The sequence below is a fragment of the Hordeum vulgare genome, chromosome 3H, assembly GCF_904849725.1.
Source record: "Hordeum vulgare subsp. vulgare chromosome 3H, MorexV3_pseudomolecules_assembly, whole genome shotgun sequence".
In the NCBI taxonomy this organism is placed as follows: Eukaryota; Viridiplantae; Streptophyta; class Magnoliopsida; order Poales; family Poaceae; genus Hordeum; species Hordeum vulgare.
In genome coordinates, this window is record NC_058520.1 from 12979902 (window position 1) to 13051990 (window position 72089).

Below are 72089 nucleotides of genomic sequence, written 5' to 3' on the forward strand. Positions count from 1 at the left end.
GCTCCAATTCATGAAATTCAGCGTAATTGGTGACTTGATTGTTTCAAACTAATTAAATTATGGTAATTCCTATTTTTCACTAGCAAGAACTGAAAGCAACTGATATGACCGGTGGCGGTGGGAAATTAACTGAAGAATGGTTGAATGGTCCAGATGGAATGTACGTACTTCCAGTGTTTCTTTTTCCAAGTGGAAACAGAACTAGTGAGTAACAGATTTTTCCACGCAAGACGAATAATTTGTCAAAGTAGTACAGTTTTGTCCTGGAAAAAAATTGGATGAAAACGACACTGAGCTTTCAGTTCTCGCTAGCTGGCTGGACCATATGAAAATGTATTCCATATCAAAACGTTTTTCATCATCTCCGCAAAAAAAAAAAAAAAAACGTTTTTCATCATGGCAATCTGCGGAGATGGAGCCCGGGGTCCAAAAGCCCTCTTTCATGTGTTTACACACGAAGCTCCATGCTGCATTCCGGTCCTGGGCAGACTAAAAAGCCCTCTTTCACGAGCTTAATTGGTTTTATGCAAATATTTGGCATGTTAATTGTTGGCAAGGCTAAAAAGTTGGCTAGCAATTGGTCGCTTTCCATTTGGCCCTTTGTAATCTCTAATAAGTTTCCAAATTTTGAAAACTTTTGGTTTTATCAAATGTTGACATCAAAACCAATTAGGCTCTAACATCCCTTAGAGACAACAAACAGTAGCCTAGAACTCTTCAAAGAATGATTGTTACTTCTGCTTCCTAAATTTAATAAAATAAATATATGTTTTTGGACTATTAAATTTTACATAAGGAATCAATCATGTATACACCTGACCAACCTTTTCTCAGTGTTTTGGTTTTCGGTTTCACATTTTACTCACCTCAGGCCGAGATGGCAGAATTTCGGTCATTTTTAAAAATTTCGGCTGAAATTTGACTGAAATATGACAAAAAAATGTCAAATTTGACCAAAAATCATTCTTTTCGGACGGTAGATATTTAACGCCCCAGGTCGAGATGGCCGAAATTCGGCCGAAATTTCTATTTTACGGCCGAAATTTGTATTTTACAGCCGAAATTCAAAACATTGGCGCCCCCTTCTAAATCATAGTAATTTTTTTGTGCATTTTTTTTATCTCATTTTCAAATCAACAATCATCTCAATCCGGTCTGACTTAGCAAGGCCAAAATTCTCGTCGGGCCTCATGCACCAACGTTTATTGTTTGTCATATTTGTTATAGTTTCTTTGATTTTGATTCTTATGTAACCTCTTCGCTTAAGTAACAAACTGAGATCATCTGTCTTAAAAGAACGCGATGTCAAGAACAACTGCTTGTCACCTTCAGGTTGCACACCATTTCACATTTCAAAAAAGACATAGCATAGCAAATTCGCAAAAAGAAAAAAAACCAACTTCATCAGCACGACTTTCCAAAATACGACGTACGCCAGCAATACTAAGTCAATCATGGTTGAAGTGACTAATTTGTTTCTCATGAAAAGGTGACTGTTTTCTTGTCCTAATCAATCATGTTACGCTGGTGCGACAGATAATCTCATAATTACTTGGTGACCGGATACATCAGATAGTTTTTTCTACAACTGATAAGCGCCCGAGTCAAAGGCATTTCCATGGAAAATATTAGTCACTGGTACTTTTGGTGGTGACTGAGAAGGACACCCAACAATGACACTTACCTTGCTAGCTAAAATAGTTTCAGAACAATACACTACGTAAGCAGTCTATATGTATATTTAGTGGGGTGGAGCGCCTGGCATTTGCAATCAAGGACATCGAAATTGTGATTATATCATATGGTTCTATGACTTCCCATCTAAATTGTTTGGACACGATCTACATATCTAGCCAATAAGATAAACCATCTTACCACATAGGTTTCGGTCCAATCACGATTCCGACCACCTCTTGCAGAACATACTCCCTCCGTCACGGTTTAGAAGGCGCGTTTTGAAATTTCTCTGAAACCTAGGTGGTTATTCATTGGCTGTGAGATGGGCTCAAAAATAGCATTCACACTATGCATGCAGATAGGAGTAATACAACCAAGTACTAATTAGCTAATAGGAATAAATGTAACGCGTTCTAAACCTTGTCTATTTTGGAAACACACGTAAATTTAACCGTGCCTTCTAAACCGTGTCGGAGGGAGTAGTATTTTACTATCACTTCGTTAACGCAAAACATATAAATGAGGGAGTCTCAATTAGCCTCTCCATATAATTAATTAAGCTAGAGTTCTGCCAACGCGAATTTGTGCAGGCCAGACAGCAAAAGGTTAAATTGAAGAACTATACCAAATTAAGTGCATGTTTTGTCTTCGAAAGAGAAGATAAGAAATCTATTCTAGCTAGCAAGCCGACGATCAAGTGGAACCTCCAATTCACGAAATTCAGCGTGTGATTGGTGCCTTGATCATTTCAAATTAATTAAATTAAGGTACGTGTTCGCTAGTGAGAACTGAAACCAACTGATATGGCCGGTGGCGGGGGGAAATTAACTGAAGAATTGTCTTCCCGCAAAAAGAAAACCCTGAAGAATGGTCCAGGTGGAATGTACGTACATCCACTGTTCCTTTTTCCAAGGGGAAACAGAACTACCAAGTAACAAATTTTTCCACACAAGATGGAATAATTTGTCAAAGTATTGAGTAATAATTTCCCTGGAAGAAAATAGGAAGAAAACAACACTGAGCTTTCAGTTGTTGCTAGCTGGCTTGACCTGCTCAAGGGTCAAGACCAGATGAACGATTGAAGACCAAGCGATTGCTGGGTCGATCGTTTCAAAGTAATGTAGTGTCGATCGATAATAAAAAAAATTCAAAGTGACTACTCATAACGATTCAAGCGCCCGAGTCAAGTCGTTCCGTGGAAATTATTAGTTGCTGGTACATTTGATGGGGACTGAGAATGACACCCAACAATGAGATTTAGAATCCTAGCTAGCTAAAATAAACTCATGACGATACGTACAGACTACGTAAGCAATCCATATGTATATTTAGGAGATCTTTTATGGTACCCCGTAATAAAATTAGTCCGTCCATTCGGGAAAATCCAACGCTAGAGATTGATTTGTACTGCTTCAACGGGCCAGCGGTATATGCACTCCAACCCGAGCAAAGTGGAGCAGTATACGGAGATTGAGGGCAGTTTGGGAACATCGTAATATTTCAGCCCGCCCACCCGCTGACCTGACCCACGCCTACGCTGCGACGATTCCGGCCGCTGCCGCCGCACGCCCGATTTATCTCCCTCTGCGAGCCCCCTCCTCTTCCTCACGAAGAAGAGCGACTCCCGCAGTTTGGCCCCTTGGCTGATCGCGATTTAATGCTGAAAGCATTGATTTTTGTCTTATCAGATTCAGAAACATGAAGTTTGATCTGCGTGCCTACCCCCATACAACGTTCTGGAAATGGTGCTTTAGTTCGTGAATTTTAAAAATGTGTGTGGCTCGTTCAGTTTCTACCTTCTACAATGCAATCACACAGTCGGGACACAGACGATGTGACGCGGCAGCAAGCTCCCGGCCATGAGACACGGCTACCGGAAGGGCAACAACGGAGCACGGCTGGAGGTAGATGGACGGGGCAAACAAGGGCCGATGCCCCCGACGGCGGCAATGCCTATTTCCTGGAGTGACTTGGGGAGGGACGAGCGTAACGGCAAGATGCGGGATATGGGGCGAAGTATTAGCCCATCAGCCATCTATGAACGAACACATTTTTTACCGTGAAAACTAAAAAAGGTCTATATTACCCATATGAAATCAACGGTGAAATTAGAAATATACTGTTGCCTCTTCTCTGGCAGTATAGGGTACCGTAAAAAAGAGAGGTAGAGCGCCTCATCACATGCAATCAGGTGCACAACCTTTAACCTAAGTCACATGACTTTGGATCGTTGACATGTGGGCCCCCTCTGCACCTTGATATGAAGGTCAACAAAATCATAATTCAACCATACGCTTTCTATGACTTTCCAGTGTAATTTTTTTTTGGACATGTTCTATGATTCTACCCAGTAAAATTCATGATTTTACAGTAGTACTAGGGATGATCATAAGATACACGATCTTACAGCCTAGGCCTTTATCCAATTCAGAGAATACTGCACTTGCAGTATGTAGAATTTTATATCATTTCATCAAACGAAAACCATACAAATGCCGGTTCAATACTTTGTCACAATTACCTTCTCCATATAAATTATTAAGCTAAAATAGTGGCAAAATATGCATGCTCTTGCTAGATTATGCAGAAACAGAAGTAGTTCCAGAAAGACTTATGGACGAATTAGGGCAGGCCAAATAGCAAAAGGTTAAAATGAAGAACTAATACCAAACTAAGTGCATGTTTTGTCTTGGAAAGAAAAGATAGGAAATATATTCTAGGAAGTCGGCGACCAGTGGAAGCTCCAATCCACAAAATTCAACGCGATCGTTTCAAAGTAATGAAATTAAGGTAATATACTTGTTTTTCGCTGGTGAGAACTGAAAGCAACTGATATGAGGCACCCATGGATGGCGGTGGGAAATTAACTGAAGAATGGTCCAAGTGGAATGTACGTACTTCCAGTGTTTTCTTTTCCAAGTGGAAACATAGCTATAGTGAGTAACAGATTTTTCCACACAAGATGGAATAGTTTGTCAATGTAGTACAGTTTTGTCCGGGAAAAAATAGGAAGAAAACAACACTGAGCTTTCAGTTGTCGCTAGCTGGCCTGACCTGCGTTCATTAGTCAAGACCAAGTGATTGGTGCGTCGATCGTTTCAAAGTAATGCACTATTGACCGATATAGTAATTTTTTCAAAGTGACTAGGACCGATAGTGATTCGTTCATGCATCAATCTGCATCTGGCAGAAGAAAAACAAGAAGTGATAGGTTTGTACCTGGCTGCAGGTCGTGTTAGGCTGTTAGCTTCCCATGGCGACGACCATCGGCGTCGTCATCCTGCTCCTCATACTCGCATCCACACCGTTTCTGGCCGCCGCCGATTTCTGCGACAACGTCAAGGCCGCCGGGGCCGCCCTCTCCCAGAACGCCTCATCTTCCCCGGTACAGTTCGCCACCACCAGCTTCGGACAGGCCCCCGACGTTGTCTATGCGCTCGCGCTCTGCCTCGGCAACATCCTCGACGGCTCTTCCTGTGGTGCCTGCATCACCAACTTGTTCGCTAACGTGAACCAGACGCAGTGCGACAAGGTGGGCTTCAGCTACGGCGGCAACTGCACCATCGTCTACGGCGCCACCGCCGACATCCTAGCGGCGCCATCCAACACCACGGGGAGATCCGGCGACAACACGCCACCCTTCCAGGATTGGAACATAAGGAACGTCACCACCGGAGACGTCCCCCGCATCGTCAACCTCACCCGCGAGCTGCTGGTGAGGACCGCGGCGATGGCGGCCACCACGACGCCGAAGCTGTACGCCACGGGCGTCATGGACATGGAAAGAGTGACAACCTACCCCAACGTGTACTCCCAGGCGCAGTGCACGCCGGACCTGTCCGGCGACGACTGCTCGGCTTGCCTGCTGCGCCTCCTCGGCATGGTCAACTCCACTATGTCCCTACGCATGGGTGGGCGGATGGGTGTCACGCGGTGCTATTTCAGGTACGAGGCCTCTCATTTCTACGACGCCCAGCCCATGCTAAGCCTGCCGTCGTCGCCGCCGGGGCCGGCTCAGACTCTGACCAAACGCAGGAGCATGCTTTGGGTGATTCCCGTAGCTGTAGTTCCTCTAGCGGCAGCAGCGTTTCTCTTTTTCATCTGTTATTTTCGCCGGCTAAAAAGGCAAAGAAGAGGTATCTATGCTAATAATTATCTAGTGGAACGTTGTTATTCTTTCATATAATCTTTAAAATTTGTGGTAATAATTCTGGTATATGATATTTGATTGTACAAGCATCAAGAGGTGCTCACAGTTTGGAGTGGCAAGGGAAAAATTCGGACTTCTCTTTGTTTGAGTTTGAACAGCTACTGGAGGCCACAAGTAATTTCTCAGAAGAAAGTAAACTTGGACAAGGTGGCTTTGGCGCAGTCTACAAGGTAAATCAGTATAGAAGCATAATATGCATCATCTTTTGTATGAAACAAGTATTGAACCTGGCTTATAATTAACTTGGAGTAAATAGTAGAGGAGGATTAATTGCAATGAGCCTTGTTTTTTTAAGAAACAATGAGCCTAAGTTTTGAACATCCGGTTTTTTTTTTTCCAGGGCCATCTTCCAGATGGGTCGGAGATAGCGGTTAAGAGACTTGCTTCACATTCAGGACAAGGTTTTATGGAGTTTAAAAATGAAGTGCAGCTCATAGCCAAACTCCAGCACACAAATTTGGTTAGGCTCTTGGGATGTTGCTCTCAAGAAGAGGAGAAAATACTGGTCTATGAATACTTGCCAAACAAAAGCCTGGATTTCTTCATCTTTGGTATAAATTTGCATTTCTTAATTAACTTGAGACTTTTATTATGATTACTCTAGACTTTTATTTCTACCAGTCCTATGGGTATAATTTCATTCTCTCGGCTGTTTATTTTCACTATTCTAGGTGTTCTTCTACTGTTATACTAATATCTAATTGATGTGTGCAGATGAGAATAAAAGAGTTTTGCTGGATTGGACAAAACTTCTAGCAATAATTGAAGGAGTGGCACATGGACTTCTTTACTTGCATAAGCACTCTCGGTTACTTGTCATACATCGTGATCTTAAACCAAGCAACATTCTCCTGGACAGCGAAATGAATCCCAAAATTTCAGATTTCGGGCTAGCAAAAATATTCAGCTCAAATGACACCGAAGAAGACATTACAAGAAGAGTGGTTGGCACATAGTAAGTTTCTTAATAAAACTTCAATTGCAATTATATATACTGCATTTCAACGAGATAATGCAATCTTGACACTTACCAAATACCATTTCAGTGGCTACATGGCCCCTGAGTATGCTTCGAAGGGCATCTTCTCTATTAAGTCCGATGTCTTCAGCTTTGGTGTTATCATTTTTGAGATCCTTAGTGGAAAACGGAATTCTGGCACCCAGCAACGTGGAGGTTTCATCAATCTTCTTGGATACGTGAGCTTATAAACAAACTTAAGCTTCGGAAATTATCTCTTATTTTCATTTTTCATACAACCTAATGTTTGTAATGGAATTGTAAACAGGCATGGCAATTATGGGAAGAGGGGAAGTGGATTGACCTTGTTGATGCATCGTTGGTTTCTGATAGTCACTCGGCAAAGATAAGGAGGTGCATTAACATAGCATTATTGTGTGTACAAGAGAATGCAGTTGATCGTCCAACCATGGGTGATATTGTTTCACTGCTAAGCAATGAAACTATGATCTTGGCTGAGCCTAAGCAGCCAGCATATATCAATGTAAGAGTAGGAAATGAAGAGACATCCACTACTCAGGAGTCATATAGTATCAATGATGTGAGCATATCTATCACTAGTCCTAGATAGTCTCCCCCCATGTCATGTTCTTTAACTGTCTATTTGTAGTACATTCACACCAACATAAATGGTGTATAATGTGTAAGTTTAAGTGGTATTTCAAATGTGTGGTTTATGTACCCTAAGAAGTATAAGAGAAGGCTTCGAAGCTACTTGCAGTAACTTTTTCCATTCTCCTTTTGTTCTTAATTTTCAACTTTTACTTAACTTTAGTTATGTGCATGTGGTGTTTTTTCTACCTTTTTTGTCACATATAACTAAAACAGAATACAATTGTTGGTCGTGCGAAATGTTATTTTGATTATGCTAAGTTGGTCCATACATAATGAATTGGTATATACGAAAAAACAAGAACTGCTATGTTGGTCTATAACAACAACACTACAAACTGCAGTGTCTAAATGGTTGATACCAACGGAGTAGAGCTGGTTTTGGTGCTTGATGAAGCCTTCAACCTATCTATGATAGACCACGTCTATTCAAAAGCTTGCGCAATATGAATCGGCTTTTGTTCCTCCATAAGGAGCCTTCAGCTTCTTGTATATATATAGTAGGGGGCAAGTGCCTTGGCGGGTACATGAATCCTTCACCGAGCGGAACTCTTTTCGTTCCTTGTCCTACGATTGGTTGGTTTTCTTGGTTGGAGCCTTGGAGGGATTTCAACTATTCTATGGGTAGTTTTGGGGGAGTGGATTTGTGGCACATAGATCTCACATCAACTTTTATATCTATTGAACAAAAAGTCAAATTAAATTATGTCTTCATATTCGTGTTTTTGTGACAAAGGCTTTCAAAAAGATTCATTTTAAATACATTTTGATGAATTTAAAAAATAAATGTTAAATTTCAACTATTGAAACTTACTATAGGTGACCGATAAAATCACCATTTTGTGCCTACAACCGACAGAAAAAATGTTTTAAAAAAGAGTAAAATATACTGGAGGTCCTAAAAGTATTTCAAGTGTGTCAAATAAGTCCTAAAAGTTTAAAAACGTTCATTGTGGGTTATAAATGTGTGTAAGTCGTTCATCGCAGGTCCTAAAAGTATTTCAAGTGTGTCAAATATTTCCTGAAAGTCATAGGTAAAATACACATATAGGACCTGGGCTGAACGTTTTTAAACTTTTAGAACCTATTTGATACACTTGAAATACTTTTAGGACCTCCGATGTATTTTACTCTTTAAAAAGTTATCTATGAAACTTGATAAAAGCGAACGAAAATTCACCAGTTTCAGATGAAAAATTGTAAATTTCAATGACTGAAATTTAAAACTTATTGTGCCCTTGTGTGGGATACAACTACTTTACGAATTGCGAGAAAATCGAGCGGCCGGGCAAGGCTTGGCGGGGTGCGTGCCTCCGCACACTTTCCACCAATTTCCTGTAGTTTCCGTACTTCTTAATTATAGTACGAGTAGGTGCGATTTTCCTGTACTTCCGTTTGTTGAGATGAAGATGTGTCGAATTAGTCGTGGCCATGGGGGAAGAGAAATGAAGGAGTGGGACCAAAGCAGAGGGGGCTATGAGATGGGGAAGGGGCGTGTTCTCAATATTTGGGCGGCTATGAGATGGGGAAGGGGCGTGTTCTCAATATTTGGGCGGCTATGAGATGGGGAAGGGGCGTGTTCTCAATATTTGGGCGATGTATGAAATAGATTGCCCAAAGGAACGACTTTGAATTTAGGTTTCCCGTGGCAGGCTTTCCCATTTGCTGCGCAATTTTTTTCGCTCTCTTCTAATTTTGGACATGTGATTCAGTAGTTCTTGCTTTCAATGTAGAAATGATTTGCTGAAACAAATATCTTATATTATATTCCTACCGGCCGGCAGCTAGTATAGTAGACCGAGTGTATACGCAAGTGAAAGTGAAAACTGAGGTGACGACGAGATTGATTGATTAAATTGGTTGGAAAGCAACAGCAATAGTTGGCAGACTGGCCAGCCAATGTATAAAATTTCTTTCATTCTTCCAAGTTGTCTCACAAGCGACGTGGAAAGAACGCGATGGCCGGCCGTGCCAGACACGTATGAGCAGGTGAACTTCGACATCCATGACCTGAGTAATTCCGTATCATATTGAATAATCTGCCCTTGACTCTCTGAAAGCAAGACTTGCTCAACTGAAAGCAACGACTAAGAGAATTATCACCGGTTAGTCAATTTGGAGTCTTAAGGAATGGCGAATGAGTTGGCTGCTGGCCTAGCCCCCCTCCCCCCCCCCCCCGGGGGGGGGGGGGGGGCGACCCTAGTCGGCAGGCCCTTCGCTCCCGCCTTCGTCCCCTCCTCTCCATCGCCGCCGACAGGCACCGACGGGCTAAGCTTGATTGGCGCGACGGCTGCAAGGCCCTTCCCCCTCCTCTGCTCGTGGGAGGCCGTAGCGGATCGGCCCCTCGGGTGGCGGTGTTGGGCGGCCGTGGGGCCCAGCGACGCGGCGGTGGGTACCTGGTGCGACAAATCAGCTGACTGGTGGCGGCGTAGCGGCATCCTGCATCCCGCGCATGGTGCATCCGCTCCGGAGCTCCCGTCTCGGCAGGTGGCGGGTGGACGGATGCCCGGTCGGATCTCGCCGGGTCTGGCGTTTTTTGTCGGCTGGCGGCGCGGATCTGGTGGTCTATTGCGGTGGCGTGCCTCCTGGATGCTTGTTCTCGCGGGGGCTGGTGTGGGGGCACGGGTGTCTTTGGTGGATCGGTCGGTCTTCTAGGCGGCGTTGAATGTCGACCGTGGGCCCGGTCTAGTGGCAGATATAAGATCCGGTTGCCTGCGGCCCGAGGAGTGGCTTCGGTATGTCATCGCAGCAGTGCTGGTGGACGTTTCTCGATGGTGCTCAACTACGAGGGGTTGATTTGGTCCGCGTTGGATGCCTTCGCTTTCTGCCCTTCTTTCTTGGTGTTTATTGTGGCATCGGTGTGAGGGTAGCCCTCCATGCATTGTTGTGTCATCGTAGAATCAGCAGCAATGACCATGGACATGGTGGCATACGAGAGTGCTCAGTGGTTGCCGTCGGTAGTCATTGAGTTGTGCCTCCTCCGGTCCACAGAGACCGGCTGGGAACATATGTGTCGACGCTTCCTGTTGTGGTGGTTCTGACCCAAACCAGATGGCTGATGTCGGGCTGGGAGTGAAAGGTGGTCCCTTTCACTCTTAATACTATTGTTCGGTGGTCGTGACGTGGATGGTCGGCGATGCCCATGGGCATGTATGCCGGGACAGCGGTCTCCATGGTTAGCTTTCCGGCAGGCATCATGATGGGGTTGGTGGCTTCATCTTTTTGTCATGTGGGTGACTAGGGATGTAGTGTTGGGAAGCCCGGGCTTGCTTTGACAGGGCCCAGATCTGGGGTCGACAAGTTGGCCCTTGTTGGGGTGGTGGCCGTGACTCGTCTTGGTGGTACAAGCAAGTGTCTGAGTCAAAGCCTCGCGTGCATCGCCCGTGGGCGCCGCTTGCTTCTTGAAGACAGTGTCCTTTGATTTTGTTTTTGCGCCAGGGATGATGGTGAAAACCATTATCTGTTCTCAAACTCGGCAGCAGCGATGCTTCCCGCCGTCACACTCTTTGGGGCATTGTCATTAAGCTTAGGGGTGTCTGTTCGGTCCTCAGCGAGGTGTTAGACTTGTTCTAGGTTCTTACTTCTCTTTTGATCTTCTTTGTAAGGGGTGTTTCCCACCATATTGTATCGTTCGACCGTGAACTTTGGTTCGGTGCTTTATTTATAATACGACGCGAAAGCCTGTTTCGAGGAATGACGAATTTCTATGTAATAATGACAAAGGCTGATCGCATGCGAGCGTAAATGGTGGGAAGGACCCTTCAACCGGCTAATCGTATGCGAGCGCCCACCGCCCTCATGTCCGTTGGATGGACTCCGTCAGCTGATGAGGAGTTAACCCCTTCGTGTCCACGTTCTACAACTAGCACATTGTTACAGAAAAAGGTTGTGGAACTAGCCCCTTGTTGCAACCGACCAATGATACATCCCGTAGCGGCTAGATCCGACAACATGACCTATGTTGCAAAACAAATCCCGTGACACGACTCATGTTGCAAAATAATTATGCAACACGACCCATGTTGCAAAAAGAAATCCCGCAATACAACCTATGTTGCAAAAAAAAATAGTAACATAACCTCTGTTGCAAATGTCTTCGTAACAAGACATCCATTGCAAAGTAAAGTCATCACATCCGGTGCAGCTCCTGGTCCACCTCATCACTGTAGGAGAGGATAATCAACTGCTTCCCGGAGAAGCCGGTCGCCGTGGAGAAAGATGGCCTCGGAGAGTGACGACAATGACGCCACGAGCTGGCATAGCTGGAAGGAGATCTGCAGCACGCGAAGAACCACAACATCGACATCGTGGACGACGGTGAGCGAAGATGGTGAGGACGGGGTCGGGGCATGGCAGAAAGGGGAGGATGTAAGACGTTGTGTGGGCCGCACTGAATCCGTGCTTAAATAGTCGTGGCCAAACGAACCACGGGGCAACCCGCTTCAATGCAGCGCACTAGCCGGTGTACTCTAAGGGTTGTTGCATCGGCATTGAAGTGGCGCCGTCCTCTCGGCTGGTCGCGTCACTCCGACTGGCATCAATGTCATGCAGTCACGTTCATTCTGGAGCATTAGGATGAACGTATGATAACCGCCGCACACGGAGATCGTTTTTTGGGTGAGGAGGGTTTGGGATGGGACTGGGGTTTCAGATGCATACAGGCGAACCGGGCACCAGTATACCTTCTCCTGGTTTCTGTCTGATTTACGGCAAAATGGACACGCGGAAGCATCCACGAACAGATAGGGGTCCATGTTAGGTGACAAACTACGTTCCAACATGTCGGTTTAAACGTTTGGGGACGTTCTAAGAGTCGGCGTTAGAGACGTCCTATCTATTTAAAAAAGGAGCAAAATACTACTCCCTCCGTCTCAAAATAAGTGTCTTAAGCTTAATACAAATTTATACTAGAGCTAGTACAAAGTTAAGAAAGTTATTTTGAGACAGAGGGAGTACTGTTTTAAAAAATAAAATATAATTCTGTTCCTGCCGTCCCGGAGCTGGTAGACCGAGAGCGTGTGACGCTGTGAGTGAGGCAGTGATGTGAACAATCTGAAGTCGAGAAATGAACTTCAAACGCTGTAGAAACTTTTTCCACCAACGACAGCGAACTCTCCGAAGACCAGATGACCTTGACCTCCTCTACATTTTGCCATGTTAAAGCCACGGGAAGCAGAGGCAATCAAGACAAGCAGCACCAGGCGTCACACGTACGTACGTACGGTCAGCATGGCGGGCGTGCTGCTCCTCCTCCTCCTCCTCATGCCGGCGTCGGCGACGGCGATCGGCCACGTCTGCGGCAGCGGCGGCAACTACACGGCCAACAGCACCTACCAGTCCAACCTCGCCGTGCTCAACGCCACCCTCCCCGGCAACGCCTCCTCCTCCCCGCAGCTCTTCGTCACCGCCACCGCGAACGCCACGGCTAACTCCACGGCCGGCGTGGTGCGCGCGCTCGCGCTCTGCCGGCACGACACCACCAACCTCACCTCGTGCAGGGAGTGCGTCGCCTCCTCGTTCGCCTACGCGCACAAGATGTGCCCGAACCACACGGCCGCGACCGTCTACTACGACTATGACGAGGTGGACGCCTTAAAACCAGGGTGCCTCCTCGGCTTCTCCGGCGACCGCGGCTTCCTCAGCCCGGCGTCCGGCACCACCGGTAACGGAACCTTCTTCCAGTATTTCAACACGGCCATCATCCCCGGCAACGCTGGCATCGTCGCTGCCGCCGTCCGCCAGCTCCTGTCACAGACGGCGCGGAACGCGGCCGCCGCGGCCAGGAGGTTCGCCACGGGGTTCATGGACTCCATTGGCCCCGGCACCACGACAACGCTCTTCTCCCTGGCACAGTGCACGCCGGACCTCTCCACCGGCGACTGCCTGGCGTGCCTCCAGCAGCTCGTGGGCTCGATCAACGCCACCAACAACCTTTGCCTGGGAGGACGGATCTTCCGGCTCCGCTGCAACGTCAGGTTCGAAGCGTTCATGTTCTTCGACGACAAAAGCATAGGGCGGATTCCATCCCCATCATCCCTCGCTCAGGCACCGGCGCCGGCTCCAGCTCCGGCAGGCAAGCGTATGTGATTGTGATGCACACAACCTTAATCCTAGATTCATTAATTATGTGCCATGTTACTTATGCTGATTCGTGGACGACGGATGTTATATTTTGAAGGACATGGAGTCAAACCTTGGGTAATTGCCTTATCGGTGGCTGCTGCAGTAGCAGTAGCACTAGCTGCTCTCTGCTTCATCGTCTTTTGTATTCGGCTTAGAACAAGGAACAAAAAGAAAGGTGGGCAAATTTGTTACCGAAATTTATAAACATTTTTAATTAAATAAATAAATATTAACAGCACTGAGTTCATAATTTTCAGGTAAAGGGACCTTACAAGAAAAACGTGCTCATGAGTTTCAAGAAGGAGATGAGGTTTGGGAAATGGAAGCAGAGCTGTCTGAGTTTGTAGTATTTGACTTTAATCAGATATTAGAGGCTACAGATAACTTTTCCGAGGAAAACAAACTTGGCGAAGGTGGATTTGGCCCTGTTTATAAGGTGAATATACTTGTATATAACAACGCTACGTAATTATCCTTGTTTTCTAGGTAGGACAATATACATCACCATTATTGTCAGAGTATATATAAGAATTAACACAATGAATAACAGGAAGAATATTATCCGTCAGTAAGCAACAAATCGTTGCACGATACTAATAGATGTTTTTTTTCCTAGGGCCGCTTTCCTGACGGAGTGGAGATAGCAGTTAAGAGACTTGATTCGGATTCAGGACAAGGTTTCATAGAATTCAAAAATGAAGTCGAGCTCATAGCCAAACTGCAACACAGGAATTTGGTTAGGCTCATGGGATGTTGCTCACAAGGAGAGGAGAAAATACTGGTCTATGAATACTTGCCAAACAAAAGCTTGGACTTCTTTATCTTTGGTACGTATTTGTGTTCTCAGATTCATATGCAATATTTTGTTGTCAGACTGGTACCTGGAAAGTTACTCGAATTAAGGTTCTTGTATTTTGATTTTTTTTCTTTACTTGTTTTCCCTCTCTTATACTAACATTAAATTTCCGTGCAGATGAAGATAGAAAAGCCCAATTGGACTGGGACAAACGTATTGTGATAATTCTAGGAACAGCAGAAGGACTTCTTTATCTACATAAGCACTCTAGGTTGCGTGTTATACATCGAGATCTTAAACCAAGCAACATTCTTTTGGATAGCCAAATGAATGCGAAAATATCAGATTTTGGATTAGCAAAAATATTCAGCTCAAATAACACCGAAGCAGATAGAACAAGAAAAGTGGTTGGCACATAGTAAGTTTCATCTGAATTACTCCACTTATATACTCCTTCCGTAAACTAATATAAGGGTGTTTAGATCACTAAGTATTGATCTAAACACTCTTATATTAGTTGACATAAGAAGTATATTATTTTGCAAGTCACTCGTATAGTAATTTGACATATATTTTCATACTATTTTAGTGGCTACATGGCACCTGAGTATGCTTCGCACGGCATTTTCTCTGTCAAATCGGATGTATTCAGCTTTGGTGTTTTAACTCTTGAGATTGTTAGCGGGAAGCGGAATTCCCATGAATGTGGAGCTTTTGTTAACCTTCTTGGACATGTAAGTACATGTTTACACATCCATCTAACTAAAGAAAATGATTTGTCTTATTCTGTGATCAACTAAGTATTTGATGAAATTTCAAATAGGCTTGGCAATTATTTGAAGAGGAAAGCTGGAGTGAACTCATTGATCCAGCATTGCTTCCCAAATTTCATTCGACAGAAATGATGAGATGCATTAACATTGCATTGTTGTGCGTCCAAGAGAATGCAGTTGATCGACCGACCATGTTGGATGTAATTGCAATGCTAAGCAACAAGACCATGATCCTACAAAAGCCTAAGCACCCAGCATATTTCAGCTTAAGCACCGCAGGGAACAAACAAGCACCCACTACTACTCAGTCTTGTAGTGTTAATGATGTGACTATATCTACGATGACACCTAGATAGTTCAACTTTGTATCGACATTGTTTTAAATAAGAAACTGTATAGTGTGGAAGTTCTAAATTAATAAATGAAGTGCAGAGCTTCTTCTTTATATATTACAAATGTATGTGTCTTGTACAATGGATGTAACCATCAAAATTTTAGTTCTGTTAATGTGTATTGTTATTATTTGGCATCCTACCGATGGTTGTAGGGGGTCGAACTACCAATCTCTACTCCTCAAGGGCAGTTCATAGGTTCTTTCATTCATTCGTTACCTCCATCCACGATTGCTAATACCGATCCTGCCAAAAAATTTAACCGTTCAGACTCCCCATCGGGTTACCGGGCTTTTTTTGTCATTCAAACTCCTTGCCGGTTTACCAATTTTTTTTTTATTTTCAACCTTTGGACGGTGTCACCGTCTACTGATTCTTCAACCTTCGCCATGACTCTTCCTGCTACATTCCAGCCTCCTTGCCAAGTTCGCATGCTCCTCCGCCCCGCTTTCTACTCCACCCATAGCCGCTCGACATTGACCTACTGCCATGTTGTGTGTATCCTCTCTGTTTGAATTTCCCTAGCTCGTGAAACACAGCAAGCCCAGGTAACCGATGAGCCATAGCTATTACTCCCTTTGTCCCATAATGTAGGACCATATTTTGCACTAGTGTAGTGTCAAAAGACGTCTCAGATTATGAGACAGAGGGAGTAGTAGCTAGCTGAACAGCCTACTGCATGTCCAGGATTCGAGCTGTTAAAAATTCATCTAGCTGATTACTACAACTACACAGAATCACCACTTGATCAACGATCTGGCATATACCAAGATCAGCAGGCGATGCACTATTGGAAAACAGAACAACATATATATATACAAAGGAGCTAAGCTGTCATATTTCAATTTTCATGCAATCATGTGAGAAGAATGCACTGAAATAGATTCAACTGAATTATCACAAATATTTCACAAGTTAAGGTTCTCGGCGTTAGATTGTTTCTTTATATTACTCTATTATACTAACATTTATTTATGTGCAGTTGAAAATAGAAAAGCACTACTGGACTGGGACAAACATCTTGCAATAATTGTACTACTTTATCTACCTAAGCACTCTATGTTGCGTGTTATATATCGAGATCTTAAGCCAAGCAACATCCTCTTGGATAGTGAAATGAACGCAAAAAAAAAAAAAGGACTAGCAAAAATATTCAGCTCAAATAACACCGAAGCAAATACCACAAGGAAAGTAGTTGGTACACTGTTAGTTTCATATAAAATACTCCATTTATGAACATTTCAATTGCATCTCGACCATACAGTAAGTGGACATATATCGCTGCATAATTTTAGGGGCTACATGGCACCCGAGTATGCTTCCCACGGTCTCTTCTCTATCAAATCAGATGTCTTCAGTTTCGGTGTTTTAACTCTTGAGATCCTTAGCCGGAAAAGGAATTCTCATGAATGCGGAAATTTCATCAAACTCCTTGGACACGTGAGTGCAACTTAATACATTTATAAAATAAGAAATAAAATGCTAGTCTATTATGCGTCTTCCCGAAGTATTTGATGAGATTTCAAATAGGCTTGGCAATTATTTAAAGAGGAAAGTTTGATCGATCTCATTGATGAACCATTGCTTCCCAACGGCCAGTCAGAAGAAATGATGAGGTGCATAAACATTGCATTGCTATGTGTACAAGAGAATGCAGTTGATCGACCAACCATGTTGAATGTTGTCGCAATGCTAGGCAACAAGATCATGGTCATAGATAATCCTAAGCATTAGCACTACTTAGTGGTGCCGACACCCTGGACGTGAGGGCAAGGACGGCGCACCTCTGTTCTTCTTCTTCGTGCGGAGAGGACGAGCTGATGGGTCGCGCACAGTTTGACGCGGCGCCCGATCCGGCGAGGCGGCGGGTTCTTTCGGTGGTGGAGCGGCGGATCGGGGCGGTGGCGCGGCTGGCAGTGGTCTGGGTCCGGCTGGGCCGCGGATGCAGCACCCGTGCAGCCGTCTCGTGCTCCTCTCCGCCGCAGCGTGGCTCCTTGCGGCACTTGCGGGCATGGCGGCCAGGTCGCCTTCGTTCTACCGGCCTCTTCAGGTGGGACGGGCGGCCGGTGATGGCCGGTAGCGTGGGGGCTGTTGGCCAGGTTTCGATTATAGGGGGTCCGACCCTGCGGAGTTTTGGCATGGCTTCATGTCGACCACCTCGATCGATCTGGCCGCCAAAGAGTTCCACTCTTCTTTTCGGTGATCTCCGCAGCATGGCACATGTTGCTACAAGAGATCTAGAGAGGAATCGATGCGGTCGTGCGCACCCTTCCGGCGCGCGGTGTGAAGCTTCGTCTACCGTTCAGTGATATGGGACATAGATTTACATGGATCTGACAGAGTTGGAGAAAGTCATGGCTGCGATCGGCGGTTGGTTGGTTGTGTAGAAGACAACGCGGCACAAGTTCTCCTTGGATGTCGGGTGCGCGGTGACTCGCAGCAGCAGCCTGGGCAAGCGAGGGTGGCAACACAGGTGGACTGCATCTTTGGTGGTGCTCGTCAAGTACCGAGCCTTGATTTCCAGGGTGAAAACCCATGGTCTGGCCTTCATTGGTTATATCGGCAATGACCTTGTTGAAGGCATTGTTTTGGAAACTCAGTCTTTCTTCGGGGTGAAAACCCAAGATCTTCGATCGGCGACAACAACGCTTATGCATTGTTCCCTTCTTAGAGGCATTGCTTTTGGAGAGCCTAGGTTGTAGGACTGGTGTTGTATTCGGTGGTGGTTAGAGTGCTTCTGTTGCAAGGTGTTGTACACCGCGACGGGGTCTTTGTTTTTTTCTCTCTTGTTTATTTTGTTTTTTGGTGTGTGCATCCCAAATGTCTTTGGATATCTTGTTGGTGCAGAGGCTGAATGTAATTGATATCTTTGAGATATAGGGTGAGTTTGTTTCGTGACCTGACCCTCGTGCCTGAAAGTTTTATGCTGCCTGATGTGAACGTTTTTTTTTTTTTTTTTTTTGCGATATGAATGATGTGGACGTTAGATTTGAATTTTTTTTGCCTGACCAGGCTAGTGCGGCAATGAAGTACTATTTGGTTTGGTCCCTGGCCAAGTAAAGGACCAATGTGCCATCATAGAAAATGTGAAGCTATTTTTTTTAGTCTAACTTCCCATTCAGGATGGTATTTAGCGTGTAGCCGCATGCCTAGGCGTCCGAACGAGGTCGGCTGGCCCAGGCTAAATACAGTGCCTGGAGTTCAGTCCAGGCTAATTACAGTAGAGAAGATTTCAAGCCAACCAAGCTTTCTGCTTCACAGGCAAGGCAGCAACCAAACAACCACCCATCAAATGGAGGGAGAACTTAAGGCTAGTCAAAAGTTGACGATGACACAAACCAAACACGCTCATAGTTCTAGCGGCCAGCCCTCTGTGGACTGTGTGGTACGCTTAGAGGCACCGCTGCATGGGTCTTCATTGTTTGCCCCTCTTGGTCTTGGCCTTGGCCTCTGTCTCACTGGCTTGTGTACTGCGTTGCGCATCCTTCGCTACCATCGTATACTGCCGTTGCCACCGGCCGGGCGAGTCGGCGGTCCCTCTGGGTCTGGGGTTGCACGGACAAAGTCTTCCGCTTCAGGCGCATGGTCTGTGAGTTGATTCACCACCATCAGGTCGCCATCTTGGCTGATTCTGCGGTCGCATCTCGGCTGTCCCATCAGGTTCAGATTCTTCGTTCCTTTTTAAATGCCATACCGTTCAACCTGTGCCTCGATCGTCCTAGCTTTTTAATTGCGACGTCTCAAATGGATAGGCGGCCGGAATGTTTTCAATCTTTTGGTTTGGTGCACACCTGCTTGAGTTGGCAGCCGAATTCAAGAAAACATATAAAATTCACTAGTGCGATGTTATCTGATTGTGCCCACTAGCTACCCGAATGAAGAAAAATTCATCACATCAATTGTGCAGAAGCTAATCCACTCAACACAGGAATTGCGACTTCTTGGCCATTTCTTCCTGTTTTGGTATACGTGGTGCTCTACATAAATCAGGGCAGCCCTCCTCCCTTTCCGGTCAAGAAGAAAAGAAACAAGCGTAATTCTCTGCTTAGAGTTTCGACTCCAGCAGAGTGCAGACCAATGGCTTCAACATGGCGGCCAAAACTGCTGTTTCTTCCATTGCTCCTCGCACTCGCCACCATTTCCATTGCCCGCGCTGAAGGTGGCCTCAACCTCCGATGCCATCCAGGCCAAGATGCAACACTCCTCGAGCTAAAGAACTCCTTCTTCTTCGATTAAGCCACCACCAACCTTTCATCATGGCAAGAAGGTACGGATTGTTGTCGCTGGGAGGGTGTTGGCTGCGGTGATTCCTCAGCTGGTCGGGTCACGGCTCTCAACCTCAGCCGCTTGGGCTTGAGGAGCAATGGCCTTAACCCTGTGATCTGCAATCTCGCCTCCCTAAAGTTTCTTGATCTTAGCATGACTGACTTTTCTGAATATAACATGTCAGCTGTTGGGATCGAGAGGCTTACTTTGCTTACGCACCTCAACCTCTCCAATTCGAATCTTGAGGGTGAAATACCTGTTGGCATCGGCAAGCTTAAGAATCTTGTCTCCCTGGATCTTTCTAGTGAATATCCTAGTGACGAGGAATCTGGTATTCCTGTTGTTAGCCTGTCTAACTCACTCTGGATATCTGATTTTCATGCCCTAATAGGGAACCTCAGCAATTTAAGAGAGCTCCCGTCTTGATGGTGTGGACATGTCTACTAGTGGAGGGCAGTGGTGTAAAACTCTAGCTAAATCTGTTCCTCGTCTGCAGGTTCTTAGTTTGGAGCTGTGTTCTCTAAGCGGTTCGATCCACCAATCCCTCTTGAACCTCAGCTCTCTTACTGTCATCAATCTCCAAGAAGACAGTAATATCTTTCCTGGTCCATTTCCGGAGTTCTTCATGGATTTTGTCAATTTAAGTGTACTTCAACTTGGCAATATTAATCTCGAGGGGTGGTTGCCTCCTAGGATCTTCCAATCGAAAAAATTAAGGGTCCTTGATTTGTCCGGGAATATGTATCTTTCTGGGAGTCTGCCAAAATTTTCTAATGCAAGTTCTTTACGGACTTTGAGACTAGATGATACCGACTTGTCCTTTTCTAAACCCGGCTCTTCTGGTAGTTTCTTGTCATTGCAAGAATTGGCTCTTGATGTGAAATTTATTTCCATGGAGTTCCTCTCTTCATTCAAGATGCTTGTGTCTTTGAGTCAATTGCGGCTCGGTCGGGGGCTCCTCACAAGGCAGCAAGAACCAATCTTTTCATGGATTGGAGACATGAAGAAGTTGTCAATCTTGGAACTGTCTGAATGCGACTTCTCTGGCACAAAACCGTCCTCCATTAGCAACTTCAACAGCTTGGGAAGCTTGAGAATTTATGCCAGCAACCTCAGTAGGCCAATACTATCTGCAGTAGGTAATCTCCTGGACCTGCAAAGCTTGCATATGTCCTGGTGTGTACTAAATGCCCCGATCCCATCTTCTATTGGCAATCTCACAAATTTAAATAGACTGGATATCTCAGATTGTGGATTTCTAGGGCAAATGCCATCTTCAATTGGTAATCTCGTGAATTTGAGAAGCCTGAGTTTACATTCTTCTTACTTTTCTGGGAAAATTCCATCTACAATTGGCAACCTCACAAATTTAAGAAGACTAGATATCAGTGATTGTGGATTTATTGGGTCATTGCCAACTTCAATGGGCAATCTCGCGGATTTGAGGAGCCTAAGTATTCATTCTTCTGGATTTTCTGGGTCAATACCAAGTACAATTGGCTTTCTTACAAACTTGGAAAGTTTGAGATTCTTCAACTCAAAATTCACTGGAATGATCCCCTACACAATTGGAAATCTAAGTAGCTTGCAAAGCATGGATTTAACCATGTGCAAGCTTTGTGGGCCAATACCACATGAAGTTGGGAAACTTAAGGAGTTGACAACACTAGCGCTTGGAGGAAACACTTTTACTAGGGGAATACCTTATTCAATTGGTAATTTGACGAGTCTACATTATTTGGATCTCTCTACAAATTATCTCACCGGTAAGAGAATGTAATTGTTGTTTTTATTGTACTATGCATTCTAATCTAATCAATTATTGGTATATTTACTTGTTCTAGTTAAAAGGTTGTTACTGAGAAAATCGAGCCACAACTCAGGATGGTTGTCTATGCATGTGAGGGAGCAGCCTGCCGAGTTCGGCCTTGCATGGCCGCGGCCCTTCGCATCAACAACCTTCTTTTATTTTTTTGTTGGACAGTCACCCTTAGTTTCTTAGGATAACATTGAGGACGTATCTTCCTCCTCTAGTCATCATATTTTCCTTGCAAGTTTTGTTGGTTCTGACTCCAAAGATATACCTAATTGTTACATTCTGAAGTAAGAACAATATAACATTATGAAAAAAGTCAACCTAATGCCAAACAGATGCTAAGTGTCGATTCTGAAAAAACATGTCGTTTAGCCATATTCTAAGAGTTAATATATAATTTCATCCCTAGCTACCATTAGGGTCACAATTCCATCCCTGAAATATCAAACTAATTAGGTACCATCTTTTGACTTGTGCTATTCTTGGGAGGGCAGAGGGAGTACTAATGAAATGACACAGCATCCCGTTTTAAGCTTATCCGTTGGTCGTCCGTGGAGAGCTTCACACTCTGGCATTTGCATCGCGGCTGGATGATGGATCTACTCGAGAAAGGTTGTGCAACCACTCGAGAAGAACCTTATTTTCCAGATTAGATAACATTAGAGGCCCAGACTAGATGCTCCTCCTTTTTCTTTTTTGAAAAGGAGGCAACGCCCCGGCCTCTGCATCGAGAGATGCATACAACCCTTTATTAAAAAAAACGAAATCCGGAACGAGTACATCAAAGCTGAAAGTAAAGAACAAGAACGAATCGATACAAAGCGCCCAAAGCGCCCAAGCAGCAAGAGTATAATAAGTAGATGCCTAGCCACCTATCCTATTAGCTTGTCGCCATCCAAACCGGTTGAAGATAACCTGTGCTACCATCTCCCATCGGATACACCCAGTAACCATAAACTCCCTGAAATCCGCAGGAGTGAGTAATGACCACATGCGGGTCAGTGCGGTAGCCCTGTATATAACCTGCAAAAAATGGATAGATGTGCATCTGTTAAAAACTAAATCATTCCTGCAGGTCCAAATTGCCCATAGTAATGCGCAAGCTCCAACCCGGATACTCTTTGCCAAATGACCACCAACTCCCTGTACCCACGTCCCAAACAACGTGTTGACCCTAGTAGGGGGGTGATATTAAAAGCAATGTGTATAGAACGCCATAAGATTTTGTCATACCCCAAGTAGGAGGAGCACTAGATGCTCCTCCTACTTGGGGTATGACAAATCTTTCAACAAAAAAAGTGGCAAAGATTATTATTTTTCTTAGACAAGTTTGATTCCAAAATTTTGTAGCTCCTAGGATCCTGGTGAGATGTTTGATCCATAATTTGTTAAAGAGGTTTTACGGTTAATGTCTACATCCCCGGGGAATTGACTACAGCTTCCGTTCCCCATGTATAAGTTGAAATAGTGCAATGAACATTCAAATGCAATCAGGCTGATCATGGGCAGCCCGACATAGCGATCCGACTAGAAAAACCATACCGAGTCAGGCTTGCCTTTTGGACTGGGCTCGAACCTTATTTCACAGCCTGAAAGAGTATTTGGGATGGGCTCAAGCTTCCATTTTCCTGATTTTTGAGACAGACTTGCATGTGTGGAGGCTAAAACACAACGTTTGGGCTGGACTTTAGGACTTTGGGATGCTTTTGGGCAAAGACCAGGCTTGAGAAAAGGGCTATTTTTTGGGTTTCGAGTCGGACTTGAGCATGTAGTTTCTGGATTAATTTTGCAATCTGAACATGAAACCAGACCCGACCCGACATATGATCAGGTTTACATCAGATACAGCTCTGACCACTACATCACCCTGTGATGGGTGCCTGGATCTCCCATTCGTGATGTTGTGTCCAGCCTACCAGCTTTGTCCACTCTAGTTTGGCTACTTTGCGACACCTTTATATATTACTCCTGGTTCACACATGTTTGATTCAAACAACTAACACTCTCTACATATACCAAATCTAACTATAGCCATGTACACATATTCGATATCAAATCAAACATTCTCCTACCCATGAAACAAACAAAGCCATCCAATTGAGTGATTTTCCTGGTTGGGTAAACATTTTTAAGACCATCGTACTCAGGCGGGGCTTGATGATGAGTAGTTTTAACTAGTATGAGTCATATAAAATACGATGCATTGGGGCTTTCTAGAGGCAAGACCTGGTGTCATATTCGGAATGGATCTAAAACATATGGAAACTAGGGGTGATTGAGAGTCCTCCCTAGTAAGGAAACCACCCCGATGGCAGTGGCTTGACGAAAGTGGGAGTTCTACTCGGAGATACACGTGCACGAAGTAACGAATTATTCATCGTCTGACTATGAACCCCTACGAAAATACAATCTTCATAGGAGACATGTAAGCCTCTACCGAAGATTGACATACATCACCTAGATCTCGAGTAATTTTAGACCCCTTCTAGTCTCGACGAGTTTAACCCCACTATGATCCTATTATATCAATATAAAGCACAATAGGGGCAGTTTTATTTATCCACAAGGAGACCCGAACCTATAGTTCCATGTCTCATTCGTTTTTATGTCTACTTGACGAAGTCCTTCGGCAACGACTAAACAATCCCATTTCTTTCTATTCAAATATCTTATGGTTGTCAGATCGGTGGTTTATCAACCATCGGCAACAAGGATTGGCCACATAGTCGATCAAATGATGTTTAGTCGTATTAATAGAAGTTTATAAACTATGGTTCATCTAGCTACAATGATTTAAACCGGTATGTTGTCATTTATTCAGATACAAGATGCGTATATCATTAATGCATAAAACTGGTTCTTAGATCTTTAGCTACACTTATGTACATGTATTATTTCTGACATGTTTAGGCATTAGTGGTCTATTCAAAAATTTAATTCACTTAATTTCCTCAATCTAAATATGGATCAACGCAGCTAAAAAGATGATACTAGGGAAATCAGACTGTCCCCGGGGCATTGCGGAATCTAACTGGTAGTGTTTTATTTATGTATGGTTATGCAGATATATCAGTTGCAATTTTTCTAGATATATTGACCATGATATATTGGTTATGATATGTTTAGTTACAGTTATGAAGAGCATCTAGGTACATTATAAACATATGGAGATCTATAAGTTATGGTTCATACATAGAAAGGGTTCAAAAGATCATTGGCTGATTCAATTTCTATGTAGTAGACTAATTATCCAAGTTAAAAGGTATCTTTGTATTTTCTCCAAGTTACTTTAAGAAGATGCTGCTTGCTCGTGTACACCAAATGGAGTGCTCTCCTTGTAATTTTTAAGTTACTAGAAAAGTCTATTTTGCTAGAATCAGACAGTCTACAAACTCGGGCAGGAGATGGAATACATTTACAATATTTTACCATACTGTTTGCGGGGCAAATTCCAGCATCTCTCTTCAATGTTCCATTACAATATCTGGATCTATCTAGGAATCAACTTTTTGGCCCTATACAAGAGTTCAATGTGGCATCTTCAGGTTTGGAGTATTTGAGTCTAGAAAGAAATGGACTGAATGGGAAAATTCCTAGGTCATTCTTTAAACTCACAAATTTGGGCTCTCTGTTTATTGGTTGGAACAATTTGATAGGTATGGTGGAGCTTACCTCATTTCGAAGGTTAACGAAGCTACATGATTTCAGACTTTCACACAACAAGTTGTCTATCATGGATGGAGAATGTAGTATTAACTCATCATCAACATATCTCACTGGACTTTCCTTGTTAGGGCTTGCGTCTTGCAAAATAACCCAATTTCCAAGTGTTTTGACACGTCTCAGTAATGTTGGTGATTTGGACCTCTCATGCAATAAACTCAGCGGGGATATACCAAATTGGATATGGAGAAAAGGTTTTTACAATTTAAATCTTTCACACGACATGTTCAGTGGCATGCAACTAAATTCATCCATTCTCCCACTAAGGATTCCAATGCATGCGCTTGATCTTAGTTCCAATGGTCTCCAGGGTCAGATTCCTATGCCATACTCGTCAGCAATGTTTTTGGATTATTCAGATAACAATTTCTCTTCTGTTCTTCCAAATTTCACTTCGTATCTTGGAAGTACCACGTATCTCAGCATGTCTAACAATAGTATAAATGGACACATACCACAATCAGTTTGCAATTCCCGACTGGATTTCCTTGATTTATCCTACAACAACTTTAGTGGGGTGATCCCCTCCTGTTTGATAGAAGATGCTTCATTAATCGTATTAAATTTGAGAGAGAATCACTTTGAAGGGACATTTCCATCTGATATTAGAAGCCGATGTACTTTCCAGACAGTAGATTTGCATGGAAACAAGATTGAAGGGCAGCTTCCAAGGGCACTTTCTAACTGCAAGGAATTGGAGGTTTTTGATATTGGGAACAATCTAATAGTTGATACTTTCCCATCTTGGCTTGGGGAACATCCCAATCTTTACGTTCTTGTCTTGAGGTCCAATCTTTTCTATGGTTATATAGACTATGTTGTTGGCAATAAACAATCCAAAGATTACTTCTCTAGCTTGCAAATTATTGATCTTGCTTCGAATAATTTCTCTGGCAATTTGAATTCTGAATGGTTTGGGCAGTTAAAATCAATGATGGCCAAATTAAATAGTACAGGACCTACTGCCATTGCTCAAAACATATCAACTGGTCCTGGGGGAATCTATCAAGATTCTACTCAGATCACATACAAGGGGTCCTCTGTGATGTTTCAAAAGATCTTGACTACCTTAACAGCAATTGACTTTTCAAATAATAGATTGGAAGGTAATATTCCCGAATCACTTGGACAACTTGTTTCACTACATGTACTGAACATTTCACACAATGCCTTCACTGGGAATATTCCATCCCATCTTGGTGGCATGACTAATCTGGAGTCAATGGACCTTTCTTGCAACCGACTCTCAGGGAATATTCCACAAGAACTTGAAAATCTCACCTTTCTCAGTACCCTGAACTTGTCTGACAACCAGTTGGCGGGGAAGATACCACAATCACGTCAATTCTCGACATTTGATAATAGTTCATTCAAGGGAAACTTGCATCTCTGTGGACCTCCATTGTCCAACCCGTGTGCTGTTGCACCTCCTCCCCCAGGTCGAGTGCATGTGGAGGATCCATCTCATGTTGATGTCATCTTGTTTCTCTTCGTTGGGCTGGGCTATGGTGTCGGGGTTGCAGCTTCCATTCTGATGAGATGGAACCGAATCGGTGAATGGTTTACTAAATTCGGAAGAGCTCTAAGGACTTGATCTGAATGTTGGAGATTGTCTCCAGGTGCAAGCACACTGTCCTGGATGAGAGTTTATCCGTCCGCTTGCAGTCGTTGCTTCTGAAGTAATGTAAGCCCTTGCTTTTTATAATACTTTTCAGGTTGTGCTTTGATGTATTAGGCCCCTGCTACCCATTATCTCACGTGGGGTTGTGCTATGATGTATTAGGCCCCTGCTACCCCTTATCTCCCGTGGTTACAATATTTCTTGGGTTAGGTGGAGGTTGAACATCTTGTATGTGTGATCTCATGTATCTATTTCTAGTTATTCTCCATTTCTAAGTGTGGTCTCTTTCTAGTTATTTTTCATTTGTAATTGTGATCATGTATATGTTAAACTTGGAGATCAATCTTATAACCGTTGTGTTTGGCTATAAATAAACACTACCCGGCCTGAGAAAGGTTATATGTTTCACCAACACTTTTTATTTCCTTATAAATTATATGTACAAGTATCTTGTGAAAGTGGTTTCTTTGATCATAAACGTGTTGCTGTAATTCGTTTTGGCGCATAGTGATAGATGAATGTTACAATAATATTGCAGGGCGATTTGTAAGTGTGATCATGTATTAGTAGAAGTCCTCTCACGTTGATGTCATCTTTTTTCGCTTTGTCAGGCTCGGCTTCGACGTCGGGTTTGGCGCAGTGAGTATGATAGGATGCGGTTGGATCAGTGAATGGTTTGTTATGCAAGAGAATTTATTTTTACCATGGTTATGCAAGAGAATTTATTTTTACCATGGTTATGCAAGAAAATTTATTTTTACCATGGTTATGCAAGAGATTTGAGGAGTTAATCGTGAAGATTGTTCCCAAGTGCAAGCATACTCTGCTAGAAGGGGGGTATTCATGAATACATGAGGTGTCAAGGACTTGAAGTACAACTACATGTATATATGAATACAACTTTACATGTATTGCATTTACTATTTTACTTGTGAAGTTCAGATTGAAGAACTCGTTCTACTTATAGATATGTAGACTAGCCACTAGATCCTGATTGAAGCATAGCCCGCATGATGTCATGTGGTTTGCATAGCGCTACCATAGCCACAACCTCATCTCCGGCCACCCTGCTCCAGTCGAAGCACTGGATCATGGTCCCCAGAACCAGCCCCATGGTTTTCAATGTGAGGCTCTTAAAGTAGGCGTCTTTGAACGATGGTAAGAGGGACATAGGATTTTACCCAGGTTAGGGTTCTCTCAAAGATACAATACCTTACGTCATGCTCTTGATTGTATATAGATGTAATAGTATAGAGTACATGTATCTATCACGAGATTATTGTAATGAATATAAGATTTGGTCATTTATTGACTAGCCTGTCGTCGGCTTGTTTAATGTATCAGAGGTTTAGGAATTTAGAGGAGTCCTTGTCTAATAGGAGTAGTACTTGATTGATTTTGAAAAAAAAACTTGCCTACCTTCTCAGGTCTTGTTTAGGACTTTACACGCAGGAACTTTTAGATGTCAATTTTATTTCGGTCGACTCTTCCTCTTGCGTTGGTGACGGGCGACAACCAGACCCGGTGCTGAGATTTAGGGGGCTTGGGGCGAGCTCGGAATACTTGGCCCTTAAAAAATCAAATATTCTTACATACAAAGTAATTGCAGATGGTATTCATAGAACGATAATTAGAATATACAAGGCCCGGTCCTGAGATTTTTGGGGCCCGAGGCGAGCTCGGAATACTGGGCCCTTAAAAAATCAAATATTCTTACATACAAAGTAATTGCAGATGGTATTCATAGAATGATAATTAGAATATGCCTTCTATGAAATCGTGTTATCGTGTTGGTCGAAGTTATGCGGTCTCCAATCGTCTCCATGTGGGGTCGGTGAAGGGGTGTGTTCGGCTAAGGTGTATAAGAGAACAAGTTTTGATTGCAGACAACTAAAAGGGGGGGGGGGGGTATCACAACGTAGATCAAGTCAGATACGGCCGCACAAGGTGACAAAGGGCAAACTATGTTTTCCTTTTAGGGAAATAGATAGCACGAAGATAAAGTTAAGGTACTACCGCATAACAACTATACATTCACCGATAAAGCATATTAAGACTGAAGTAGGATACCCGAAAATGCAAATAACTATATGAAGCTGGTAAAACACCAAAATGTCAATTTATAATATGAAATCGACATTACAAAATAATGAAATAGTATCGATACAAAACAGCTCACACAAATAGTATCGAACATGTCGTTGCTATCATCACGGTGTGGGCATGTCTTGCTTGCGTGCCATTGGCCATGTCCATGTGTTCGTGTGACTCTCTCTCGCCGTATTTAGTTTTCTACGTTTGTATTTCTGTTTTCGGGATATTCGTTTGCTAGGCTGAGTCTCCATTTTCCATGTCCGCAAGAAACAAGCACGCAAGTATCCATCAATTGATCCTTAATTCCATCCCTTTTCTATGTGATTCCATATTTACATTTTCCTTCTAATAAACACCTAATCACTTATTGCAGGGAATAAAGACATAATTACCTTCTTTACAGCAAACGCATTTTTCAGTACTTTAGAAAAAAATCATTTTTTGGGGGAGTTTAGAACAAACACCTGATAAGTTTTTTTGAGGGATGCAAACACCCAATTACTTATTGTAGGCAAACAAACATTTAATTACTTTTATTTTGAGATTTAACAAACACCTAATTACTCAACCAGTGCGCTCCATGCCCTGGTCTGCTATGGGACTGTGGCTTACTATCACTAAATCATTCATCCACGTTTCCTTCTAATAAAAGAGAGGCCCAAGGCCGAGTTTAATAAAGGAGATAACGTTGGACGTCCTTTCATCTTCATGGAGACAGAAGTACAAAACTGCTGGTTCTAATGACGCCCCGGACAGATCAGGTGGTTGCTCTCATGGAGCAAGACGGGCATTTGCAAGGCAACACATAGGATTGGAGCATGTGGGCGACGGATATGCTGACTGCTCGACATGATTGTTATTGAAGACATGGGGCCACGCCGTGCCCCACACAAACCTCATGCACGTGCTCCATGGGACTACGACCTAATTCTAAATGGGCAAAAGTTTGCACACAAATCAAAGCATTATTTGATTGAATTCCGTTTTCTACTTTAAAGATCAACTTTGCCTAGCCTATTCGGGTGGAATATATTTTTTACCCATAATCCCGCTTAAGTTAAACCCAATCAATCATGCACATTCTCTTGTTCAAATATATTAGCTCCAGTCTATACCATCTCATGATATTTTTTCCCACATCCCGTTTAGAGTAGAACCAGTTAGCCATATATGTTCCACACCTCACCCTATTTATTATAATTCATTTTTTTTGCCTTCGAGGGGGCTTGATGATTGTCTACTCGCAGACATATATAAATTGGTGACATCCAGTGTAAAAGAGCATTGTAGGACTATTCATTAACAAGTGAATCATGTCTTTCATTACAATCAAAAGCTAGTTGAGCTGGCGGTGGAACCCTCGTGAAACGAAGGGAGCTCGTAAGATTTTGATCTTCCACGGTTGCATTTTTTTGTTTTGTCCCAGTTCGATGTCACCCATAAAAGGCCCAACACGGTTGTTGTTTAGTGTAGGCAAATACTAAGGAGTCCGTGCCGGACGGGATTAACATGATTGATCCGTGGCTTCTAAGTTTTCTTGGTTTGAATCCTTGTTCTGCTATTTCTTTTTTGAGGCGGAACGCTAGGTGCAACGAAACGACCTACAAACGAAGGGTTATCTTTCTGACTTATGGGTGGGATGGTGGATACTTACAATCAACTTTGAGATGGACCAACAAATGAAGGGGTATTTTCTGACTTATATGTGGCATGGTGGATAATTATTATCAACTTCAGGATTGACCAAAAAAATTAGAGATTGAAGATTAGTGCTCCCTCCTTCCCATAATGTTAGGCATATTAGTTTTAGCACGAAACTTAAGGCACCAATCATCGTTAGTTGATCCATCTCAACGGGAAGCGTCCATGACTCGAAAAAAGAGAGGGAGACATGCACAATCTCTTCTGACCATACCCAAAAATTAGCAATCCTCTATAACCACTGAGAGAGGAAATCGAGTGCATACGTCTTACATTTTGGGAATGCATGCAAAAGTTAATATGCCTAACAAAATGGGAAGGAGGGAGTACATAGATTAGGATTGCAGGTACTCCATGTTGATGACTACTAGATAGTAGTTTTGATTAGTACTCGTCCATGTAGTCCATTCATTCCTTACTAATACAACCATATTTGATTTAGATAATATCACATTCTCATGTGAAGTAGTGGAAGTTTCTAGAAATGAAAGATTCTGATATTTGACTTGGCTTATGCAAGCTCTAGTCATTGGTCATTGTGTTTCTGAAACCTGGTCTGGCCTGATCACGTGGGCTGAAGATGCAACTGTACCTAGTAGGGATGTCTCATCAAAAACTATGTTTGGATGTGGCAACACAGGCATGCATGGTACGCTGGATATGCATATCAAAGACAACTATCGAGGGGTTATCATAGATATAGTCACATCATTAACAGTACACAACTGAGTTGTAGTGGGTGCTTCTTTATCCCCCGAACCCCGTGAAATATGCGGGGTGCTTAGGCTTATCTAATATCATAGTTTTGTTGCTTAGCATTGCGACAAGATCCAACATGGTTGGTCTATCAACTGCACTCTCTTGTACACATAACAATACAATGTTAATGCACCTCATCATTTCTTCCCAATGACCGTTCGGAAGCAATGCCACATCAATGATATCGACCCAACTTTCCTCTTCAAATAATTGCCAAGCCTATTTGAAATTTTAGCAAATACTTTAGGAAGACACATAATAAAGTAGTATTTTTTATGGATGTGTAAAGGTGCACTCACATGTCCAAGGAGGTTGATGAAATTTCCACATTCATGAGAATTTATTTTCCCGCTAAGGATCTCAAGAGTTAAACCACCAAAGCTGAAGACATCTGATTTGATAGAGAAGATACCGTGGGAAGCATACTCGGGTGCCATGTAGCCACTAAAATTATGTAACAATATATATCCATTTACTATACGGTCGAGTTACAATTTAAATGTTCACAAATGGAGTAATTTAAATGGAACTTACAGTGTACCAACTACTTTCCTTGTAGTTTTTGCTTCAGTGTTATTTGAGCTGAATATTTTTGCTAGTCCAAAATCTGAATTTTTTTGCATTCATTTCGCTACCCAAGAGAATGTTGCTTGGCTTAAGATCTCAATGAGTATCACATGAATTTGAAAGTGCACATATTTACCAAAGATGAAGAAGTCCAAGCTTTTATTTGGGAAGTATTCGTAGACCAGTATTTTTTTTTCCTCTCCTTGAGAGCAACATCCCATGAGCCTAACCAAATTTCTGTGTTGAAGTTTCGCCATGAGCTCAACTTCATTTTTGAACTCTACGAAATCTTCTCCTGAGTGTGAATCAAGTCTCTTCACTGCTATCTCATTACCATCAGGCAAGTAGCCCTAGGAAAAAATATATTTTCACCAGTATTCTGCAACAATCCGGGCTGCTTTAGGTTTCACAAGTTGATTCACAATTCACTAGGACCGAGTAAAAGCACATTTACACTACTTTGGGTCTATATTCTAATCATCATTGTTCCTATACTTTAACGAAGTTTCGGGTTGCATTTTTCCCATCATTGTTCCTGTACTTTAGGTGTTGTATATTTATACCTTATAAACAGGGCCAAATCCACCTTGGCCGAGTTTCATTTCCTTGGAAAAGTTAACTGCCGGCGGCAGAGCGCAAGAGCACGCACCACGCTGGTGGTGGCGGTGGTGAAGAACTGCGGGGAGGAGGAGCTGTTGCCGGGGAGGGTGTCGTTGAGCACGGCGATGCTGGACCGGTAGGTGCTTTTGGCCGTGTAGTTGCCGCTGCTGCCGCAGACGTGGCCGATCGCGGGACGCCGACATGAGGAGGAGGAGCAGCAGCACGGTCACCATTATGCGGCAGGGTTTCTGATGGTCCGGATTGTCTCCGTTTCCCGTTGCTTAAAACGCAAAAACATACGTGTTTGGCACGCGTGGATGGACTTGGAAATGTACGTGTTTTGTGCCCACCGTAGACTTGGAAGAATGCAAAGCAACTTAATGCACTGGATTGACTTTTTTTCAAAAGTAGAAGGCAATGGATTGACTTGTAAGAATGCAAAGCAAGTCTTCGCAGTGGACGCCGACCAGTCTGTTGACTGTTGCTTGACTCGGTGTCACCCTATCTTTGAGAAAAGTATTTTTTTTTTGCGGGCAAAGAGAAAAGTATATTTTTGCCCCACAAGTTTAACTAAAGTCTACATCTGGTCCCTCAATTTTTGTTTGGGCGACATTTAGGGTGTGTTTGGTTACTGTCATCAAGTAGAATGTAACGGGTCCATTCCGTTTTCGAGGGTCGTTCTCGTGTTTAGTTGGGTACAGGAATCGGAACCAACTGATTCTTCGGAACACATATTCCCCCAAGATCCCGAATGCGCTGGTACCTCCAAATCGAGGAACCACGCGGAACCGAGCAGGTGCGGCTCCCTCTCCCTCTCTGGCGCCGCCCTCTCCCTTTCCATCTCCGGCGTCACCTCTCCGGCGCCGCCCTCTCCCTCTCCGGCGCCGCCCTCTCCCTCTCCCTCTCCGGCGCCGCCCTCTCCCGCCCCCTCTCCGGCACCGCCCTCTCCCTCTCTCTCTCCGGCGCCGCCCTCTCCCTCTCCCTTTGCGGCGGCTCGAGGAGCAGGTGCGCGGCGGCCCGAGCAGGTGCGGCGACGGCCCGAGCAGGTGCGCCGCCCTCTCCCTTTCCATCTCCGGCGCCACCTCTCCGGCGCCGCCCTCTCCCTCTCCCTCTCCGGCGCCGCCCTCTCCCTCTCCCTCTCCGACGCCGCCCTCTCCCTCTCCCTCTGCGGAGGCTCGAGAGCAGGTGCGGCGGCGGCTCGAGGAGCAGGTGCGGCGACGGCGACGGACAGAGCAGGTGTGGTGGCGGCGACGGACCGAGCAGGTGCGGCGGCGGTGGCAGGCCCGTTCCATCTATTGTTTCAACCAAACATAGAAACACAACCTGATGGAATGGAATGTCATGGAATCATTCCATTACGTTCCACCTCGTTCTTCAACCAAACACACCCTTAGTCCCTCATGTTTCAAAACCGGATGACTTTCGTCTGAAAAACGGATTAGATGGGAAAACCGGCCAGATGGCACAAGTTTTCTCCCTGAGCTCCAGATCCACCTGTCGAGCACCTTGCATGCATCGAGTGGCCGTCGCCCGAGCAAAGACTCTTAACCTTTGCCGCGTGCCTCACCACACGACCATGTTCTACTTCCCCATGAACCCGTGGTGAGCCCGCCTTTTCACCTTCTTCCACCGTGATCGGTTTCATGAGCTACTTCGCCACCGACAACCTCCTCTACTCCTCCCACACCTAGCCCTGCTACGCAAGTCATGACACAACACTCCACTCCTCCCACTCCCTGATGTCTTCTGGGCATAAGAGAAGTCTTTCGAGAATTCCATGTACTTCTGTCATGCAACCATTCATAATTGTAGTTGATTTCTACACTCACATGCAACATGGGTTTTCAATTATGTAGGCTAGAATGGTAGAAAAAATGCTACATGCGCACCACTGAATTAAGGTAATAATTCGCAAGACCGAAAGGACAATATGATCAAAGGTATGGGAAAAGCTGCTGGTTATGTACTCCAACTAGCTTGGAAGCCTGCTTTAATACTATTTGGGTACATAATCTCACATTTGAAGCAACACTTATAGTTCCACATCATATAATGTTTATGGTGAATACTAGTACAATGAGATGGATTAATAACGCGTGACACGAGGAAAACCACTATCTAGGAATTGTGGCAGATATGGTTATATCATTAATACTGCATGACTCAGGAGCATTGGCCGTCTCTTCATTCCCCACCCTTACATTGATATATGCTGGCTGCTTGGGCTTAGCCAAGATCATAGTATCACTTCTTAGCATTGAAACCGTATGTCCCATGGTTGGCCGATCGGATGCATTCTCTTGTACACATAACAATGCTATATTAATGCATCTCATTAACTTTGCCAAGTGACTATCGGGAACCATTGATGCATCAAGGAGATTGATCCACTTTCCGTCTTCCCACAATTGCCATGCCTGTTTGCAATACCATTGCATAAATTAGGTTTTATAGCAAATGAAGGGAAAAAATGCAAGCTTAAGTTTGTGTGTATAAGCTCACATATCCAAGCAGATTGATGAAGCCTCCACATTGTTGTTTACCAGAATTCCGTTTTCCGCTAAGGATCTCAAAAATGACAACACCAAAGCTGAAGACATCGGATTTAATAGAGAAAACACCCTTCGAAGCATACTCAGGGGCCATGTAACCACTAAAATGTTATATGATAAATGTCAGGATTACCTTATCTGGTTGAAATGTAATATATATAATTGTAATTGGAGTTTTTTCTATGAAACTTACTATGTGCCAACCACTCTTCTTGTAGTGTCGTCTTCAGTTTCATTTGAGCTGAGTATTTTTGCTAGCCCAAAATCTGAAATTTTTGGATTCATTTCGCTGTCTAGAAGGATGTTGCTTGGTTTAAGATCTCGATGTATGACAAGCAACCGAGAGTGCTTATGTAAGTAAAGGAGTCCATGTGCTATTCCTTCAATTATTTCTAATAGTTTTGACCAATCTAGTAAAGCTCTTTTATACTCATCTGCATATCAATTAGATACTTACTATAAGGAGAAAAGCACCCACATAAATGAAACTATATATATTCACATAACTGATGGAAATAAAAGTTTTGAGTGATCTTTAGTTATTTGATGCAACACAACCACCGACAATAATTAAAGTAAATTAATAAAGTCAAATACATACCAAAGATGAAGATATCCAGGCTTTTGTTTGCCAAGTATTCATAGACTAGTATTTTCTCCTCTTCTTGGGAGCAACATCCCAAGAACCTAACCAAATTTGTGTGCTGGAGTTTGGCTATGAGCTGGACTTCATTTTTAAACTCAAGGAAACCCTGTCCGGAATGTGAAGCAAGTCTCTTAACCGCTATCTCCAACCCATCTGGAAGCTGGCCCTGAGGGAAAAAAATACATCCAAAAGTTAGGCTCAAATCATCATCTGCCATTTTGGCATAAATACTTTATTTCATACAAGTGATCATATTAGGCTGCTAAAACAGTTCACAAGAAAAATATGTGAACCTCATAGGCGTACAAATGTAGTACCTTGTAGACAGGACCAAAGCCACCTTTAGCTACAACATGATCTTGTTGTTTGTCTTATGCGAGATGAGATTACCAATAAATAAGTGCGCTTGTGTATCACCAAATCACCATCGGTCACTTGGAAAAAAGAACACCAAAACCTTTTTTCAGCTGATTTCTCATGGGTCAAATACTATGAATTAGAAACGACCAACGCACCAATCAACGCACACCGAAAGTAATTACTTTTCAACCGGAAAAGAAAATTACTTTCATCGCTAGATATTACTCCTCTAATTGCCAATGTGGGTTACAATCTATACTTCTATACTTATACTAATTAGGCACTCCCAAGAAATTCTCACGTTAATTAGAATTTATGGACCGTTAATCCGGTGGGACCGAGTTATAACGGTGTAGATACTCCCAAGAAAATTCATCTATTGATTAGAATTTATGGACCATTAATTTGGTGGGACCAAGTTATAACGGTGTAGATTTACTGTTGGATTCTAAAATGAACAATCAACATGACTCCTTTCAACCGTAATCTACCCCTAAAGTTGTGAACAATGTCAAACTAGAGATCTTTCCCTGACCTCTCTCTTGAAACGTCATGCACAAGCCTCTACAGCTGCGTCAAACACATCCTCCTCGATATGATCTCTCTTCCATCCTCTAATCTACTTGAGTTAACCAAATCCTGTTCCCATCCGGTGTGTTTTGCGTTTCCGGCCGCAAACCTTAATCAAGTGCATGCTGAATCAGGACGTTGTCCATGTGTATATTCGAGTTGAGCTCCATGCCTGATCCTATCGGAAGGATTCGTGGCTGTTAGCAAGCCGAAGCTGCAAGCAATAAATAAGATCAAGAAACCCTATCGCTAACGATCGTGCCTCTCATGCGTGAGATAGCTGCCGGAAGAAATCTCTGCTACCTGTGTCTGCGGCTGTATATACGTACGCACGGGTGTATCTATAGAGGGAATAGATTAACTTGACTCCAGTCCTTCACCTTCTATCTATATAAGTACTGTTGTTAAACATGATGATCTTATACAACTTTTCCCGATGGATACTGAGATGTTACCATTGCGCAAATACCTGCTGCAGCATGCAGGAGCATATCTAGCTGCCGGAGAGAAGCAATACTACGCCAAAACAATAGCAACAGGAGCAACATTTAGACCAGCCATGTCATCGTCCGTGCCTATTGATGTGGTTGGCAAATCACCACAGGTACTGATCCCCCCTCAATAGATGTATTGTTGGATCTAAGTAGCTGTTTATGTATGAAACGGGTCATCTATAGCATACAAGCATCATGGCTATGTATTCCTGTATTAATGGTGTGTTGGTTCGCTATTTTCTGAAAGATGGTAATATTTCCCATTAGATCTTTCTATTTATTTAAGTTTCTCTGCAAGATATTTGTTATGGTTGATTGCTTGATGAGAAAAATTTATGTCGGACTAAAACTGGAACATGTCTTGGGATTCTAAGTTCCCAATTATTATTCAGATGATATATTCTATGTAGTTGGACAATTGCTACATCTGCATGCATACACGCCAACTGTGTGTGTTATCTTCCAATTGAAAATATACGAAACATATAGCGAATAAATATATCTTCATACGCTACAGCTTCAAGATCAATATTTGAGCTTATGGACACATGAATACTTCTGTTTTGACGAGTGATAAATTTCAGACCGCTGCTATGTCAGAAAGTTTACAACAGAATTTTTGTTGGTTTTATTTGTCTTTCTTCATAAGAAGTATATTGTGCAAGACATTCATTTGCTTAGGTGTGGAATTATGACTAATTAATAAATTTGAAAGAATTCAGAATTATCCATCGATGTAAATGTCCACTACATATATGTAGCGTTTGACTAAAAATATTTTATTTGCATGTGACACAAACAAAAGTAGTTATGTGTGGAGCTAAAATACCAAACAGTAGATAAAAGGCATGCATCCATTGTACATCCATTCTATTTTCTTATAAAGTATTAAGTTTGGGAGTACACACCTACATATACGTTTTTTTTCAAAAGAAAATAACATGTACTTCCTTTGTTATTTTTCACCAAGCTCAAATGTTATCATGATATATTTATATTGCTGGGTTTTATATATACCATGAATTGGCAAACACACAATATTTTAAGCACTTTTTTAAAGGCAGGCGGAAATAAATTTTTGCATTGGAAAATATATTCAGCATTTCTAGAGTAAGGCAAGTACTATCTAATAATTTATAGTTTGATGACACTCAACTATTAAATATACAAATTAAGAATTGGTGAATATTTTCATGATGATGCGTAATCTCTTTTTTTTCATTGATATACAGTATGAGTAAAGACATACCAACACTCCCTAAAAATATAACAAGGCAATAAAATATTGTGTTAACATAATTATTAAACCATACAAATATGTAAATTATACGAAAATGAATTTTATTGAAAATGATACTGTCTTTTTGCATCATGGTAACAGATATGCATTGTTGCATGTTGATAGTTGAAATTTTAAATTTGTATCATAACTATTATTTTAAATTTCACTTATAGCAGATATTGCATGCAATGGATGTTAATTGCACTTTAACTAATATATATAGTTGACGACTAGTGGAAACATAATTTGAAAAGAAGTCCACATCACCCGTTGTGGTTCCAGTTAACTAATCCCCTGAGATATGGTTGTTAGGTTTAACAATTAGCCTAGTCGTTTATAGATCATCTGAAGAGAAGATAAAGCAGAGGGGAAGATGGGGTTCTTACCACCAATGAAAGAGGTCATTGGTGTAGTCGATGCGAAGTCTCATGCCTGCTCGATGCAGGCGAGATGCAGGCTCGGGGCAGATAGTCGCAGAGGGTAGCGGCGTCCCTCAGGGCGCCACCGGCACTGCCCTGGAACAAGGGCAAAGCTTGGAGATGATCTTCCAGTCATGCAGTGCCCAGATCGGTTAGGGTTTTAGGGATGTAGGGTGCAGTAATAGACGGTACGCGCAGGTACCGGCTGCTCCCACCTTTTTATGTGCGCTCGCGACAGGGGACCAAAACCACGTTGGTTAGCGTGCCCCGATCAGGGCGCTTCTGTTGTGACGGGGGAAACGTTCGTTGGAACGTGGGCCCTCTTTTTTCACGTTACTTTTTTGTTTATCCTTTATTTTTATTTTTCTTTCTTTCTTTTCTCTATAGCCCGTTGGGCCTTAGATCAAATACCAACATTCTTCCCCTTGATCGTTAGCCTCAATACTTTTGTCCATTCTCCATAGAAATGATATACCAGAGTAGGGTGTTATAATGACAAATAAAATGCCATTGAACCGTCATACTCACACCACACATCCTATTTCGAAGTGGAGTGGGTATATTAGTGGTCCCATAATTCCAGAATCAAGAGGCTTCCAATAATCCCATGTCGGCTACATGCTGACGAAATATATTGGGTGGTAAGCCTTTAGTGAGCGGATCCGCAAGCATACGTGTCGTACTGATATGCTCAACATTAATAGTTTGATCCTGGATTCTATGCTGAACAACACGATACTTTAGGTCAATGTGCTTGGCAGCAACACTTGACTTGTTGTTCTTGGCATAGAAAACTGCGGGGTTCTATCCAGTACAATGTTAGTGGTTTGAAAATGTTGTCAACTACTTTAAGTATGGGAAGGAAATTCTTTAGCCATATAGCCTGCCCAGTGCCCTCAAAACATGTTATATACTTTGCCTGCATCGTAGAAGAGGCAACTATTGTTTGCTTGGAGCTTTTCCAGGATATGGTTCCACCAGCGAGTGTGAATATATAACCTGACGTGGAGTTCTTGCTATCCACACACCTGGCAAGATCAGAGTCCGAGTAACCAATAACTTCTAGGTTATCAGACCTTTTTTATGTAAGCATGAAACTTTTAGTACCATGCATATAACGCAAGACTTTCTTTGCGGCCTTCCACTACAAGGAATATGCTAATAGACGATGCTATTTTTTTGTCGCTACATCGTCACGGTTTTTAATTTACGACGATCTCACGACGAAAAACCAAGCGTAAAAAACGGAGCGTCACAAATGAACAGCAGTGATGTTTTGATCAAAATCGTCGTAACCTTTACGACAATTCCTGGATTGTCGTAACCTTTACGACGATCCTAAATTGTCGTTGGCAATCAAACCCAGTCCTACGTGGCAAAATTACGACGAAATCAAAACGTCATGGTTGAAATTAGCCCAGCCCATTTCAATTGATCACATGGGCTGGTTTTATTTTTTTGGGCTTTTTCTTATTGGACCTTAGCCTATTTACATCCACTTTAGTAAAAAAAATCGAATTTTTTTGGGCCCTGGCCTTTTAGTGTCCAAATACATTTGATCCAATTTCAGTTTTGACCTTTTTTCATTTTTAAATTCAGCAACTTTTTTTCTTTTATGCTGTTAATGAATCTATAAATAACAGTCAAGTCATGTGAATTTTCAGAAGACATTTTGACAACATATTGGGTTGAAAGAATCCAAACCAACAAGAATGATGCAGTGTTGTTGTTCATTTCAAAACTGATTCGTGCACTCCAAGTGCAAGTGAGTCAATACATTCACTAGATTAAACTTTCCATGTCACCATCCTACCAAATCATTTCCACAACACCCCAAACTAAAAAAAATTACTCGCTCATGGATGAATTTAACAACCTCTACTACTCGCTGCTGGCCCTTCGTTGCTTGTCTTGTCATTCTTCCACAACGCAGGCATCGACTCGCCAAGACAGGCCTTCCTTCCTTCTGTGCATTGAATACAAAAGTGTTGGAAATATGCCCTAGAGGCAATAATAAAATGGTTATTATCATATTTCCTTGTTCATGATAATCGTCTATTGTTCATGCTATAATTGTATTAACAGGAAACAGTAATACATGTGTGAATAAATAGATCACAATGTGTCCCTAGCAAGCCTCTAGTTGGCTAGCTCGTTGGTCAATAGATGATCATGGTTTGCTGATCATGGGCATTAGATGTCATTGATAACGGGATCACATTATTGGGAGAATGATGTGATGGACAAGACCCAATCCTAAGCCTAGCACTAGATCGTATTGTTCGTATGCTAAAGCTTTTCTAATGTCAAGTGTCTTTTCCTCGACCGTGAGATTGTGCAACTCCCGGATACCGTAGGAGTGCTTTGGGTGTATCAAACGTCACAACGTAACTGGGTGACTATAAAGGTGCACTACGGGTACCTCCGAAAGTGTCTGTTGGGTTGGTACGAATCGAGATCGGGATTTGTCACTCCGTGTGACGGAGAGGTATCTCTGGGCCCACTCGGTAGAACATCATCATGAGCTCAATGAGACTAAGGAGTTAGTCACACAATGACGTGCTACGGAACGAGTAAAGAGACTTACCGGTAACGAGATTGAACATGGTATAGGTATACCGACGATAGAATCTCGGGCAAGTTCTATACCGACAGACAAAGGAAATCGTATACGGGATTGATTGAATCCTTGACATCGTGGTTCATCCGATGAGATCATCGTGGAGCTAGTGGGAGCCACCATGGGTATCCAGACCCCGCTGATGGTTATTGGCCAGAGAGGTGTCTCGGTCATGTCTGCCTGCCTCCTGAACCCGTAGGGTCTACACACTTAAGGTTCGATGACGCTAGGCTTATAGGGAATTATTATACGAGGTTACCAAAAGTTGTTCGGAGTCCCGGATGAGATCCCGGACGTCACGAGGAGCTCCGGAATGGTCCGGAGGTAAAGATTGATATATAGGACGGATGGTTTCGGACACCAGAAGTGTTTCGGGCGTCACCGGTAAAGTACCGGGACCACCGGGACCACCGAAGGGGGGCAACGACCCCGGGAGGTAAGGTGGGCCAAGTGGGGTGGGAACCAGCCCCTAGGTGGGCTGGTGCGCCTCCCCACTCAGCCCAATGCGCAGGGGAGAGAAAGGGGGGGGCAAACCCTAAGCCAGGTGGGCCTAAGGCCCACCAGTTGGTGCGCCACCCCCCTCCTCCCCCTCTGGCCGCCGCACCTCCCATCTGGGGGGGCTGCCGCACCCCCTAGGGTGGGAACCCTAGGGGTGGCACCCCCTCTCCCCTCCCCCTATATATATCGGGCACTTTTGGCCATTGAGGGACACAGTTTTCTCTCTCTCTCGGCGCAGCCCTGCCCCTCTTCCTCCTCCTCTCTGCCGGTGCTTGGCGAAGCCCTGCCGGGAGACCTCATCTCTCCATCGACACCACGCCGTCGTGCTGCTGGAGTTCTTCCCCAACCTCTCCCTCCTCCTTGCTGGATCAAGGTGCGGGAGACGTCACCGGGCTGCACGTGTGTTGAACGCGGAGGTGCCGTAGTTCGGCACTAGATCGGAATCGTTGTGAGTACAACTCCGTCAACCGCGTTCTAGCAACGCTTCCGCTCAGCGATCTTCAAAGGTATGAAGATTCTCTTACCCCTCTCTCGTTGCTGGTCTCTCCATAGGAAGATCTGAATATGCGTAGGAAAATTTTGAATTTATGCTACGTTACCCCAACAGTGGCATCCGAGCCAGGTTTTCTATGCGTAGATTCTATGCACGAGTAGAACGCAAAAGTTGTGGGCGATGATTTGTCAATTTGCTTGCCGTTACTAGTCCTATTCTTTTCCGGCGGTATTGTGGGATGAAGCGGCCCAGACCGACTTTACACGTACGCTTACGTGAGACTGGTTCCACCGACAGACATGCACACCATGCATAAAGGTGGCTGGCGGGTGTCTGTCGCTCCTACTCTAGTCGGATTGGATTTGATGAAAAGGGTCCTTATGAAGGGTAAATAGCTTTGGCATATCATCGTTGTGGCTGTCACGTAGGTAAGAAGGCGTTCTTGCTAGAAACCCAAATCGGCCACGTAAAACTTGCAACAACAATTAGAGGACGTCTAACTTGTTTTTGCAGGGTTTGACATGTGATGTAATATGGCCAAAGTTGTGATGTTGCATGTATGATGTATGAGATGATTATGTTATTGTAATAGGTTTCACGACTTGCATGTCGATGGGTATGTGTGACAGCCCGAGACCGACGTTCCAGAAGATTCCCCCTTCTTTTCCGTTTTCGTCGTGTGATTAGAAGTATTCGTTGCATCGTCATGTAGTTGCATCATCGCATCATGCATGGCATCATGTCATCGGTGTTTTGTCGGTGTTGCTTGTTGCTTCGTGTTGTTGGGTGTTAGTGTTTCGTGAGTGTCGTCGTTTGTTGGCGCGATGAGAGAGGGAGCGTGAGAGCCGCCGTTAAACCCCGTTGCACCGCCGACCTAAACCTTCTCCCCTCCTCTCCCCTCCTAAGTTGTTTTGTGGTTTTGCTAAAGATTTCCAACTTTACCCCTCTTCCAAAATATTTGTCTTCTTCAAAAATCCTTTTATTAAACGTAGGGGCAACCCTTAGGTTTTAATTTTAACTCTCTGTTTGTCTTATTTTAAAACCCTACCGTTTTATTTTCTCTTTTAAAAGACTCTTGTTTATCCTTTAAATAGAGAGGTTTTATTTAATTCCTTAAAAAGGGTTATTTTTATTTTCTTGTTAAAAGAGTTTTAATTTAATTCTTCAAAAGGGTTCTGATTTTTAATTCTTTTAAGAAGGGTTTTATTTTAAATCTTAAAAGGGGTTTCATTTTATTGTTTAAAAATGCCCAAGCTACTTTAGGGTTGGGGTATAATTTTCAAAAGGGGTAAAACATTTACTTTATTATTTTCTATGTGTTAAAAAGCCTTTCTTTAATTTTGAGTTCTGTTTTAAAAAATGTTAAAAAAAAACATCTGGGGGAGGACCCAGGCCAAGGCCCAGCCGGCCAAGGCCCAGGCCTCCCTCGCTAGCCTGCCCTAGCCCCAGCGCCTCGCCCTCCCCGTGCTCCCCCTCCCGTCGTCCTGCCCGAGTGGCCGCCGCCTCGCCTCTGTCCCGCGTGCGCGCCGCCTCCTCCTCCGCCTCCGTTCCCTGCGCGCCGACCTGCCGCCGCCTCCCTGCCTCCCTCGCCCCGCCGCGCTCGCCCCTCCTGCCGCCGCTTCCTCTCCCCCCTGCGCGCCAGTAGTCCCTCCCTGCCGCCTGCGCCCGCACGCCGCCGTGCCGCCTGTCCCGCACCCCTGCGCCCTGGCCTCCTCCTCCCGCGAGCTCTGCCCCGCGCCCCGGCGTGGTCGTCGAGGCCGGCTCACCCCGTGCTGCACCTGCCGCCGTGCCCGTGCTGCTTGCCCTCGCCCCGACCACCTCTGCCTCGTCGTGCTTGCCGTGCCGTGGCCTTGCCGCCATTCCCCGTGCATCGACGCTGCCTCCAGCTTTCGGCCAGCCCGAGGCCTCGCCGGCGCCGCCCCGCCGCTGTGTCTCGCTCGCCCAGCAGTTCTCCCCGCGGGCCGCCGGCTTGCGTCGCCGCCGAGCAGCCCCTCGGCCTCGCCCTCGTCTTGCTGCGCCGCGCCCGCCTCCAGCCGCCTGCTCGCCGGTTGCCCCTGCCTCGCAGTACCTCGCTCCCCAGCCCCGTCTCCCGAGCAGCTCCGCCCCGCCTATGCCGTGGCATGCTGCTGCCCGTCGCGGGAGATGCACCTCGCCGGCATCCTCCTCCCGAGCTGCGCCTCCCCGTCACCGTGCTCGCCTCCCAAGGTCCCTGTGTTGCTGCACTGGTGCCGAACATGTAGCCTGCGCGCGTTGCTGCTGCCCTGCTTGCCTGCAGACGCCGGTGCTGCTTGCTGTTGCTGCTGTGTGCTGTAGCTAGTTGCTATTGCTGTTCTGTTGCTTTTGCTATAGGCTGCTGTAGATTGATGGTGCGTGCTTGCTTGCTGTCGAGCTGTGCTGTTGCCGAATCTTGCTGCTGCCTGCCGCTGCCGAATTAGCTGCTAGCTAGTTGGTTGTATTATGTGCCTTGCTGAATGTTGCTAGGCCGCCGTCAACTAGTTGCTGTTGTTTGCCTGCTGCCTTCCTTGCTGCTGCCAGCTTGCCTGCTACCGTTGTGTGCCGATGCTAGTAGTTGCCTGATGTGTTGTGGTTGCCTGCCGTAGCTTGCCGTCAGTTGTTGGTTGGTTGCTTGTCGTGTCGTTTGCTGGTGCTGCCGCTTGCCGTCGCCGCGTGCACCATTCCTGCCTCTCGTGTGTCGACGACGAGCTCGTCGAGTACCACGTCGCCCTCGACGACCCCCGGAAACGAGTTCGACTTCCTCGACGTCCTCGACGACCCCGACCATCTTCGAAATCCGAGTTCGACTACCGACGCCGAAGACCGGGAACCACGACGCCGAGCGAACGACTACCGTCGACGAGACCGTGTACCACTACTTCAACTACCGGCGCGTGAACAACTACTTCCACGACGACCACGACGTCCGCTTCGACCGAACCCCTCCGATTCGCTCGTGTCGAAGGTATACCGATGGGACATGTCGCGTACCGTGTGCTAGTGTTGTATGGATGTGTGTGTTGTACAAGTCGAATGCATGTATGCACCGTATTTATGCACCGTTTGTTTGCACCGTTTAATTGCCGTGCACGTCGTCTTCCTTTTCGTCGAGCCCTCGACACATGGGAACCCGAGATACGGGATCACCCCACCTTTATTTACCGTTCCCGCACGCGTTCGTATACGTTGGCACCGGTTTCTCCTCGAGTTATTGGGAACCGGGACGTTGCCGTGTCATCGTTTCCGATTTGCCGCCATGGTTCCCTCTCACTCGCCATGACAACACCATGCTTGTTTCCCTCCTAGTCGTGATGTGTTGATCTCTCATGCATGAAGCATCCATGGCATATTTATTCTGTGTTGCTTGTTCTTGTGCCGTAGCTCCGTTCAAAGTCCGACGTGATGTCGACTAGGTTGTCATGTAGGTTCATCGCTCACCCCTTGCCATGTTAACAACATTTAATATTGCCGTGACAATTAACGGGAGTTTATTAAATATTTAAATGTGGAGTTTCGTCGATATGCAACCCGTTGCATATCGAGCTTCATTTAATGTGTAGTGTAGGTGTGAGGTGTTTTGCCGTGCCATCCCGTGCATCGATGACCTGTTCATGCATCATATTAGGGTTGCATCCTGTCTTGCTTTATGGTGGTGAATACTTGTGTTGATGTTTGTTTCCGGTTTCCTCCGTCTCGATAGAGTTCCGCAAGCGTGTCGGAATGTGAGGACCGTTCGACTACGTCGGTTCGCTGACTTCTCCGAGTTGTCCTTCTTCCAAGCGGGATCTCAGGCAAGATGATCATTTTCCCAGATACCATTACTATCATTGCCATGCTAGTTTTATCGCTTCTATCGTTTATGTCTTGATGCCTACCACATGTTAAATGTCATCCTCTCAACAATGCCATGATTACCGTCAACCTGTTCGACCTAGCAAACCACTGATTGGCTATGTTACCGCTTGCTTAACCTTGTGTTAGCGTTGCTAGTTGCAGGTGCAGATGCTTCCATGTGAAAACATGGGTTCCTTGTTATATCATCCTATTAAATGCTATTTAATTTAATACACCTATATACTTGGTAAAAGGTGGAAGGCTCGGCCTTTCTAGCCTGGTGTTTTGTTCCACCTTTGCCCCTGTTAGTTACCGGCTACCGGTGTTATGTTCCATAATTGAGCGCTCCTAACACGATCGGGGTTGTTATGGGGACCCCCTTGATAATTCGTTTTAGATTAAAGCTGGTCTGGCAAGGCCCAACTTTGGTACTACATTTGCCTAATCACTAATGAACTGCATAGGGAGTAATTAACCCGAGGATAATTTAATCAACCCCCGGGCCAGTGCTCCTCATGAGTGTTGGTCCAAATTGGCAGACTACGGGGCCACCGCGGGGCAACCCGAGGTTTGGCATCTCCTAGTGTGACCCATCCGTCGTGTCCTGAGAACGAGGTACGCGACTCCTATCGGGATCGTCGACACGTCGGGCGGCCTTGCTGGATTAGTTTTACCTTTGACGAGATATCTTGTGCATCGGGATTCCGGTGATGCTTTGGGTAATCTCAGAGTTGAGGTTTTCCACTAGGGAATCCGACGAGATCGCGAGCTTCGTGATTGAGGATTTCCATGCGGCTTGTGGTAATTTGTGATGGACTAGTTGGAGCACCCCTGCAGGGTTAAATCTTTCGGAAAGCCGTGCCCGCGGTTATGTGGCAACGTGGAAACTTTGTTTAACACTGGTTCTAGATAACTTGAAGTTAACTTAATTAAAACTTGCCAACTGCATGCGTAACCGTGACTGTCTCTTTCGTGAGTTCCTTCTCCGATCGAGGACACGGTGGGGTTATGTCTGACGTAGGTAGGTGTTCAGGATCTTTCATTTGATCATCAGTAGTTCACGTCCGTTATGCGTAGATCTTCCCCCTCTTATTTCTTGTACTCGTAAGTTTAGCCACCAAATAAATGCTTAGCCGCTGCTGCAACCTCTCCACTTAACCACACCTCACCCATTAAGCTTTGCTAGTCTTGATACCTTTGGAAATGAGATTGCTGAGTCCCCTGTGGCTCACAGATTACTACAACTCCAGTTGCAGGTTCAGGTAAATGTTACTTGATGCGAGCGCGTTGAATGTTCATTTGGAGTTGCTTCTTCTTCTTCATCGATCTAGGATGGGTTCCAGGCCGGCAGCCTGGGATAGCAAGGATGGACGTCGTTCTTCTTTTGTCGTTTGTTTTCGTCCGTAGTCGGACCCTGCTCTTACTCTTGATGGTTATGTAATGTACTGATGTGACTCTGATGTAGCTTGTGGCGAGTGTAAGCCAACTCTTTATATATCTCTTCTTTTCAGTACATGTACTTGTAACGATATCCATTCTTGCGACACGACGAGATGCGCTTCTATCCCTGACGAGGCCCTCGTGCCAAATTGAGGATAGGGTCGCATCTTGGGCGTGACAGTATGACAACCGGCAGGAGCCATAGGAGTTGTCTTAATTTATTGTATGAGATGCAACGCCATGTGCTTACTACTTTTACTTCATTGCTAACGGTTAGCTATAGTAGTAGTGATAGTAGTAGTTGGCGTGACGACTTCACGGAGACACGACGATGGAGATCATGATGATGGAGATCATGGTGTCACGCCGGTGACGATGATGATCATGCGATGCCTGAAGATGGAGATCGAAAGAGCAAAGATGATAATGGCCATATCATGTCACTATATGATTGCATTGTGATGTTTATCATGTTTTACATCTTATTGCTTAGAACGACGGTAGCATAATAAGATGATCCCTCTTAAAATTTCGAGAACGTATTCCCCTAAGTGTGCACCGTTGCGAAGGTTCGTTGTCTCGAAGCACCACGTGATGATCGGGTGTGATAGATTCTAACGTTTGCATACAACGGGTGTAAGCCTGATTTACACACGCGAAACACCTAGGTTGACTCGACGAGCTTAGCATGTACAGACTGTTGGGGAACGTCGCATGGGAAACAAAAATTTTCCTACGCGCACGAAGACCTATCATGGTGATGTCCATCTACGAGAGGGGATGAGTGATCTACGTACCCTTGTAGATCGTACAGCAGAAGCGTTAGTGAACGCGGTTGATGTAGTGGAACGTCCTCACGTCCCTCGATCCGCCCCGCGAACAATCCCGCGATCAGTCCCACGATCTAGTACCGAACGGACGGCACCTCCGCGTTCAGCACACGTACAGCTCGACGATGATCTCGGCCTTCTTGATCCAGCAAGAGAGACGGAGAGGTAGAAGAGTTCTCCGGCAGCGTGACGGCGCTCCGGAGGTTGGTGATGACCTTGTATCAGCAGGGCTCCGCCCGAGCTCCGCAGAAACGCGATCTAGAGGAAAAACCGTGGAGGTATGTGGTCGGGCTGCCGTGGAAAAGTCGTCTCAAATCAGCCCTAAAACCTCAGTATATATAGGTGGGAGGGAGGGGACCTTGCCTTGGGGCTCAAGGAGCCCCAAGAGGGTCGGCCGAGTCCAAGGGGGGAGGACTCCCCCCCAAACCGAGTTGGACTTGGTTTGGTGGGAGGGAGTCCCCCTTCCTTCCCACCTCCTCCTTTTTTTTTCTTTTCTCTTGATTTTCTCTTCTTGGCGCATAGAGCCCTTTTGGGCTGTCCCACCAGCCCACTAAGGGCTGGTGTGCCACCCTCAAGGCCTATGGGCTTCCCCGGGGTGGGTTGCCCCCACGGTGAACTCCCGGAACCCATTCGTCATTCCCGGTACATTCCCGGTAACTCCGAAAACCTTCCGGTAATCAAATGAGGTCGTCCTATATATCAATCTTCGTTTCCGGACCATTCCGGAAACCCTCGTGACATCCGTGATCTCATCCGGGACTCCGAACAACATTCGGTAACCAACCATATAACTCAAATACGCATAAAACAACGTCGAACCTTAAGTGTGCAGACCCTGCGGGTTCGAGAACTATGTAGACATGACCCGAGAGACTCCTCGGTCAATATCCAATAGCGGGACCTGGATGCCCATATTGGATCCTACATATTCTACGAAGATCTTATCGTTTGAACCTCAGTGCCAAGGATTCATATAATCCCGTATGTCATTCCCCTTGTCCTTCGGTATGTTACTTACCCGAGATTCGATCGTCAGTATCCGTATACCTATTTCAATCTCGTTTACCGGCAAGTCTCTTTACTCGTTCCGTAATACAAGATCCCGCAACTTACACTAAGTTACATTGCTTGCAAGGCTTGTGTGTGATGTTGTATTACCGAGTGGGCCCCGAGATACCTCTCCGTTCACACGGAGTGACAAATCCCAGTCTTGATCCATACTAACTCAACTAACACCTTCGGAGATACCTGTAGAGCATCTTTATAGTCACCCAATTACGTTGCGACGTTTGATACACACAAAGCATTCCTCCGGTGTCAGTGAGTTATACGATCTCATGGTCATAGGAACAAATACTTGACACGCAGAAAACAGTAGCAACAAAATGACACGATCAACATGCTACGTCTATTAGTTTGGGTCTAGTCCATCACGTGATTCTCCTAATGACGTGATCCAGTTATCAAGCAACAACACCTTGTTCATAATCAGAAGACACTGACTATCTTTGATCAACTGGCTAGCCAACTAGAGGCTTGCTAGGGACGGTGTTTTGTCTATGTATCCACACATGTAAATGAGTCTTCATTCAATACAATTATAGCATGGATAATAAACGATTATCTTGATACAGGAATTATAATAATAACTATATTTCTTATTGCCTCTAGGGCATAATTTCAACAGTCTCCCACTTGCACTAGAGTCAATAATCTAGCCCTCACATCACCATGTGAATTACATTGTAATAAATCTAACACCCATACAGTTCTGGTGTTGATCATGCTTTGGCCGTGGAAGAGGTTTAGTCAGCGGGTCCGCTACATTCAGATCCGTGTGCACTTTGCATATATTCACGTCCTCTCCCTCGACGTAGTCGCGGATGAGGTTGAAGCGTCGTTTGATGTGTCTGGTCTTCTTGTGAAACCGTGGTTCCTTTGCTAAGGCAATGGCACCAGTGTTGTCACAGAACAAGGTTATTGGATTCAGTGCGCTTGGCACCACTCCAAGATCCGTCATGAACTGCTTCATCCAGACACCCTCCTTAGCCGCCTCCGAGGCAGCCATGTACTCCGCTAAACATGTAGAATCTGCTACGACGCTTTGCTTGGAACTGCACCAGCTTACTGCACCCCCATTAAGAATAAATACGTATCCGGTTTGCGACTTAGAGTCGTCCGGATCTGTGTCAAAGCTTGCATCGACGTAACCTTTTACGGCGAGCTCTTCGTCACCTCCATACACGAGAAACATCTCCTTAGTCCTTTTCAGGTACTTCAGGATATTCTTGACCGCTGTCCAGTGATCCACTCCTGGATTACTCTGGAACCTACCTGCCATACTTATGGCCAGGCTAACATCCGGTCTAGTGCACAGCATCGCATACATGATAGAACCTATGGCTGAAGCATAGGGGACGGAGCGCATATGCTCTCTATCTTCATCAGTTGCTGGGCACTGAGTCTTACTCAATCTCGTACTTTGTAGAACTGGCAAGAACCCTTTCTTGGACTGTTCCATTTTGAACCTCTTCGAAACTTTATTAAGGTATGTGCTTTGTGAAAGTCCTATCAGGCGTTTTGATATATCCCTATAGATCTTAATGCCTAGAATGTAAGCAGCTTCTCCTAGGTCCTTCATAGAGAAACTTTTATTCAAGTAATCCTTTATGCTCTCTAAAAACTCTATGTTGTTTCCAATCAGTAATATGTCATCCACACATAATATTAGAAACGCCACAGAGCTCCCACTCACTTTCTTGTAAATACAAGATTCTCCAACCACTTGTATAAACCCAAATGCTTTGATCACCTCATCAAAGCATTTGTTCCAACTCCGAGATGCTTGCACTAGTCCATAAATGGATCGCTGGAGCTTGCACCCCTTGTTAGCATTCTTAGGATCGACAAAACCTTCGGGTTGTATCATATACAACTCTTCCTTAAGGAAAGCGTTAAGGAACGCTGTTTTGACATCCATCTGGCAGATTTCATAATCGAAAAATGCAGCTATTGCTAACATGATTCTGACGGACTTAAGCATCGCTACGGGTGAGAAAGTCTCATCGTAGTCAACTCCTTGAACTTGTGAAAAACCCTTTGCCACAAGTCGAGCTTTATAAACGGTCACATTACCGTCAGGGTCTGTCTTCCTCTTAAAGATCCATTTGTTCTGAATGGCCTTGCGGCCCTCAGGAAGTACCTCCAAAGTCCACACTTTGTTCTCATACATGGATCCTATCTCGGACTTCATGGCTTCCAGCCATTTGTTGGAATCTGGGCCCACCATTGCTTCTTCATAATTCGCAGGTTCATTGTTGTCTAACAACATGATTGATAAGACGGGATTACCGTACCACTCTGGAGCAGCACGTGGTCTCGTCGACCTACGTGGTTCGACAGAAAGTTGAACTGGAGTTTCATGATCATCATCATTAACTTCCTCCTCAACCGACTCGCAATGACAGAGGTTTCCCCTTGCCCTGCGCCACCATCCAGAGGGATGAGAGGTTCGACAACCTCGTCAAGTTCTATCTTCCTCCCACTCAATTCTCTCGAGAGAAACTCCTTTTTGAGAAAAGCTCCGTTTTTAGAAACAAACACTTTGCCCTCGGATTTGAGATAGAAGGTGTACCCAACTGTCTCTTTTGGGTAACCTATGAAGACACACTTTTCCGCTTTGGGTTCCAGCTTTTCAGGCTGAAGCTTTTTGACATAAGCATCACATCCCCAAACTTTAAGAAACGACAACTTTGGCCTCTTGCCATACCACAGTTCGTATGGAGTCGTCTCAACGGATTTTGATGGTGTCCTATTTAAAGTGAATGCAGCTGTTTCTAATGCATAGCCCCAAAATGATAACGGCAAATCAGTAAGAGACATCATAGATCGCACCATCTCTAATAGAGTACGATTACGACGTTCGGACACACCATTACGCTGTGGTGTTCCAGGCGGTGTTAACTGTGAAACAATTCCACATTGTCTTAAGTGAGCACCAAACTCGAAACTCAGATATTCACCCCCATGATAAGACCGTAGGAACTTGATATTCTTGTTACGATGATTTTCCACTTCACTCTGAAATTGCTTGAACTTTTCAAATGTTTCAGACTTGTGCTTCATCAAGTAGACATAACCATATCTACTTAAATCGTCAGTGAAGGTGAGAAAATAACGATATCCGCCGCGTGCCTCCACGCTCATCGGACCACACACATCGGTATGTATGATTTCCAACAAGTCACTTGCACGCTCCATTCTTCCTGAGAATGGACTTAGTCATCTTGCCCATGAGGCATGGTTCGCACGTGTCAAGTGAATCAAAGTCAAGTGACTCCAAAAGTCCATCAGCATGGAGTTTCTTCATGCGCTTTACACCAATATGACCTAAGCGGCAGTGCCACAAAAATATGGCGCTATCATTGTTAACTCTAACTCTTTTGGTCTCAATGTTATGTATATGCGTATCGTTATCAAGATTCAATATGAACAATCCTCTCACATTCGGTGCATGACCATAAAAGATGTTACTCATAGAAATAGAACAACCATTATTCTCTGACTTAAAAGAGTAACCGTCTCGCAATAAACAAGATCCAGATATAATGTTCATGCTCAACGCTGGCACTAAATAACAATGATTTAAGTTCATCACTAATCCTGACGGTAGCTGAAGTGACACTGTGCCGACGGCGATTGCATCAACCTTGGAACCATTTCCTACGCGCATCGTCACTTCATCTTTCGCCAGCCTTCGCCTATTCCGCAGTTCCTGTTTCGAGTTGCAAATATGAGCAACAGAACCGGTATCGAATACCCAGGCACTACTACGAGAGCCGGTTAAGTACACATCAGTAACATGTATATCAAATATACCTGATTTTTCTTTGCCCGCCTTCTTATCTGCCAGATACTTGGGGCAATTGCGCTTCCAGTGACCCATACCCTTGCAATAGTAACACTCTGTTTCCGGCTTAGGTCCAGCTTTGGGTTTCTTCGTCGGATTGGCAACAGGCTTGCCGCTCTTCTTCGAATTCCCCTTCTTGCCTTTGCCGTTTCTCTTGAAACTAGTGGTCTTATTCACCATCAACACTTGATGCTCTTTACGGAGTTCAGACTCTGCGACTTTCAGCATCGCAAACAACTCGCCGGGAGACTTGTTCATCCCTTGCATGTTGTAGTTCAACACAAAGCCTTTATAGCTTGGCGACAGTGATTGAAGGATTCTGTCAGTGATAGCTTCTTGCGGGAGTTCAATCCCCAGCTCAGCTAGACGGTTTGAGTACCCAGACATTTTGAGCACATGTTCACTGACAGATGAGTTTTCCTCCATCTTGCAAGCATAGAATTTATCGGAGGTCTCATACCTCTCGATCCGTGCGTTCTTCTGAAAGATAAACTCCAACTCCTGGAACATCTCAAATGCTCCATGACGCTCAAAGCGACGTTGAAGTCCCGGTTCTAAGCCATACAAGACTGCACATTGAACTATTGAGTAGTCCTCCTTACGTGCTAACCAAGCGTTCTTAACATCCTGATCAGCCGTAGCGGGTGGTTCATCTCCTAACGCAGCATTAAGGACATAATCCTTCTTCCCAGCTTGTAAGATTAGCTTAAGATTACGAGCCCAGTCTACAAAGTTGCTTCCATCATCTTTCAACTTAGCTTTCTCTAGGAACGTATTAAAATTCAGGATGACTGTCGCGTGAGCCATGATCTACAACACAAATATATTCAAAGTGGACTTAGACTATGTTCAAGATAATCAGAGTTTAACTTAATCAAATTATTCGCTAAACTCCCACTCAAAAAGTACATCTCTCTAGTCATTTGAGTGGTTCATGATCCACTTACACTAGCTCAAGTTCGATCATCACGTGAGTTGAGTATAGTTTCAGTGGTAAGCATCCCTATGCTAATCATATCATCTATATGATTCATGATCGACCTTTCGGTCTCATGTGTTCCGAGGCCATGTCTGCACATGCTAGGCTCGTCAAGCTTAACCCGAGTGTTCCGCGTGCGCAACTGTTTTGCACCCGTTGTATGTGAACGTTGAGTCTATCACACCCGATCATCACGTGGTGTCTCGAAACGACGAACTGTAGCAACGGTGCACAGTCGGGGAGAACACAATTTCGTCTTGAAATTTTAGTGAGAGATCACCTCATAATGCTACCGTCGTTCTATGAAAAATAAGGTGCATAAAAGGATTAACATCACATGCAATTCATAAGTGACATGATATGGCCATCATCACGTGCTTCTTGATCTCCATCACCAAAGCACCGGCACGATCTTCTTGTCACCGGCGCCACACCATGATCTCCATCAAAGTGTTGCCATCGGGGTTGTCGTGCTACTCATGCTATTACTACTAAAGCTACATCCTAGCAAAATAGTAAACGCATCTGCAAGCACACACGTTAGTTAAAAGACAACCCTATGGCTCCTGCCGGTTGCCGTACCATCGACGTGCAAGTCGATATTTCTATTACAACATGATCATCTCATACATCCAATATATCACATCACATCATTGGCCATATCACATCACAAGCATACCCTGCAAAAACAAGTTAGACGTCCTCTAATTTTGTGGTTGAATGTTTTACGTGGTGACCATGGGTATCTAGTAGGATCGCATCTTACTTGCGCAAACACCACAACGGAGATATATGAGTTGCTATTTAACCTCATCCAAGGACCTCCTCGGTCAAATCCGATTCAACTAAAGTTGGAGAAACCGACACTTGCCAGTCATCTTTGAGCAACGGAGTTACTCGTAACGATGAAACCAGTCTCTCGTAAGCGTAAGAGTAATGTCGGTCCAAGCCGCTTCAATCCAACAATACCGCGGAATCAAGAAAAGACTAAGGAGGGCAGCAAAACGCACATCACCACCCACAAAAACTTTTGTGTTCTACTCGAGAAGACATCTACGCATGAACCTAGCTCATGATGCCACTGTTGAGGAACGTCGCATGGGAAACAAAAATTTTCCTACGCGCACGAAGACCTATCATGGTGATGTCCATCTACGAGAGGGGATGAGTGATCTACGTACCCTTGTAGATCGTACAGCAGAAGCGTTAGTGAACGCGGTTGATGTAGTGGAACGTCCTCACGTCCCTCGATCCGCCCCGCGAACAATCCCGCGATCAGTCCCACGATCTAGTACGGAACGGTCGGCACCTCCGCGTTCAGCACACGTACAGCTCGACGATGATCTCGGCCTTCTTGATCCAGCAAGAGAGACGGAGAGGTAGAAGAGTTGTCCGGCAGCGTGACGGCGCTCCGGAGGTTGGTGATGACCTTGTCTCAGCAGGGCTCCGACCGAGCTCCGCAGAAACGCGATCTAGAGGAAAAACCGTGGAGGTATGTGGTCGGGCTGCCGTGGAAAAGTCGTCTCAAATCAGCCCTAAAACCTCCGTATATATAGGTGGAAGGGAGGGGACCTTGCCTTGGGGTTCAAGGAGCCCCAAGGGGGTCGACCGAGTCCAAGGGGGGAAGACCCCCCCCCCCCCAAACCGAGTTGGACTTGGTTTGGTGGGAGGGAGTCCCCCTTCCTTCCCACCTCCTCCTTTTTTTTCTTTTCTCTTGATTTTCTCTTCTTGGCGCAGAGATCTTATCGTTTGAACCTCAGTGCCAAGGATTCATATAATCCTGTATGTCATTCCCCTTGTCCTTCGGTATGTTACTTGCCCGAGATTCGATCGTCAGTATCCGTATACCTATTTCAATCTCGTTTACCGGCAAGTCTCTTTACTCGTTGCGTAATACAAGATCCCGCAACTTACACTAAGTTACATTGCTTGCAAGGCTTGTGTGTGTTGTTGTATTACCGAGTGGGCCCCGAGATACCTCTCCGTTCACACGGAGTGACAAATCCCAATCTTGATCCATACTAACTCAACTAACACCTTCGGAGATACCTGTAGAGCATCTTTATAGTCACCCAGTTACGTTGCGACGCTTGATACACACAAAACATTTCTCCGGTGTCAGTGAGTTATATGATCTAATGGTCATAGGAATAAATACTTGACACGCAGAAAACAGTAGCAACAAAATGACACGATCAACATGCTATGTCTATTAGTTTGGGTCTAGTCCATCACGTGATTCTCCTAATGACGTGATCCAGTTATCAAGCAACAACACCTTGTTCATAATCAGAAGACACTGACTATCTTTGATCAACTGGCTAGCCAACTAGAGGCTTGCTAGGGACGGTGTTTTGTCTATGTATCCACACATGTAAATGAGTCTTCATTCAATACAATTATAGCATGGATAATAAATGATTATCTTGATACAGGAATTATAATAATAACTATATTTATTATTGCCTCTAGGGCATAATTCCAACACAGACATGACCTCGAATACAAGAGACTGAAAGGTCGAACATGAGTCGTATGGTTGAATACGATCAGCATGGAGTTGCTCACCATGGTGACTAGTCCGTCTCACGTGATGATCGGACACGGGTTAGTCAACATGGATCATGTATCACTTAGATGACTAGAGGGATGTCGATTTAAGTGGGAGTTCATACTTAATTTGATTAAATGAACTTGATTGTCATGAACTTAGTCTAAAAGTTGTCTTTATAAATATTGTAGATGTCCAACGTCAACCTCAATTTGAACGCATTCCTAGAGAAAAACAAGCTGAAAGATGATGGTAGCTACTATGCGGACTGGGTTCGCGACTTGAAGCTCATCCTTGAAGCAGCTAAAAAGGCTTATGTCCTTGATGCGCCGCTAGGTGACCCTCCCGCTCCCGCAGCAGCCCAGGACATTCTGAACGTCTGGCAAACGCGGAGTGATGACTACTCTCTGGTTTGGTGTGGCATGTTATACAGTTTAAAAACGGGGCTCCAAAGGCGTTTTGAGCAATACGGGGCATATGAGATGTTCCAGGAGCTGAAGCTAGTTTTTCAAGCTCATGCCCATGTCGAGAGATATGAAGTCTCCGACAAGTTATTTTGCTGTAAGATGGAGGAGAACAGTTCTGTCAGTGAGCACATACTCAAAATGTCTGGGTTACACGGTCGTCTGGCTTCACTTGGAGTCGAACTTCCGGATGATGCTATAATTGACAGAATCCTCCAGTCCCTCCCACCAAGCTACAAAGGCTTTGTGCTTAACTACAACATGCAAGGGATGGAGAAGACCATTCCCGAGTTGTACTCGATGCTCAAGTCTGCGGAAGTAGAAATCAAGAAAGAGCATCAAGTGTTGATGGTCAACAAGACCACTAGTTTCAAGAAAGGCAAGGGTAAGAAGAACTTCAAGAAAGACGACAAAGTTGTTGCCGCGCCCGGTAAGCCAGATGCCGGGAAGAAGAAAAAGAACGGACCCAAGCCTGAGACTGAGTGCTTCTATTGCAAGGGAAAGGGTCACTGGAAGCGGAACTGCCCCAAATACTTAGCGGACAAGAAGGCCGGCAACGTTAAAGGTATATGTGATATACATGTTATTGATGTGTACCTTACCAGCGCTCGTAGTAGCTCCTCGGTATTTGATACCAGTGCTGTTGCTCACATTTGCAACTCAAAGCAGGAAATGCGGAATAAGCGGAGGCTGGCCAAGGACGAGGTGACGATGCGCGTCGGGAATGGTTCAAAGGTCGATGTGATCGTCGTCGGCACGCTACCTCTACATCTACCGTCGGGATTAGTTTTAAACCTTAATAATTGTTATTTAGTACCAGCTTTAAGCATGAACATTGTATCAGGGTCTTGCTTAATGCGAGACGGCTACTCATTTAAGTCAGAGAATAATGGTTGTTCTATTTATATGAGTGATATGTTTTACGGTCATGCTGCGCTGGTGAATGGTTTATTCTTGATGAATCTCGATCGTGATGTTACACATATTCATAGTGTGAGTACCAAAAGATGTAAAGTTGATAATGATAGTCCCACATACTTGTGGCACTGCCGCCTTGGTCATATCGGCGTTAAGCGCATGAAGAAGCTCCATACTGATGGACTATTAGAGTCTCTTGACTTTGAATCATTTGACACATGCGAACCGTGCCTCATGGGCAAGATGACTAAGACTCCATTCTCAGGAATAATGGAGAGAGCAACCGACTTATTGGAAATAATACATACTGATGTGTGTGGTCCAATGAACATTGAAGCTGGCGGTGGTTATCGTTATGTTCTCACTCTCACCGATGATTTGAGTAGGTATGGGTATATCTACTTGATGAAGCACAAATCTCAGACGTTTGAAAAGTTCAAGGAATTTCAGAGTTAGGTTGAGAATCAACGTGACAGAAAAATTAAATGTCTACGATCTGATCGTGGAGGAGAATATTTGAGTCACGAGTTTGGCACACACCTAAGGAAGTGTGGAATCGTTTCACAACTGACGCCGCCTGGCACACCGCAGCGCAACGGAGTGTCTGAACGTCGTAATCGCACTTTATTAGATATGATATGATCTATGATGTCTCTCACCGACTTACCGCTATCATTTTGGGGATACGCATTAGAAACTGCAGCATTCACTTTAAATAGGGCACCGTCTAAATCCGTTGAGACGACACCGTATGAACTATGGTTTGGCAAGAAACCTAAGTTGTCGTTTCTTAAAGTTTGGGGCTGCGATGCTTATGTGAAGAAACTTCAACCAGAAAAGCTCGAACCCAAAGCGGAGAAATGCGTATTCATAGGATACCCTCAGGAAACTATTGGGTATACCTTCTATCTTAGATCCGAAGGTAAAACCTTTGTTGCCAAGAATGGATGCTTTCTAGAGAAAGAGTTTCTCTCGAAAGAAGTAAGTGGGAGGAAGGTAGAACTTGATGAGGTAATTACACCCTCTCTCGAACAGGATAATAGCGCAGCGCGGGAAGGTGTTCCTGTGGCGCCTACACCGACTGAAGAGGAAGTTAATGATGATGATCATGAAGCTTCGGATCAAGTTACTACTGAACCGCAAAGGTCCACAAGGGCACGCTCCGCACCAGAGTGGTACGGCAACCCTGTGATGGAAATCATGTTGTTAGACAATGGTGAACCTTCGAACTATGAAGAAGCGATGGCGGGCCCGGATTCCAACAAATGGCTTGAGGCTATGAAATCCGAGATAGGATCCATGTATGAGAACAAAGTATGGACTTTGGTGGACTTGCCCGATGACCGGCAAGCCATAGAAAATAAATGGATCTTCAAGAAGAAGACTGATGCAAACGTAATGTAACCGTTTACAAAGCTCGACTTGTCGCAAAGGGTTTTCGACAAATTCAAGGAGTTGACTACGAAGATACTTTCTCTCCCGTAGCGAAGCTGAAATCAGTCCGAATCATGTTAGCAATTGCCGTCTTTTATGATTATGAAATTTGGCAAATGGACGTCAAAACAGCGTTCCTTAACGGGAACCTTAAAGAAGAGTTGTATATGATGCAACCAGAAGGTTTTGTCGACCCTAAGGGTGCTAACAAAGTGTGCAAGCTCCAGCGCTCCATCTATGGACTGGTGCAAGCATCTCGGAGTTGGAACATTCGCTTTAATGAGGTGATTAAAGCGTTCGGGTTCATACAGGTTTACGGAGAAGCCTGTCTGTACAAGAAAGTGAGTGGGAGCTCTGTAGCTTTCCTCATACTATATGTGGATGACATATTGTTGATGGGGAATAATATAGAGATGTTGGAGAGCATAAAGGCCTATTTGAACAAGAGTTTTTCAATGAAGGACCTTGGAGAAGCTGCATACATATTAGGCATCAAGATCTATAGAGATAGATCAAGACGCCTCATAGGTCTTTCGCAAAGTATATACCTTGACAAGATATTGAAGAAGTTCAATATGGAAAACTCAAAGAAAGGGTTCTTGCCAGTTTTGCAAGGTATGAGATTGAGTTAGACTCAGTCGCCGACCACGGCAGCAGATAGAGAGAAGATGAGTTATGTCCCCTACGCTTCAGCCGTGGGCTCTCTAATGTATGCCATGCTGTGTACCAGACCTGATATAAACCTTGCCATAAGTTTGGTAGGGAGGTACCAAAGTGATCCCGGTATGGAACACTGGACAGCGGTCAAGAATATCCTTAAGTACCTGAAAAGGACTAAGGAAATGTTTCTCATTTATGGAGGTGACGAAGAGCTCGTCGTAAAGGGTTACGTCGACGCTAGCTTCGACACAGATCCGGATGACTCTAAGTCACAGACCGGATACGTATATGTGTTGAATGGTGGGGCAGTGAGCTGGTGCAGCAGCAAGCAAGAAGTCGTGGCAGCATCTACATGTGAAGCGGAGTACATAGCTGCTTCCGAAGCGGCTCATGAAGGAATTTGGATGAAGGAGCTCATCACCGACCTTGGAGTGGTTCCAAGCGCGTCGGGTCCTATGACACTCTTCTGTGATAACACTGGAGACATTGCCATAGCCACGGAGCGCAAGTTTCACCGGAAGACGAAGCACATCAAACGCCGCTACAACTCCATCCAGGACCATGTCCAGAGTGGAGTGATAGATATTTGTAAAGTACACACGAATCTGAATATTGCAGACCCGTTGACTAAACCTCTTCCATGAGCAAAATATGATCAACACCATAATGCTATGGGTGTTCGATACATCACAATGTAACTAGATTATTGACTCTAGTGCAAGTGGGAGAGTGTTGGAAATATGCCCTAGAGGCAATAATAAAATGGTTATTATCATATTTCCTTGTTCATGATAATCGTCTATTGTTCATGCTATAATTGTATTAACAGGAAAAAGTAATACATGTGTGAATAAATAGATCACAATGTGTCCCTAGCAAGCCTCTAGTTGGCTAGCTCGTTGGTCAATAGATGATCATGGTTTGCTGATCATGGGCATTAGATGTCATTGATAACGGGATCACATCATTGGGAGAATGATGTGATGGACAAGACCCAATCCTAAGCCTAGCACTAGATCGTATTGTTCGTATGCTAAAGCTTTTCTAATGTCAAGTGTCTTTTCCTTCGACCGTGAGATTGTGCAACTCCCGGATACCGTAGGAGTGCTTTGGGTGTATCAAACGTCACAACGTAACTGGGTGACTATAAAGGTGCACTACGGGTACCTCCGAAAGTGTCTGTTGGGTTGGTACGAATCGAGATCGGGATTTGTCACTCCGTGTGACGGAGAGGTATCTCTGGGCCCACTCGGTAGAACATCATCATGAGCTCAATGAGACTAAGGAGTTAGTCACACAATGACGTGCTACGGAACGAGTAAAGAGACTTACCGGTAACGATATTGAACATGGTATAGGTATACCGACGATAGAATCTCGGGCAAGTTCTATACCGACAGACAAAGGAAATCGTATACGGGATTGATTGAATCCTTGACATCGTGGTTCATCCGATGAGATCATCGTGGAGCTAGTGGGAGCCACCATGGGTATCCAGACCCCGCTGATGGTTATTGGCCAGAGAGGTGTCTCGGTCATGTCTGCCTGCCTCCCGAACCCGTAGGGTCTACACACTTAAGGTTCGATGACGCTAGGCTTATAGGGAATTATTATACGAGGTTAACAAAAGTTGTTCGGAGTCCCGGATGAGATCCCGGACATCACGAGGAGCTCCGGAATGGTCTGGAGGTAAAGATTGATATATAGGACGGATGGTTTCGGACACCGGAAGTGTTTCGCGCGTCACCGGTAACGTACCGGGACCACCGGGACCACCGGAGGTGGCCCCGAGGGACCACCGAAGGGGGGAAACGACCCCGGGAGGTAAGGTGGGCCAAGTGGGGGTGGGAACCTGCCCTTAGGTGGGCTGGTGCGCCTCCCCACTCAGCCCAATGCACAGGGGAGAGAAAGGGGGGGGGGGCAAACCCTAAGCCAGGTGGGCCTAAGGTCCACGAGTTGGTGCGCCACCCGCCTCCTCCCCCTCTGGCCGCCGCACCTCCCATCTGGGGGGGGGGCTGACGCACCCCCTAGGGTGGGAACCCTAGGGGTGGCACCCCCTCTCCCCTCCCCCTATATATATCGGGCAGTTTTGGCCATTGAGGGACACAATTTTCTCTCTCTCTCGGCGCAGCCCTGCCTCTCTTCCTCCTCCTCTCTGCCGGTGCTTGGCGAAGCCCTGCCGGGAGACCTTGTCTCTCCATCGACACCACGTCGTTGTGCTGCTGGAGTTCTTCCCCAACCTCTCCCTCCTCCTTGCTGGATCAAGGTGCGGGAGACGTCACCGGGCTGCACGTGTGTTCAACGCGGAGGTGCCGTAGCTCGGCACTAGATCGGAATCGCTGCGAGTACAACTCCATCAACCGCGTTCTAGCAACGCTTCCGCTCAGCGATCTTCAAAGGTATGAAGATGCTCTTACCCCTCTCTCGTTGCTGGTCTCTCCATAGGAAGATCTGAATATGCGTAGGAAAATTTTGAATTTATGCTACGTTACCCAACAAAAAGGAGCTCAGATATAGCACCTAGTAGAACGCCAATCCATCATCAGACACTTCACACCATACGACATTATCAGACACTTCACACCATACGACACCGAGTCGTCCAACTACAACCAAGTGGCACTACAAGCTCCATCCATCGGGTCTTCTCACCTTTGCAATATCAAACTTTCCAATGACTTGGGCAGGGAGACACACACACACACACATAGAGATAACAAGATTAACCGGTGGCCTCAACAACCCATAAAGGACAAACAAGCCATAGAGCCAAAGCAACATAAATTTGTAGAACAACAAAAAGAACAATATGTGTTGCATGTATTTTATACCAGGAAAAGGAACAACAGCCTAAAAGCCTACATATGCACTACATTGGCTGATAGCCGCACAACAAAAAAATTATCAAGCTGCAACTATGATACTCTCTTGGTTGCAACTAGTCTGGCCAGTGTGGGATCACGTTGGGACATTGTCTAACCATTTTGTTACTTTGTGCAAGTGGCACTACAGAAAAAATATATTATAAGTTGGGGTGTATCTGAATGTAAGCCAGTCCTCATACTTGTAAGCCCGGTATGAAAGGAAGAAACCACATGAAACAAAGTGACCTACTTGATTTGCTTATAGGTTGCTTGCGTGGAATTTCATGTGAAAAATCACAGCGAAATACATATGCACGAATCTCGTCATTGTGTGTAACCGTGAACCTTTTTTTAATTACAATAAAGGGGCCGTATGCATCGTGCTGATGTAGAGGCCGGAGGTAACCCTCTTTTTCTAAAAACACTACATTCAGATCAACATGCATGCATGCACAGTGAAATGCAAATATAAACTCAAGTATTTGTTCTGCTGAAGAATCGAGCAAGACAAGTTCTCCAACAAAAAAACAAGTTCAACTAAGAGAAAGTAAAGTACAGTGCTTTGGCATTCTCTCTGTTCACAACGCTGATCCCTCGACCGTCTGATCGAACGGGCTCATAAACATACAATTAGTCTCCACTGAATATCCTGGTTTCATGTTGTATCGACGTGCTTGATTAGGAACCTTAATTATTAGGCTAGACTAGTGCTACGTGTATTTCTTCGTCAGTTCTAAACATTTGGTGCATGCATATGGTTGGCCAAAACCTAGGACTCTGAACGTTAGAGTACACACTACACGACTAGGACATGTGGTTTACTTAGCAGACCAGTACTGCATGCATCATTATCTTTTGCTGTTTAATTTGGCAGAAATCACAGAAGCTTATTTCAACGGCGCATGCAAAAATCCAACGAAACGATTCAAAACTTGAGTTGCGAGCTGAACGCTCAATAATAGAACGATTTTCCTATATGCTTCAACTAGCCTGGCTTATTTCTAAAAAACATTATGTTCATATTCAGCCCCCATTGAAAATCGCCACTGTACTATATTGTTGTCCATGTATTACAATATAACCGATTATTAGCTCAGAGTAGGCAGACCAAATGGTTATTAGCTCGAGGCACAAGCAATCATTCAGTATGACAACCTATCACATGGTATCATCATACCCTTGGCCGATGACAAGAAGCAGGTCGAGGACCAGGACCATCTTACCTTAAAGGAGTAGAGTAGGTCGAGAACGAAGAGGAGCATCGACACTCTTCGTCGCTGAGGCTAAGCAAGCCCTTTCATCTCTCCACCTCGAGAAGCACAAGGCTACCATAGTCATTATAATACATGGCTACAAAGAAGAAGAAGAGTCAAAATAAAATGTTATGACAAATGATAAAGAGGTATTTAATTAAGTACAAACAATAAAAACTCACATGTCACAACAATCATACTACAATCACACCTCAAAACTCACAATATTGTGAGTGGCCTATTCTTCCTAGATCCTGGCTTGTTTGCTGCAAGCACCTCTCCACCAACATATAACAACAGAGTTAATAAAACTATGTGTGAAGGAATAAAGTCAAACATTTTGAACGGAAGGTGTCAAGCAACTGCAGATGCATTAGTTACCTCGCGCATTTTCTGCGCTTCATCAGGAATACTGCAGTTTGCGGCAGATTTGTCGAACATTTCAAGTATCTTGAAGGCTCAATTCCTTGCATCGTTCATATCTGAAGCAGACAATATCTCCTTGACAATTAGCTCCGCCCATTCAGTGTTGTTGGTTGGAGCATTCATCACCGGAACATCAGATGCCACTACAATTAACAATCATTCTAGTGTTAGACAATATGCACACTGTAAGATTCTTGTTTTGAGAAACTGCATATTGTAAGATTAGTGCTGGTCTACATAAGTTATACATCTTCGGGCATCATTATCAGATAACAAGAGGAACAAGCAGCCAGGCTTATTTTTCAGTCATGCCAGCCATACCTCCAGACGAGGAGGTACCAGCATTGGTCGTTGCTGAATCCGATGCCAAATAACCATTGAAGGTTCTGATGGCAGTATCCAAGACATTTGCCGATGCTTCGAGATAGCCTCACAGGAGCTAAAAATGCCCCCAAAATTACTCATCAGAATGGTACGGAGCAATACGGTACACAAGGATCACGGCCCTCAAGTCTACTGTTGTGACATAATATAAACCAAAGCTATATCAGGATTTCAGAAAACCATGGTAGAACTTGTGTGCACAAGAGAAAACGGATGTACGTACATGCTATTTGTTCTGACATGTTTAGTTGAGACATTTTATTTCTGAAATCCTAAATTTAGCCATCATACAGGCATAGACAGGAATCATCCTCATGGGAAGCGCTTGGCTCGCGCAAGAGGGGAATCGTTGTGGACGATTCTTCTGAACTTTTGATTTACAATTCCATTAATCTCTGAACTCTAGTCTAGTCTAATTCAAGAAATGGGATATGAATCGACAAAAGAAAAGAAAAAGGAAATTCCCTGATTTGCTGAATTGTAAACCTTTTCAGCAAGTGATGATGATAAACAAAACCATTTTGCTGAATCGTAAAAACAGGCAGTGATGCTTATCAGGTTGGTAACTTCCCACTGATGATGATAATAAGATGGTAACAGTAATTAGACACTGCATCACAGCACAAACAAAGAATCTTACAACCACATATCACAGGCTAATTATAAGACACTAGTACATCTATACACCTTCAGATCAGAAACTAGGAATAGGCCCCCTATCACCACGGATGGCACAAAGGTGTGTCCCTGAAGAGGCCGACGAGGCAGGCCCCAGCGCCCTCCTGTAGCACGAAGACAGCACAGCTCTGAATAATGCGGTTTTCACAGCAAAGTTGTGCATTAATTAAAGAGAATAGAATCAGATAACCTTGGAACAATAAGAAACGCAACGGTGGCAGTTGAGTTGATGTTTGCTAGGTATACTTCAGGAGTCATCACTCATCAACCATACCATGGAGGGCTGATTTGAATGGTTAGTAGAGTAGTTTAGTCAAAACAAAATTTCTGGATGCACTCTCATTAGAAATGCAACAACCAAGTTACTCAACAGAAAGGAATGAATACTAAACTTCTGATAATTTCGACAAATGCAATGTTTCAGAATAAGAGTAAGACACACTATGGGGCTCTATGTCAAGAAGCCAGTGACCTACTGATTTCAGAAACTTCCATTGTTGCACTACCTAGCAAACATCAGGGAGGCAAGCCTACTAATCATGAGATGGACCAAACTGAAAACTGAAAATCCTGTCAAGTGCATGGATAACGCTAAGAAACTGTTGGTAGATTTTTCAGATTTACAAACACGTAGCTAAACGAGGGTAACATCATGGAGCACAAAATTAAGATCAGATAACAAACTTTCACATTGCTGATGGTAACAAGACGGTAATAAGGTCTCCCACACCAAACATCCTTGATAAACAGGAACATCAACAAGCCCCAAACTGAAACTACTTCCAAAAGAAATACCCATCTAATTCAGATTCCTTAAAGGGAGGAACACCAGAACATGAGTAGATTCAGAGACGGCTCAGCTTAGATCATATGTAGCACAATAATATATATCTAAAAAAAGCGAGCAACCACATTTTGTTTTTGTTCTAGATTCATTAGTACAACCAACTACACCACATAGCACGTAGCACTGTAGGAACCACAAGTCTGACCAAACTGAATATGAATAGAAGGGCGTGGCAGGCAGCAGATAAATCTGAAACCACATGTGTGCATGATAAAGTAAAAGACTGATGAAAAGGATAGCATGCATGATTAACTAAACCACAAGTCACTGCAGGTCGTTGGCCCGGCATGAGGTCCGGCGTTCGACTTTCCTGACAGAGAGCTGCTATTGTACCCATGGACATGGAATCCTCCTCGTGCTGCTAAATAACAAGGGCGTCTCATCGCGTCCCGGGAAGCAGCACATCACAACGAGTGTGGGGGAGGAAGGTCCATGGCATCCTCCTCCGAGGGCGACCTTGATCTGTTGGATTTGGGAGGGAGAGGAGAGGTGAGGAAGAACCTACTACAGAGAGAGGGGGAGGGAGGGGTGATGGTGGTCATACGAGATCAGGTGTCATCATGTATGGGCTCCTCCTATGCTGCGTGCAAGGTCGACATGGCACCGGGCTTGTCCTCCATGGCGTCCTCCTTGACCACATGAGACAGGATGCAAACAAGCAAACAAACAAAAATGCACAAAACAATCAGATTTGATCCAAAGCAGAAGCAACCGAGGAGGACGAGCAAGGGATGATCCATAACAGATCGATTCTGGTCGCCATGGACGGGATCCTCCTACGCTCGTGCGGGCCAGGGTTTCAGTATGTGCTGCTGGAAAGAAGGATAGGGTGGGTCTTGGGGAGAGCAGGTCGGCACCGATGTCGTGGCCGGCAGGAGGGATGGGGGAGAGGAGATCTACGGCAGGGTTGGGTTGGGTTGCGGGAGGGGTGGGGGAGAGGAGATCGGCGGCGGGGTTGGGTTGGGTTGCGGGAGGGAGGTGGAAGACACACAGGAGAGAGACTCGAGTTGGTAGGAGAGGGAGGAGGGTGTGTCATGCGCTAGGTTTATCGAGGAGAGGTGATGAGACGTTGGATCTGTAGGACATGGACGGCTCAGATCGCCTTTACTAGGGTGATCTGTGAGCTCTATTCTGATTGGTTAGACATGTGCCTTTATAAACTTGTTTTTAAGTGTTAAAAACAAAGGAGATATATGAATATCAAAAACATTTTGCAAAACGGCACCATTAATTTTTAGGTGCATCTTGGAATGGAAAACAATGTTGCCTAAGAACGTTTTCATTTTCATTAGACGAAAAAGTCATTTTCCAATTTTTGACTGTCCAAAATAAGTTTTTTGTGAAGGGCCTATCATATATTTGTTGCAAAATTGGATCAAATCATTTTTCTAAAATACTAGGTCATATTTAATGCACAATTGACCAAATGATTGGGTGTCAAAAGCTTTTATCCACCTCTCGTGAAAAAGACAAATTTCCACCGATTTAACTTGAAGCGAGTCAAATTTGAACCGCAATTGTTTTACTCTTTATTTTTTCCATTTGATCAGATAAGCACCAAAAAAATTCCAAGATTCAACCACTAGATAGGAATGGTCATACCCGCTGTTTTGACCGTATTTTGAAACACGCATGAAAAATTCAAAACCAAATCAAAAAATTGAAAAACCTTCGCATTGTGCCATTAAATATAACCAAGTTATGAGGAAAAATAATAAACTTGTAATACGATAATTATTTAAAAAAACTGTTCTGAGAAATGAGCTATCATGTGTGAAGAACACAAACCAGCCCATTAGCCAGCATCGAGGATAAAATACCAACCCAGTATAACAGAAAGATGAAAAAATAGCCCAACAGAAAGTGGTATAAAAAACAGTTCAATACATGGTTGAGGTGGGATAGAATGAACCCACGAGTGACATGTCAACATAGTTAAAACATGTAACGACATTTTTATAATCGTCGTAAAAGTTATGACGATCTCATCTTATGCGGTTACGACATTTTTGACTCACATCGTCGTAATTTGTATGTAGATTTGATCCCCTCAAACGGTTTACGGGGATCTCAGATGAAATCGTCATAGATTTATGACGAATTCATCAACGACATCTTAAAAAACGTCATGTATGAGCATATTTCTTGTAGTGTTCCAGTGGTCCAGTCCTGGATTAGATTGAAATATGCCAAGCATCTCGGTTACGAAAACTAAGTGAGGGTGTGTACACACTTGTGCATGCATACATGATGCTTCCGACAGCCGAAGCATAAGGAACCGACTTCATCTGATCAGCTTCATTTTGGTTCCTTGGACATTGGAATGTCCCAAACTTATCACGCTTGACTATGGGGGCACGTGAGGACGAGCACTTATGCATATTGAATTTATCTAGTACTCTCTCAAAATATGCCTTCTGTGATGGTCCTAATGTTCGTTAGACCTATCTCGATGAATCTCAATGCCAAGGACATATCACGCTTCATCGAGATCCTTCATGTTAAACTTTGAGGACAAAATTTATTGATCTCATGCAACATATCTCTATCACTGCAAGCCAATAGAATATCATCCACATATAGGACTAAAATTGTGAACCTATTGCCTTTGAATTTAACATATATGCAGTTGTCCACTTCATTTTCTTTAAAACCAAAAGTTCTAATAACCTTGTCGAACTTTAGGTACCACTTCCTTGAAGCTTGCCTCAAGCCATATATGGATTTCTTTAAGCGACATGCCATGTGTTCTTTTCCTTCCATGACAAAACCTTCAGGTTGAGTCATGTAGACTTCTTTCAAGTCACCATTCAAAAATGTTGTCTTGACATCCATTTGATGCAGCTCTAAATCATAATGAGCTACAAGTGCCATGATTATTCTGAAAGAATCTTTTGCTGATACAGGCGAGAAGGTTTCCTTATAATTGATCCCTTCTCTCTGTGTGAAACCCTTTGCTACAAGTCTCACTTTGAACCTTTCAACATTCCCTTTGGAGTCATATTTGGTTTTGTAGACCCACTTGCAGCCTACCCTTTTGGCTCCATCAGGAACTTCTACTAAGTCCCAAACATCATTCGAGCTCATATATTTCAATTTGTCTTTCATGGCGACCAACCATTTGGACGCGTCTTTACTTTTAGTGGCTTCTTTATATGAAGTCGGATCATGTGCCTTCCCTATGTCATTTTCATTCTCACACATGAAAGTGACATAATCGTTGGAGATGGCCTTTCTCTTATCTCGTTGTGATCTTCACACGAGCTCATTAGTATGTGTACTTCTTCTTGCCCGAGAAGGTTGAGGATTGACATTAGTTTGAGGATCATCATTAGTTTGAGGTTTCTCGTAAGATTGAGGATCCACTTCAGGTTTGGAATCAGTAGTAGGTGTCTCGTGCGTGTTTGTGATAGGGATAAAGCTCTCTCGGATAGTCGGGGATGGAACGTACACCCGCTTCTCCTCAAGATCAATTGTCCTAACCTCAGTGACTTCATTATCCTCAAAAAATACCGCTTGTCTGGTTTCCACAAACTTGGTGGTGTGACCTGGGCAATAAAACGGTATCCTTTTCCTCTATGAGGGTACCCAATGAAAAACAACTAATTGTCTTTGGTCCAACTTCTTAATATGTGGATTGAATACTTTAGCTTCAGCTAGGCATCCCCACACACGCAAGTAATTCATGCTCGGATTCTTTCCCGTCCACATCTCATAAGGTGTGTTCGGTGCTGACTTAGTTGGAGCAAGATTCAGGATGTGTGCAGCTGTTTTCAATGCCTCCATCCAAAGGCTTACACGTAAGCTTGCATGACTAAGCATGATACGCACCATATCCATAAGAGTGCGGTTGAGACGCTCAGCTACACCATTTTGCTGAGGTTCACCGGGCATTGAATATTGGGTAATAATTCCATTTTCAGTGAGACATTTAGCAAACGGTCCTGGAATTTTCCTATAAGGAGCATGCCTGCCATAATATTCTCCCCCGCGATTAGACCGTACTACTTTGATCTTTAGATTGAGTTGGTTTTCAACCTCTTCTTTATAAATCTTAAATTTGTCCAAAATTTCGGACCGATCACGTATAGGGTAAATGTAGCCATAGCGAGAGAAATCATCCATGAAGGTAATGAAGGAATCAAAACCATCCATAGATTTTACGTTAAAAGGTCCGCATATATCATTATGTATAAGTTCAAGGACCCTTGTTGCTCTTACTTCTCCTTTCTTAATTGTTTTTACATACTTTCCCTTAATGCAGCAATGCAATTGCCCGCATTAGAGAAATACAGTGGAGGAATTATTTCTACTTTAATCAATCGTTCCATTCTCCCCGTCGAAATGTGGCCTAAGCGACGGTGCCACAATTTCGAAGAAGGGTTGGTACTTCACCTTTTTTTTCATGATTGCATTCATTCACATTCAGCTCACAGAGATTCACACATATAGGATATTTGGAAAGATTCAACATATAAAGTTTGCCTCATCGGACGGCGAGACCAATATCCTTGTTACAATATTTTAAAAAACATTGTTTCTCCCCGAAGGTGCAATGAAAACCGTAATCATCTAAACAGGAAACTGAAATCAAATTCCTACTCAATGTAGGTACATAAAGAACGTCCTTGAACTGAAGTAGAAAACCAGTGCGCAACTTCAAGGTGAGGGAGCCCACAACTTCAACTTCAGCCTCCTTTCCATTTGCGACACTAAGTCTTCTTGAACCCCTTCTTAGGGTATGTCTTGTATGGAATCCGTGCAAGGAATTAGCGACATGAACAGTCGCTCCTGAGTCAATCCACCATGTAGATTGAGAAAAACCAACGTATAGAGATTTATCTACGAGAGTGATCTCATCCTTACCATTTTTATTCAACCACTTAAGAAAACCTGGACAGTCCGCCTTGATATGAACTGGCTGGTTGCAAAAGTTGCAAAT

The 72089-nt window shown here is 44.3% G+C and overlaps 3 protein-coding genes and 2 pseudogenes across 3 annotated transcripts; 3 read left to right on the forward strand and 2 right to left on the reverse strand.

The window, feature by feature from the left end:
• The first annotated feature begins 4850 nt into the window (after positions 1-4850).
• On the forward strand, positions 4851-7629 carry LOC123442541 (cysteine-rich receptor-like protein kinase 10). The gene is made up of 6 exons (XM_045118610.1): positions 4851-5813; positions 5915-6057; positions 6228-6438; positions 6602-6842; positions 6934-7084; positions 7174-7629. Exons 1-6 carry the CDS (start codon positions 4931-4933, stop codon positions 7474-7476), a joined length of 1932 nt encoding a protein of 643 aa, XP_044974545.1. The 5' UTR covers positions 4851-4930; the 3' UTR covers positions 7477-7629.
• Positions 7630-12696: 5067 nt separating this feature from the next.
• On the forward strand, positions 12697-15627 carry LOC123442540 (cysteine-rich receptor-like protein kinase 10). The gene is made up of 7 exons (XM_045118609.1): positions 12697-13596; positions 13696-13815; positions 13898-14076; positions 14257-14467; positions 14614-14854; positions 15026-15170; positions 15260-15627. Exons 1-7 carry the CDS (start codon positions 12747-12749, stop codon positions 15563-15565), a joined length of 2052 nt encoding a protein of 683 aa, XP_044974544.1. The 5' UTR covers positions 12697-12746; the 3' UTR covers positions 15566-15627.
• Positions 15628-19678: 4051 nt separating this feature from the next.
• On the forward strand, positions 19679-27000 carry LOC123441347 (annotated as a pseudogene).
• A 4569-nt stretch (positions 27001-31569) lies between these two features.
• On the reverse strand, positions 31570-32981 carry LOC123441348 (annotated as a pseudogene).
• A 1881-nt stretch (positions 32982-34862) lies between these two features.
• Positions 34863-36425, reverse strand: LOC123441349 (cysteine-rich receptor-like protein kinase 10). The gene is made up of 6 exons (XM_045117823.1): positions 36404-36425; positions 36264-36316; positions 35902-36112; positions 35494-35734; positions 35251-35401; positions 34863-35165 (listed from the first exon to the last, which is right to left on the reverse strand). The coding sequence occupies exons 1-6, from the start codon at positions 36423-36425 to the stop codon at positions 34863-34865; spliced, it is 981 nt and encodes a 326-aa protein (XP_044973758.1).
• Between the last annotated feature and the right edge of the window lie 35664 nt (positions 36426-72089).

Bases quoted from the DNA above. Each gene is read 5' to 3' on its own strand.
- LOC123442541 (XM_045118610.1), top strand. From the start codon at position 4,931: ATGGCGACGACCATCGGCGTCGTCATCCTGCTCCTCATACTCGCATCC. The intron at 5,814-5,914 runs GTATCTATGCTA...TGATTGTACAAG, and splicing joins GCTAAAAAGGCAAAGAAGAG to CATCAAGAGGTGCTCACAGT. The intron at 7,085-7,173 runs GTGAGCTTATAA...AATTGTAAACAG, and splicing joins TCATCAATCTTCTTGGATAC to GCATGGCAATTATGGGAAGA.
- LOC123442540 (XM_045118609.1), top strand. From the start codon at position 12,747: ATGGCGGGCGTGCTGCTCCTCCTCCTCCTCCTCATGCCGGCGTCGGCG. The intron at 14,468-14,613 runs GTACGTATTTGT...ATTTCCGTGCAG, and splicing joins CTTGGACTTCTTTATCTTTG to ATGAAGATAGAAAAGCCCAA. The intron at 15,171-15,259 runs GTAAGTACATGT...AATTTCAAATAG, and splicing joins TTGTTAACCTTCTTGGACAT to GCTTGGCAATTATTTGAAGA.
- LOC123441349 (XM_045117823.1), bottom strand. From the start codon at position 36,425: ATGAGAAATCAGCTGAAAAAAG. The intron at 36,317-36,403 runs GTTTTGGTGTTC...ATCTCGCATAAG, and splicing joins GAGAAATCAGCTGAAAAAAG to ACAAACAACAAGATCATGTT. The intron at 35,402-35,493 runs GTAAGTTTCATA...ATAACATTTTAG, and splicing joins AGAAGAGTGGTTGGCACATA to TGGTTACATGGCCCCTGAGT.